The sequence below is a fragment of the Panicum virgatum genome, chromosome 9K (assembly GCF_016808335.1).
Source record: "Panicum virgatum strain AP13 chromosome 9K, P.virgatum_v5, whole genome shotgun sequence".
In the NCBI taxonomy this organism is placed as follows: domain Eukaryota; kingdom Viridiplantae; phylum Streptophyta; class Magnoliopsida; order Poales; family Poaceae; genus Panicum; species Panicum virgatum.
In genome coordinates this window covers 46,161,465-46,232,921 of record NC_053144.1, presented here as the reverse complement: position 1 = coordinate 46,232,921, position 71,457 = coordinate 46,161,465, and the positions used below count along the sequence as shown (strand labels likewise).

Genomic DNA, 71,457 nt, shown 5'->3' with positions numbered 1-71,457 from the left:
GAACCAGAGGTTGTTCTCCAGTACAAAGAGAAAGAGGTCTCGTCAAGAGCAACTAGCAGACGATTCCTTTTTCCTTGACGGTCCATCGGTCGACGAGCTACAGGCCATCCAGAAGAGAAAGGATCATGAGTGCCCTGGAGATACACAGGTCAAGAACCAAGCACTCCATGATTATGTTGATGGGTTGACTATCACTATGAATGTGATCCAGCCACGCGGTTGCAAGGAGTCCAAAGAGCAAGCAGCAGAAATAATGCAAGATGTGAAGATAAGTTCACAGGGAGGTCGACGAAGAAGCGCCATTCACCGCCACCGCATGTGCTACAAATGCGGGCAGAAAGGTCATTATGCTAAAAGTTGTCCAGCACCTCAGGCTCCACGGCAGGCAGGACAGCAGGGGCGCCCAGTCCAACCCAGGGCGCCACGACAGGGGAAGGTGAACCACGTGACGGCCGAGTCAGCAGGCGAGGCTTCTAATGTGGTTATTGGTACATTCATGGTCAACTCTTATCCAGCTATGGTGCTTTTCGATACCGGTGCTACCCATTCTTTCATTTCCAAGTCATTTGCCGAGCAGCATCGTATACCAATTTCTTGTATGAGGACAGCTATGATAGTTACTTCACCTGGGGGCCGGATACACACATGCTCTATATGCTCCAGAGTTAGAATTGTTATAAGGAGGACAGAATTCTGCACTGGTTTGATCGTCATTGATTCCTCAGAGATAGATGTGATTTTGGGTATGGAGACCCTTACCAGATGGGGAGTCCGTATTGATTGTGCTCAGCGGACAGTTCACTTGTCAGCATCTGATGGCCAAGAGGTGACAGTCAGTGCTACAGAGCCTTATGGTTTTCTTCATCAGATGGAGGCTAGACCCACGGATGATATTCGCGTAGCTGAATGCCCGGATGTCTTTCCGGAAAACTTGTCAGAGGAAGGAAGGGAAGTTGATGAAGACCTATCCTGATCTCTTTGCTAGCCAGCCCAGAATCTCGGGACGAGATTCCTGTAAGGGGGTAGGATTTGTAACACCCTAAGTTAAATTTCAATGTTTAATAATAAATTTAATTGGCTTTATTTAATTTTCTAAGGTTTATATGTCTAGTCTTGCATTTAATCTAAATTTTTGTTCTATAAGTAATTAAAATCTACCTTAGGTTTATTTTCGTTGTTGCATCATGCTGGAGCATTGCTTTAATTGTTTGAGTGCTTGAGTGAATTCAAATTCAGATTTGAATTCATTTGGTTTGAGTTTGTTTGAAAAAGAAGAAAGGAAAAGAAAAGGATAAGACCCAAACCCAAGAAAACCCAGCCCAACCCGAAGCCAAAACTCAACCCGGCCCGACCAGCTCCCCGCCCGATCTCAGGCAGCCCAGCCGCACCCCCTCTCTCCTGCGGCCCACGCCCGCGGCCCATCTCCCTTCTTCCCCCCCCGGTCCGCTCGCGCTCGGCCCAGCCACCGCGAGCGCTCAGCAGGCCCGCTCCGCAGCCGATGCACGCGCCGCCTTGAGCCTCCCCATGACCCGCTTAGGCCATAGGTGGACTACGCATGGCGCGTAGTCCGTCCTAGACCCGAAGCCGCGTCGAATCGAGCCCGGAGCGGCCGATTTAGGCCAAGTCCGGCGACCCCCGCCGCGGGAAACCATCCCCGGCGATGTCCCGCCGCCGCCCGTGCGCCCAAACGTCCTAAGCCGTCCAATCCGAAACCGGCGGCCGGGATTAGATCGGCGCAACGCTTTGCCCTGAGCCACGCGATCACGATCCAACGGCCTGGATCCAAAGATACCGTTTCGGCCAGCCTTTTTTCTAAAGAGCCCCTAAGTTTTTCTTAAATCAAGCCGCGCTTCATCCAGTTCAAAAGAAATTCCAACCAGGCCCTGTTTTATTCACTTAGACCCCTGATTTTTTTAGATTTTGAACCCGCCGTCCAGCACCTGGCCTTTTGCACGCTAGCCCTCAGATTTAGTCGTTAATTGCGTTTTAGTCCTCGGTTTTTGTAGAAAACCCCCTGGAACTTCAGTTTTCTTACAAATAAGCCCCTAGAACTTGTTTTTGGCCTAGCAAATGCGTTTTAGCTCCGTTTTTAGCGTTCTTTATGTCCACGCGATCGTTGTAACGAGTAGAACAGTTTAGACTTAGTTTTTCTTGCTGTTTTATTGTAATGATGTACTGTTTCTTAGTTTGTTTTTGTATGCTTATTTTCGTGCATTGTTTTGGCCATGTGTTCGTGAGTAGACGCTGATCCAGTTGAGGAGCCCTAGTACCAGTACCAGGAGCAGCCTTCTTCCGAGCACTTTGAGCAGCAGTTAGAGCAGTACGAGGAAGGCAAGTATAACATGAACAACCTATCACTTTAATTACAATTTCATACTGCATTTTAATACTGTATGCCTATAAGGATTTCCTAGCCACTTTATATCCTTTATATATACCTATGGGTTGCATTTTGGTTAGTTGTGCTAGGTTGCTGCGCTATAACACACTCTGGTCCTTTTTAATTAATTTGATTAATGGTTTACTTGAACTTAATTCTGAGAGTGGCACTCTGTGTGGCTTGAGTGGCTCACTTCTCGTTAAAATTGGCTTTTGTTAGAAACATGGTTTAGGGGGCCAGCACGGTGCTTACTGCCTGGTTGGCCACTCTCCATAAGGACCGGTTCATAGAGCGACAACCTGGGACAACAGCGCTACCACAAGGCTAGAATGGGATAGACTTGGCGTAATAATTAGATCTTTTTGGTTTGGAGTAACTTACCTGCGGGGCAAGAGTAGTAAGCTTCAATGGTCCCTGCTCCTCCGGCTTGGTCTGTGCTACGTGCTTGTACCCCTGGAGGTGGGCCCCATCGTCGCCGACCTAACTCTCGCGGTTACGCCTTACCAACGAGATTCTTTTTAAAGGCCTCGTAGTGAGTCGCTGGCCATCTCACCTAAGGAAGTGTGATGAACAACTGGCGTAGCTCACGACTTGTGGGTAAAGATGTGCAACCTCTGCAGAGTGTAAAACTGGTATACTAGCCGTGCTCACGGTTATGAGCGGCCCAGATCCTCCTTTTGATTAGTGAAGTTATCTCCTTCCGACGAGGGAGGTGCTTCTCGGGGTTTACCTTGGTGGCTTGGTCGTGGTTTGGTTCTCAGTAGTAGTATAATTAAATTTGATTAATTACTATGTAACTGGGTTAATGGTAATTCATCAACTCGTAGTAAATAGCTTTAATAAAATTTGTCAACACTTAAAAGCTAATGCAGTTGAGTCAGCCAGCCTAGAGCCTCATAGTTTGTGTTATACTTGTTGAGTACAAGTTGTGTACTCACTCTTGCCTCTTCTCTACTTTTTTCCTCTTGGCTACGCTACTGCTGCTCAGTTCCTGCCGACTCGAGGGAGTTCGTCCAGCGCTACCAGGACTACGAGGACTTCTAGGTGCTTCGTCTCCCAGTCGACGTCCCTGTGGCGCCCTGCTTCAGCTTCGGAGGGCTTTTATCGTATGTAATACATAACATTCGTATTTCGATTTATTATGCCTTATTCGTGATATGTGCTGTGATATACTGTTCATTCTGTTGTATATACGTGTGACTTGATCCTGGCACGTATATGATTGCTCGGTTTATGTTCTTTTATAAACCGGGTGTTACAAACAGCTATCAGGCCAGTCTGAAGAAGTCTCCCTTTGAGGCATTGTATGGCAGAAAATGCAGGACTCCTCTCTATTGGGATCAGATTGGTGAGAAGCAGCTCTTTGGCCCTGAGATCATAGATGATGCAGAGCAGATGGTTTAGGCTGTGCGAGAAAATCTGAGGATTGCACAGAGCAGACAGAAGAGCTATGCTGATGGCAAGCGGAGAGACCTGACTTTCAGTGTCGGTGATTATGTGTACCTGAAGGTGTCTCCGATGAGAGGAATCCGCAGATTTAATGTCAAAGGGAAGTTAGCACCTCGTTATGTGGGGCCATTCAAGGTGCTAGAGCGGAAAGGCGAAGTTGCTTATCGCCTGGAGTTACCTCTCAGCCTCTCAGGAGTTCATGATGTCTTCCATATATCTCAGTTGAAGAGGTGTTTGCGAGTACCCGAGGAGCAGGCACCACTGGATGGAGTGGATGTACAGGAAGATCTGACTTATACTGAGCATCCGGTGAAGATTCTGGAGACATCAGAGAGGGTTACTCGGAACAAGCGCATCAGGATGTGCAGAGTTCAGTGGAGTCATCACAGTGAAGCTGAGGCTACATGGGAGCGAGAAGATGAGCTAATGAAGACATATCCAGATCTCTTTGCTAGCCAGCCCAGCTAAATCTCGGGGACGAGATTTCTTTAAGGGGGTAGGGTATGTAACACCCTAATTTAAATTTCAGCATTTAGTAATAAATTTAATTGGCTTTATTTAAATTTCTAAGGTTTATTGTGTTTAGCCTTGCATTTAATTTATTTTTGTTTCACAAAGTAATTAAAATTTGACTAAGTTTAAAATTTTGTGTTGCATTCATACTGGTGCATACTTTTAATTGATTGAGTGTGGTTTGAATTCAACTTGGTATTTGAATTCAAACTTGTTTGAATTAGAAATAGAAGAAAAGAAGTTTTGGAAAAGGAAAAACCAGCCAAAACCCAAAACCCGGCCCAAGACAACCCAGCACCGGCCCACCTCCCTTCCCTCACCCTCTTCCCGCGGGCCCAGCCCGGTCCCACGATTTCCTTTCCGCGCTCGGCCCACTCCTCCCTGCTCCCACGCGCGGCCCAGCACCCCGCACGCCACAGCCCAGCGCCCCGCGCTCCCGCTCGCGCAGCAGCCCGCAGAGCACGCACCCGCCCCTGCCAGCCCGGGCCCAGCCGTCAGCACCGTCCTCTTCCTCCCGAGCCGCTCGCCCGCGCAACGGAAACCGCCCGCGATCCCCGGCGAAGCCCACACCGTGATTCCCCGCCCGGGCGCGCACGCCAAGGGCGCTCCGCCGCCCTATAAATACCGCCGCGGACCCCCTGCTCCCTCCAACCCTAGCCGCCACCCCCACGCCGCTCTGCTCCGCCGCGCCCTGCTCCGCCGAGGACCGACCACGCCACCTCCCCGCCCTCGCCGAGCACCGCTGGAGCTCCGCCTCGAGCCCAAGAAGCTCCCCGAGCCGCTGTCCCCTACCCCGGACCTCAACCGCACCGGAATTTCTCCGGAGCGCCGCCGTAGGTGAGTTCGGTCCACCGCCTGCTTTCTCACCGCCGGCGACCCCCGCGCCTCTGTGACCACTGTGGATCCCACGCAGGCCCTCCAATCGACTATCCGTGGAGCCAAGGAGCACGGAAAGGATCTGCAGCGCCTTCTCCTCGAGCTCCGGTCAAGCGCCGCCTCTGCGCCGCCGCCAAACCCGCTGCCGACCCCTCTCCGCTGCTTCTCCGGCCACCCCGCGCCCTCGGTGAGAACCCTTAAACCGGCCCTTTCCTTTTTGCGCTAGGACCCGAGCCCCAGAACCGTCCGACGCCCGTGCCGGCGAATTCGCCGCCGCGCCGTCCGCCCCTCGCCGTGGCGAGCCCCTGCAGAGCCTCCCCGAACCCGGGAAACCTCCCCAGTGGATCACGCATGATGCGTGGAGTCCAACCCACCCAAACCCGGGTCGATTTGACCCCCGGAGCGCCGGATTTGCTTACTCCGGCGGCTCCGCGGCCGCGCGCCGCCGCGCTCCGTGAGCAGCGCCGCCGCCCCGCGCGCCCTTTGAACCCCAGCCGCCCGATCCGAAATAGATGGCCACGATTAGATCCCGCGACGATCTATTGCTAGCCCTCAGATCTAGATCCAGCGGCCAGAAACCGCGCATAACGGTTCGGCCTGGTTTAATTGCTAAAGAGCCCCTGCACTTTTTGTTATTCAACCCGCACTCCCAATCTGTTCAAAAATATTTCCTTTTTAGTCCAAAATTTGACGCCCAGCCCCCTGAGCTTTCTAAATATAGAACCCGCCATCCTGCTCTGGTAGATTTCCGAGTTAGACCCTGGGATTAAAGTTTATTTACGTTTTAGTCCTCGGTTTTAGCAGAAAAGTCCCTGGAACCCTGTTTTTATTACAAATAAGCCCCTAGAACTTATTTTTAGCCTGGATTATGCGTTTTAGCTCCGTTTTTTGCGTTCTTTATATCCACGCGATCGTTGTAACGCGTAGAATAGTTTTAGACTAGTTTAGTGTGCTATTTTTATGTATTGATGTACTGTTTCTTAGCTTTTGTTAGAGTTTGCTTGTATGCTTATTATTGTGCATTGTTTTGACCATGCGTTCGTGAGTAGACGTTGATCCATCTGAGGAGCCCCAGTACCAGTACCCGGAGCAGCCGTCTTCCGAGCACTTTGAGCAGCAGCAGGAGCAGTACGAGGAAGGCAAGTATAACATGAACAACCTATCACCTTTAATTACAATTTCATACTGCATATTAATACTGTATGCCTTTAAGGACATTCCTAGCCACTTTACATCCTTTATATATACCTTTGGGTTGCATTTTGGTTAGTTGTGCTAGGTTGCTGCGCCATAACATACTCTGGTCTTTTTTAATTAATTTGATTAATGGTTTACTTGAACTTAATTCTGAGAGTGGCCCTCTGTGCTTCGTGCCTGAGTGGCTCACGTCTCGTTAAAAGATGTTTTTGTAGAAACATGGTTTAGGGGGCCAGCACGGTGCTTAGTGCTTGGTTGGCCACTCTCCATAAGGACCGGTTCATAGAGCGACAACCTGGGACAACAGCGCTACCACAAGGCTAGAATGGGATAGACTTGGCGTAATAATTAGATCTTTTTGGTTTGGAGTAACTTACCTACGGGGCAGGGGCGGTAAGCTTCTATGGCCCTCGTGCTGAGTGGCCTCGTCTGTGCTTCGTGTCTTGACGCCCACTAGACCTGCTCCATAGTCGCCAATCCACCCTCGCGGTTACTCCCTACCAACGAGTTTCTTTGTAAAGGCCTCGTAGTGAGTCGCTAGTCATCTCACCTAAGGAAGTGTGATGAACATCTGGCGTAGCTCACGACTTGTGGGTAAAGATGTGCAACCTCTGCAGAGTGTAAAACTGGTATACTAGCCGTGCTCACGGTTATGAGCGGCCCAGATCCTCCTTTTGATTAGTGGAGTTATCTCCTTCCGACGAGAGAGGTGCTTCTCGGGGTTACCTTGGTGGCTTGGTTTCGGTTTGGTTCTCAGTAGTATCATGATTAAATTTGACTAATTACTATGTAACTGGGTTAATGGTAATTCATCAACTCGTAGTAAATAGCTTTAATAAAATTTTGCCAAGATTAAAAGCTAATGCAGTTGAGTCAGCCAGCCTAGAGCCTCATAGTTTGTGTTATACTTGTTGAGTACAAGTTGTGTACTCACTCTTGCCTCTTCTCTACTTTTTCCTCTTGGATACGCTACTGCTGCTCAGTTCCTGCCGACACGAGGGAGTTCGTCCAGCGCTACCAGGACTACGAGGACTTCTAGGTGTTCGTCTCCCAGTCGACGTCCCTGTGGCGCCCTGCTTCAGCTTCGGAGAGCTTTATTCGTATTTTGTACTTCGCTTCCGCTGTATCAGACATTTTTGTCATTAATGTAATAAATAACATTCGTATTCGCTTTATTATGTCTTTTTACGTGATATGTGCTATGATATACTGTTCATTCTGTTGTATATACGTGTGACTTGATCCTGGCACGTATATGATTGCTCGGTTTATGTTCTTTTATAAACCGGGTGTTGCAGGAGGGCCTCCTAAATACTCCTCCACAGCTGCCCTAGATGAGGAGCTCATAAGTTTTCCAATATGTTGGAAGGTAAATTAGCTCTACTCTCCACAACGACATTCTCGCCTTTTATACCCGCATGACTGCCTGCATTGTCCTTTGAAATAGTGATGGAGTCACGAGATTACTACACCGAAGAAGGGCTCAGGATGTAATCAAATCGAAACAGTGTTTTACATAGTGACTTTCCATGTAGTGGTGGTCAGTCATGAAGTCACGTCGTCCTGAATATAATTCTGTTGAATCACACCGAAGTCTATCATTTATGATTCTAAGTGACGTTTCACGTCAACAGTTTCTTGTCGGATTGTTAAATATGAGCATAATATTTAAATTGGATACTAAGCATTGGATGCTTCTGCTTCCTAATCGTTGTGCAGGCACAGACATGACCAGTCTCTGCTCTGGACTTTTGCGCTACCACGCTAGGCATGGACATGACCTTTCACTAATTTGCACTGCCGCGCTCGGTGCCCAAGCACGGACGTGACAAGTCACTGCTCCGCACTGCTGCACTAGCACGCCATGCACGGACAAGAGAACTCATTGCAGAGCACTGCCACGCTCGCTGCCCAAGCACATGCAATGCGATGAACACTCCCAAAATCTGTATAAATAACGGCGCGATAACGCCTCCACACCACAGGACACTCCTGGAAGCACGCATCGCAGCACCATTGCAGACTTAATTGAACATGACATAGCGAATTTAAATTACAGAACCATTGCAGTGGCATGTAATGGCAGAGGTGCCATAACTAAACCTAGCATGCCATAGGGAATTTAAATCACAGCAAACAATTTAACGTTACAAGAAGCAGTAATGCACTTAGTAATGATACCACCTAGCAAACTGAGTTGAACCTTCTCCACAGTATTCTCCCATGCTTGTTGGCGGTGGCGGGGGAGGAGGCGGAGGTGGAGGACCCTTGTTCTTGTGATATGGGCACTTGCAATAGGGATCAATGCAGAGTACCTCCTGTGAGTCGGTATGATCGCTGTTGATATTATCTTCCACGACACCGGCTCTCGCTTTCCTTTCTAGATCGAAGATACGATTCTACAGGTAGTAGATGTACTTTGCATGCGGATGAATAGGAGGAGGATCGACCCATCTAGTGAACTTGCAGCCTTCCGGAGCCTCCGAAGACTAAAACAAACAAACCCGTGTTAATTTTATAAAACATGACAAAAGTGTTGTGGAAACGAAGTGTTATAACAACTACCCATGCGAATGGACATCTAAAGAACCGACGGCCTCCATCGGTCCAGTCAGTCATCATCTACACTACGCAGTCCTCACCATGCGAACATTTTGGCCACTCTTCTATGCGATTATCGTATCCCCTCAGTGGGCTATCTTTGCTGAAATCAGATTTGCACTCAACTGGGAACTCATACACAGCTTCACCAAAGAACTCCGGACCAACAGTAGGTCCATCCCACACTATAGGAGGTCCCTTCCTGCCCCCCTTTCCGCTCTCACGACCGAAACCCTTTCCACTAGAAGACCCTCTAGACATTTCTACTTCAGCTGAGTTGTGGTTTTGAAGTTGCATCTCAACCTTTGTGTGTGTATATATAGGCACAGGCGTAGTTGGAATTGTGCTTAATGTTTATTTCTAGGTCCATGTAATAATTGTTCCAACTTTTTCAATGAAGGTCCATGGGAAAAAATACCTCCCTGCTTAGTTCCTGGCTGTTTTGACCCTATGAGTGACTGCTCATGCCTTGCGATGATAGCCCTGCACCGGCCTAGCGATGATAGCCCTGCACCGGCCTAGCGCTGATAGCCCTGCACCAGCCTAGCGACGATAGCCCTGCACGGGCCTAGCGATGATAGCCCTGCACCGGCCTAGCGCTGATAGCCCTGCACACACCTAGCGATGATAGCCCTGCATTGGCGTAGCGCTACTACTTGTACTGAAAAAAAGTTGCATTATGGATCAACATTATTATTATGGTACTACTTGTACTGAAAAAGTGGCACACAAAATCCCAGCTGATATTACAATACAAACTAAGGTACATGACACTGGCTTAATAACAAAACGATTATGTTGGTGTCCTGACCCCGGGGGTCCGGATCCCAACTAGTAATGCTGCGTGTTTCCTCGTCCCAGATGTTGATGCAAGAGGCAACACAGTAATGCATGGGTTTATCCTGGTTCCGGCCACGGGGCCGTACGTCCAGCAAAGGGTTGTGCGGGGGCACTGTATTATCTTGCACCGGAGGTGCCTGTAGTAGGGGGTACCGGCGTGGGGAGAGAGGGAGGGAAGCTCCCAGGTCTCGGCTAGATGAGGAGTCGATTGAGGCGAGTGCCAATATCGGGTGCTCAGTCGTGCTGAGTGTTGTGTTGTCCAGGACGTCCCCTTTAAAAGGAAACCCACCTCCTCCTTTTATAGTCACAAGGAGGGACGGTGTACATGCGCAGGGGATCGTGGAAGTAGTCGTTTTCCGCCGAATCGCGGGGGGTGCAGTGGTCGAACACTGTAGGAAGTACACTGTGGGGCATGGCGTCGGGCGTGGCAGTCGTCCTGGGTATCGGCCTTGGTCTTGCAGCGATCGCGCCAGCGTTCTGCCAGCCCCAGCAGGCGGCGTGGTCGTCGTTGTTGGGTGTACAGTCTTCCAAACATGGCGTGATGACGTTCCATGGGCCCTGTAGGTCAGGGTCTTGCGTATATATGTGCACCAGCGGCGATGAGGCGCGTGGCTATCTCGGACCCCTCTGGACGTAGTGCTGGCGTGTGCACTAAGGAGGTCTGGGGGTCACGTGGAGATCCCGGACCCCTCGAGGGGGGAGGTCCCGGATCTCCAGCTGCTAGTGCAAAGCGTCCCTCCTTGAGGGGCACGTGGCGACACCGGACTCCTTCCCGAGTAGGAGGCGGGCCCGGGGCCATACGTGTGGTGAGGTGGAGTCCGGACAGCCGGAGTTGGCAGAATAGTAATGGGAGCAGTGCTGAGCCAGTCTCATCCTGTGTCGCAGGTTCCACAGTGCTGCCACAGCGTCCGGGATGGCGGAGCAGTGACCGGAGTTGGCAGACGGGACTCCGGTCACAGCCACTGTGGGGAATGGCAGCCTGACGCCGTCTGTCCCGGGTGCTGCGGAGGAGTGGTTGGCATTTAATGCCTCCGTACGATGGGCAGGTGAGCGGAAGGGCCGTTTGTCCTTTACGTCGACGGGTGGCCTCGAGCGAGGCGGAGATGATTCACCCTGTTCGAGGGTAGGTTCGCTACCCTCGAGCGAGGCGGAGATGAGGGCCGCAGTCGAGGGTCTCGATGGGAACCCTCGAGCGAGACGGAGATTACCCCACGGGTCCTAGGGGGTGCGAATGGGCCGCATGCTGGGCTTCTTTGAGTCCTTTTCTTTCTTCCAGGTTGGAAGGAGGCCGTAGGCCTTCGTGGGCCTAGTCGCCTAACATGTGTTTGCGTTTTTAGGGTGACCTTAGTACTCCGATTAGGGTGTGCCAAATCGTGGTACCTAACAGTAGCCCCCGAGGCTTTGGTCGAGTCATGGGATTCGGCCAAAGGGTATTTCAGAGATTTTCCCCCTTGACATGATCGGTCGGTGCTGTGCACCCGCCAGGCGCACCTGGTTGCCGGCCTAGCGGGTGTGACAACTCGTCGGTCGGGGTAGTGCGCCTGCGGAGAGAGTACTTCGAGGCGCTCGTCATTTTTTTTTTGTTCCGGGGAATAGACGCGTCAGCGTGCTGAGCGGGTCAGAGCCACGATGGCACCTGCTTCTCTGCAGCCGGCGCTTTTGCCATGCTGTCCTGAGCTCAGGGTCTCGGCCCTGCTCCCCTTGGTCGCCTTGCGGCGCGCCGTTCGAGGGCAGTCGGCCAGCGCCAATGCTGCGCCGCTTCAGCGTCCAAGGGCTCAGCTTTGCTTTGTCGCGTCGAGTCTCAGCACGGTAACCGAGGGTATCTCTCGTTCGTGGAGGGCCGTGCCGTCACGGGCGGTCCAAGCCTTCGCCCTTCGACAGGTTTGAAGCTTGGCGCCCGACGCAGCTATAAATAGGGGTCGTGGGACTCCCTTTCCTCTCCAACTTCCCTGCTTTTTCTTCTAGCATTGCCTAAGTCTCATAATGTTTTCCTTTGCCTCTCACGACCGGCCCCCGGATGGGGTGGCCTGGCTTTTTTAGGCTTTGATGCTAGAAGAATGCTTGCGAGATCAGTAGAAAAGCATCGGGCCCATGGGGTCCAGCTTCTGCGATGTACCCTAGCCTGAAGGGGGATGGAGACGCCTGACCATGGCGTTGGTGCCAGGTTTGGTGGCTGTTCTTTGCATCGTCCCCCCCTGCGACAATGTTGCTCTCGGGGAGACGGCGTGGTGGGTGCTGTCCGCCAGTTTGATCCCCCGCAAGGTCTTCGGTGGAGGAGATGCTAGAAGAAAGCTTGCGAGGAGAGCATCCCACTGGACCTGTGCGGTCTGGGGGCTGTTCCTCGCGATACCTAGCAGCCTGGCCGTCGCGCCAGCCAGGGGCTCGGTGCTTTTCTTCGTCGCTCACTCCTCCCCAAGTCAGGGAAAATTGCCACGTAGGTGGCAATGCGTTTGTACCTTTCGATGGCTTTAAACCGGTAGCCCTTTGTAATCTTTGTTTGTAAAGAGCAATAAAGTCTCCTTCTCCTTCGCGGAGAGGACAACCAAAAGTGTATGGGTGGGTGCCACTCCTGCAGGAGATTTCAGTCCTCGAATGTGTGAAGTTTCCTCCATGGGGGCGCGTCAGTGCACCCGCGGGTGTAGCCCCCGAGGCCTTGGAGGAGTGTTTGTACTTATCCAAGGGCTATAAACGTCGCCTCGCTTGGTTGCTTTACTGAGGTGGCCGTCCAGCGTCTTTTTCAGCCGGCATCGGCACTCTTTCAGCCGGCCTCGGCATTCTTCGTGCTGGCACAGCAACCCAGTGTACCGCATAACCACATAGCAGGCGTGCGTCAGAGTGGGAGTTTTGGTTAGACACACGGAACTTCACAATCGACGGTCGTCGACCCATTCGAGGGTGCGGCCTGAGCCGCGGTGTGCGAGGAGCCCCCAAGCCCCGGCCTACGTAAAGGCGTTCAGGGAACCCTCGGCTTTGGTTACGGCCCTCGTCGCCCTTCCGCAGGGAGGAGGGGTGAAGCGCACCATGCTACCCATGCCCGGGCCGCGAGCTATGGCTACTTCGGTGAGCAGTTATCGGGTAGTTCAAGTGGACGTCCGTGCCCTGTTCGATAAGGGTCGGTTCGTGGTCCATGGACACGTCACATAAAGCGCTCGCAAAGGTTCGCTAGGCGGGACTTGGACCCATTCGATAGGGTCCGAGGGCTCGATGCTCTCTCTCGATGGGATCCCCCTGCTAGGCACCCTCGACTGGCCTTGAACACTGCGTAGGACGTCTCGAACTCCGTGTTCGAGGGTAGCTTGTATGGCACATCCATGCAGTCCCTGACTCTGGCGATTTGGGGAGCCTGTCGAACCCTCGACGGGCCAAGCTTCGAACCCCTGATCAGTAAGGCCTCGGAATAAAGTTCCCTCGAGGGTGAAGAGCCCCCGAAAGGAATATTCCGTCACGGTTCGCAAGCGGCGCGGAGTCGCTAGTTGTGTGCGCGGGTCTTCCGCTGGTCGTGGGTGACGTGGCCCGATTCGTACGGTGCAATGCGGTCGCGCCTTTTCAGGCAGCTACCTCGGGTAGACGAAGTGGCGTGGGCGGCGGCTGACGGATGGAAAAGCGCAACAGTCGCGCCGCGCCCGTCGATTACCGCGCCGTAATTATTGCCGAGTGCGCGCGTGGGAGACTCCGCGGTCGCGGGACCCATCCGTCAGCGACGACAAAATCTACCGTATTGAATGCGGCGGATTCGGGCCCTGGAGGCGTATCCGCGTGTCGTGGTGAAATAAAAATGAGAGAGGGGGAACTGTTTGGGCTCACCTGGCCATTTGACTTCATCTACCTTGCCTTCTTCGCTCCCCTACATCCTGAGCCCACAGCCAAGAGCGAGAGGAAGAAGGAGGAGTGAGCGACAGCGCACCTTAGGCACCACAGGGCTTGCCTTCCACACCTCCCCGTAGTTCGAAGCCATGTCGGATATCCGGGAGCCGGTGCCGTGGGGGAAGTCCACCGCCACAGAGGCGGTTCTGGAGCAGTTGGTCATCGACCGGCTTCTACCGATGAACATCATCTCGGAGCGGCCAGCGTGGATTTCCCCGCGGCCGGAGGAGACCGAGCCGAATCCCCCCGAAGGCTACGTCGTGAGCCTCGTGCGTCTGCACGAGCGGGGATTCGGCGTCCCCGTCAGCAGGTTCATGCGGGCTTTGTGCGAGCACTATGGAGCAGAGCTGCACAACTTCGGCCCCAATTCCATCTCGCAGGCGGCGGTCTTCGTCGTCATCTGTGAGGGATACTTGGGGATCGAAGCCCTCTGGGATATGTGGATCCACCTCTTCCGCGGCGAGCTATTCATCGAAAACGTGAGGGGGCAACCGAAGAGGTTCGCACGCACCGGAGGCCTGATGCTCCATCTGCGCCCGAGCCGGAAGAACCTCTACATCCCGAACAAGATGACCACGAACAACGCTAGATGGACTCGTGGGTGGTTCTACCTGTGCAACTTTGGCAACAAGCTCCCGGCCTTCACCAAGCCAGGCTCGAGGTCCTCACCGAGGCGCTAGTGCACCTGGCGAGGAAGGGGTTGACGGCGGCTGCCGTCATCGCGAACTTCCACCGACAGAGGGTGATCCCTCAGACGGAGAGAAGCCTGCCGATCTTCAGCCTCACCCCCGGGGTCCCGGCCTCGGGCTCGAGGACGTCGTCGGTGCTGCTCCCTCGAGGCATTGCTGCTCGAAGGGCAAGGAACGCGGTGGCGGAGTTCCCTGACGACGCAAACGATCTCTGGGAGATCAAGATGCGCCCCAAGCCGGGGTACATTTTAGTGGTGAGTCTCGATTTCATTCTATTGTCGATTTGTGGTTTTCCTTTCCCCATCCTGCTTCCTGACTCCGATTTGACTGCATTTTGCAGGGAGTGGGCCGCAAGTGCCACCCCTCGAGGCCTCCAATCCCGGAGGAATGCGAGATCAACCGCCTTCATGCAGAGGTGGTGAAGAATCGGAAGGAAGCGGCGGAGGCGGCCGCCGACAGGAATAGGAGGAGGAAGGAGAAGCATGACAAAGCATGCAAAATCGCGCGCGCGGAGGGGAAGCTGCGGCCCGCTACGCCTGAGTCCACGAGTGAGGAGGAGGAGGACGCCTCGGATGTCGAGGTCCACCTCCCGGGTGAGGAGGAGGCGGCAACAGGTGCGGACTCTCCGCCAGTCTATCAAGAGGCTGGCGACGATGATGCGCCAGGGTGCCGCGTGAGGCGAGGCCCGCACCAGGGCTGTTGGCGGACCCGCCCCTCGCGGGGACGGAGCGGAGGTCACCCACGCCAGGGGCGGGGCGCAGATCGCCCACACCGGCAGCGGGCGGCAGATCATCTACGCCCGCGACAGAGCGGAGGTCGCCCCTGCCAGCAACGGGCGAGGGGGTCCCCGCGCCCATGATGTCGATGGGCGGCGATGAGCCCGCGGCGAGCGCGAGGATGCCCGCGCAGACGGCCTCGAGGCCCCTGACTGGTCCGGGGATGACACCCTCGGATCAGTCGTCGAGGGGCGTCAGCGTGCCACGGGCCCGAAGGAGTGGCACGGCCAAGCGCAGCATGAGCGCCCGGTCCGGGTAAGTGTTTTTGGTTTTATTTGTTGTATTTATTTGATCGATCCCCCTGTCCTGCTAACCTCAGCCTTCCTTCCCCGTTTTCCAACTCCGGGGCCGTTGCCAAGGACGCAGCCCCACTCATGCCGACCAAAGCCCTCAAGACCGGGGCGCGAGCCACGCCACACTCGGCGCCGCAGCCCCCGCCCGTTGTGGATATCGTGGCGGAGGCCGCGAAGCTGTGGGAGGCCATTGCTCAAGGGGCTCAGGCGGCCCAACAGGCTTGAGCGCCGGGGAACGGGGGCGACGCCGGCCAGAGTGGAGCTGAAGCAGTCGCTCCAGCTGACGCCGTGGGGGAGGCCGGCCGGGGCGGCGCAGATGACGCCGCCCGGCCGGACGTCGAAGCTGAGGTCGGTCGGAGCGACGCGGATAGCACCGCCCGGCCGGTTGCGGAGGAAGGTGCTGGTGGGGATGTGCAGGAGCACCCCGCCAGCCAAATGGAGGTGGAGACCCTTGTCCCTGAGCCCCCGAGGGCTGGGGTCGAGGGCATCGCGGAGGAGTCGGCGCCGAGGGTGCTGGTGGTGGAGGAAACCCACGTCTTGGTGCCCGCAGAAGCCCAGGGCGAGGGCGTCGTTGCGGGGGTGACGGCGTAGGCGGTGACGGAAAGCGTGATCCCAGTGGTGCAGTTGCCATACAGCAGCGAGGAGTTCGGGGATTTGATAGACATCGACCCCGCTGCTGCGGCGAGCGCCGCCGACAAGGTCGCGGAGATACTCGACGAGGGGACATCCGAGGGGCCCCAGCACGGGGCAATCATCCAGTCCGGGGTCCCCCCGACGTTTCTCCACGACGAGAGGGAGGAGGAGTCGGTCGGGCAGGCGCAGATCGAGGCAGGTTCTCAGATGCTGAACCACCTCGATCGCGTCCTGGAGCTCCATCGGACGACAGACTTCTAGATCAGCCAGGTAAGCGGCTCCTTCCCGGGAATCGTGCGTATTTTGGCTCTGATTTCATTTGTTTTACCCACGCCTTTCCTCTTGCAGCGGCTGAGGGACATCTCACGCAAGAAGAGCGCCGAGATGACCCGGCTGTATTCTCAGGTGCGCTGGCTTGGTCAGCACAATGCTGGCTTGGTGCTCCAGAGCATCGAGGCCAACACCAAGATGGCGGACCTGGGAGTGCGTCAGTAGGCGCTGGAAGAGGAGCTGGCGCGGGCCGCCGGTGAGCGTGACGTCCAGAGAGCTGCTGCAGAGCAGAAGGCTCAGGAAGCCGAGGCACAAACCGCTGTGCTGTAGCGCACTAGGACGGCACTCGAGCAGAGGGAAACCGAGCTCCAGCGCGAAAAGGCAACCGTCGCCACGCTCACCGGGACCCTCAAGGAGAAGGAGAACTCCTTGTCCTCCCTCGAGGAGGCCGCCCGAGTCCAGCGAGAAGAGGCACAGAAAAACATCGCAGGTGAGTGCTCGAAATTTCGATGTTGTTGGATTCTAGTTTTTCGTAACTCATCTTTGTTCCCTTGACCAGAGCTGAGGCAGCAAGTGGCAGACGAGACTACGGCAAAGGAGGCGGTCAATACCGCGCTCATAGCGGCACAGGCGGAGTACGCTGACCTAGAGCGAACCGCCGTGAGCGTGTGGCGGGAGCTCGAGGGGGAGGGCGCCATGTCTAGTAGCTAGGTGATTAGCCGCCTGCGAGTGCTAGGTGGCCGGATCGCCGAGCATGCCAAGAGTACCTTCCGTCTCGGTGTCTTGCGAGCCCTCGCCGTGGCCTCGACGCACTACATCATGGATCTCCAGAGAGTGTCATCGGGGTACGTCGTTCCCAACGACGCCGATGCGAACGCCGAGTCAGCTATCATGGACGACGCCGACGCAGCCGCCGAGGAGTTCGCCACTGCCTTAGCCAGGAAGCTCGAAGCTGACATCCCCCCGATAGCCGAGTTCGATGCTATTGCAGATCCACAAAGGGGGGATGATAACTTGTAGAGAATCTGGGCCTCAAAGCCCGTGTAATGAATTAGTATTTGTTGTAATCGTACTTCGTAATTGTATCTATGAATATAAGAAATTCGTTATTGTTAAATCGACAGTGTGGCTCATCGAGGCCTTGTGCATTAGAGCCTTCGTTTTCTTTACTCTACTTTCGTGTTCTCATATGCGGCTTAGATAAACATCTGCGAGGAATTTCGCGTTCATAAGCGACTTAGGCGTGGGGTGGTGAGGGGGGTGCCGTATCCCGGAGGCGTAGGTGGCCCCGCGACTCGGCCGGCCCCGTACCATAGTTGCTTACGCCTCGCGTCCGTTTTTTTCCAAGTGTACGAGAAGCTTAGAGACAGGACGGAATTTTTTCGGAAAAACGTTGGCGATTTTTGGGGACGTTCGGGGTTCCCCCCGTAGTAGCCCCTGAGGGAGGCTTGGCTTTGCCGAGGGTAAAGCCAAGCGTACCTCAGTGTTCGTGCGCATCCGAGCCCTCGAGGGTCCGGAAGGTTCCCAAAAATAAACAAGTAAGGCGTACTTCTTTATTATTTCGGGAAATCGAAAATGCGAGTACAAACGATGTACAAATAGCTCGGAATTCTAAGGATAGAAGCGACGTAGCTGCTGTATGTTCCAAGCGTTGGTGAAGACTTCGCCGTTTTCATTCGCCAGCTTGTATGTGCCTGGCTTGAGCACCTCGGTGATGATGTATGGGCCTTCCCACGGTGGTGAGAGCTTGTGGCGGCCCCTGTTGTCCTGTCGAAGCCTCAGCACCAAGTCCCCTTTGTTGAGGTCTCGGCGCCGGACTCTCTGCGCTTAGTATCTTCGCAAAGATTGTTGGTAGCGCGCAGAGTGTAGGAGTGCCACGTCTCGAGCCTCGTCCACTTGATCCAGCGAGTCTTCGTGAGCTCGCTGGTTCTGCTGCTCTTGGTATGCCTTGAGCCTTGGCGACCCATACTCCAAGTCCGTGGGGAGTATGGCCTCGACGCCATAGACGAGGAAGAACGGGGTAAAGCCCGTGGCTCTGCTTGGGGTCGTCCTCAGGCTCCAAATAACCGAGGGTAACTCTGTGAGCCACCTCCGGCCAAACTTGTTCAGCTTGTTGAAGATTCTTGGTTTCAATCCTTGGAGGATCATGCCATTAGCACGTTCCACTTGCCCATTCGTCTGTGGGTGCGCCACAGCCGACCAGTCCACACGTATGTGGAAGCTGTCACAGAACGCCAAGAACTTCTTGCCTGTGAACTGGGTGCCGTTGTCGGTGATGATCGAGTTCGGGACCCCGAACCTGAAGACGATGTCGGTAAAGAACAGAACGGCTTGCTCGGATTTAATCTTGCCGATGGGTCGAGCCTCGATCCACATGGAGAATTTGTAGACTGCCACCTGCAAGTGGGTGAAGCCCCCGAGCGCCTTGTGCAGCGGACTGACGAGGTCAAGTCCCCACACTGCAAACGGCCACGTAATGGGGATGGTATACAGAGCATGGGCCGGGAGATGCGTTTTTCGAGCGTAGAACTGGCGACCCTCGCAGGTCTGAACGACGTCGGTGGCGTCGGCGACCGCGGTGGGCCAGTAAAAACCTTGCCGAAACGCGTTACCCATGAGGGTGCGAGGTGCGGCATGATGACCGCAGGTGCCAGCGTGGATGTCACGGATCAGCTCCTTGCCCTCGGGGGTGGGAATGCATCGCTGCAAGACGCCCGAGGGACTGCGCTTGTACATATCGTGGTCGATTAGGATGAAGGATTTGGCCCGCCTAGCGAGGCGCCGCGCCTGAGCGCAGTCCGAGGGTAGGACCCCCCGAATCATCCAGTCGAGGTAGCGGACGTGCAAATCCTGCAAAGTGGGGGCCTCATCGATCTCAATTGCTTCGGCCTCGTCTGCAGAGGAGGTCCCGAAGACAATGTCCATGGGCTTGGCCTCGTCCGCCGGGGGGTTCCCGCCGGAGGGCCCGGCGGTCGAGGGGCCTGGCTCCGCCGGATCCTTAAACTCGACAGAGGGCTTGATGATGACGCGAGTGAAGATGTTCGGGGGGACGGTGGTCCGCCCCGACACGATCTTGGCTAGTTCGTCGGCGTCCTCATTGTACTTGCGTGGGACATGATTGAGTTCTAGGCCGTCGAATTTGTCCTCGAGGCGGCGCACTGCTTTGCAGTATGCCTCCATCTTTGGGTCGTGGCAGCCATACTCCTTCATCACTTGGTCGATGATGAGTTGAGAGTCACCGCGCACGTCGAGGTGTTTGACGCCAAGCTCGATGGCGATGCGGAGGCCACTGAGGAGGGCCTCGTACTCCGCCATATTGTTAGACGCAGGGAAGTGCATGCGTATCACGTATCGCATGTGATCTCCGAGGGGGGTGATGAAGAGGAGGCCGGCACCGGCGTCGGTTTTCATCACCGACCCGTCGAAGTATATGGTCAGGCATTCGGCCTGGATTTGTGGTGGGGGTAGCTGAGTGTCCGTCCACTCAGCCACGAAGTCAGCCAAGACTTGGGACTTGATTGGTTTGCGTGGGGCGTAGGTGAGACTTTCTCTCATCAGCTCCACAGACCATTTGTCAATTCTACCCTCGGCTTCCCTGTTGCGGACTATCTCTCCCAAAGGGAAAGACGAGACCACGGTGATGGGATGGGCCTTGGAGTAGTGGTGCAGCTTGCACCGGGCCAAAACCACCGCGTACAGCAGCTTTTGAATATGTGGATAGCGTGTCTTAGTTTCAGACAACACTTCGCTGACATAGTACATTGGCCATTGGATGGGCAGAGCATGGCCCTCCTCTTGTCTTTCGACAACGACCACCGCGCTGACCACTTGGGTCGTCGCGGCTACGTACAGATGGAGGGGCTCGCCATCCGCGGGTGGCGTGAGAATGGGGGTGTGAGTGAGCGATGCCTTCAGCCTGTAGAGGGCTTCTTGAGCTTCGGGGGTCCACGTGAGGCGCTCGGTTTTCCTCAGGAGTCGATACAGGGGTAAGCCCTTCTCGCCGAGGCGCGAGATGAATTGGCTAAGGGACGCTAGGCATCCCATGACCCTCCATACCCCCTTTAGTTTTTGGATCGGTCCCATCCGAGTGATGGCCGAGACTTTGTCAGGGTTAGGTTCAATGCCCTGCTGGGAGACAATGAAGCCCAAGAGCAAGCCTCGAGGGACTCCGAACACGCACTTCTCGGGGTTGAGTTTTACCCCTTTAGCCCTTAGGCAATCGAATGCGATCCTGAGATCGGCAACCAGGTCGTCCGTCTTCCTGGATTTTACAACGATGTCATCGACATATGCCTCTACGTTCCGCCTGAGATGGTCCTCGAAAACGTGGAGCATACACCGCTGATATGTTGCTCCGGCATTTCTGAGGCCAAAGGTCATCGTGACGTAGCAGTACATGCCGAAAGGTGTGATAAAAGAAGTTGCGAGCTGGTCGGACTCTCTCATCTTAATTTGGTGGTAACCGGAGTAAGCATCAAGAAAGGATAAAAGTTCACATCCCGCAGTTGAATCTACGATTTGATCAATGCGTGACAAAGGAAAGGGAACCTTCGGACATACTTTATTTAAACTAGTGTAGTCTACGCACATACGCCAACTCCCATTCTTTTTCTTTACTAATACAGGATTAGCTAGCCACTCGGGCTGGAATACTTCCTTGATGAATCCGGCCGCCAGAAGTTTCTGCAGCTCCTCGCCGATCACACGGCGCTTGAGCTCGTCGAAGTGTCGCAGGCGCTGCTTCACCGGCTTGGAGTTGGGTCGGATATCAAGGGAGTGCTCGGCGACCTCCCTCGGTATGCCAGGCATGTCTGAGAGGCTCCACGCGAAGATGTCTGCGTTGGCACGGAGAAAGTCGACGAGCACCACTTCCTATTTGCTATCGAGGGTGGCGCTGACCGGCAACGCCTTGTCGTCGGAGCGAGTCGAGTCGAGGGGAACCTTCTTGATACCATCGGCGGGTTCGAAGCTTCCCGTGTGTCGGTGCATGGAGTCCAAGGCCTCGCTTGCCATTTTTTCGAGGGTGGCTGCGAGGGCCTCATCCCCAGCCTGAGCCTCCGCGTGCTCAACACACTCGACGTCGCACTCGTAGGCGTGCTCGAACGAAGAGCCGACGGTGATGACACCCTTCGGACCCGGCATCTTCAGCTTGAGGTAGGTGTAGTTGGGGATGGCCATAAACTTGGCGTAGCAGGGATGACCAAGAATGGCATGATAGGATCCCCGAAACCCCACCACCTCAAAGGTGAGCACTTCCTTGCGGAAGTTGGCTGCCGTGCCAAAGCCGACGGGTAGATCGATCTGGCCGAGGGGTTGGACTCGCTTCCCCGGCGCAACGCCATGAAATGGCGACTTGCTGGGACGAAGCTTGTTCAATCCAATCAACATGAGCTCCAAGGTGTGGGCGTACATGATGTTGAGGCTGCTGCCTCCGTCCATGAGCACCTTGGAGAAGCGGGTGTTGCCGATGATGGGGTCGACAACAAGCGGGTACCATCCCGGGTGCGGGACGTAGTCGGGGTGGTCCTCGCAGCCAAAGGAAATGGTGCCCTTCGACCAGTCGAGGTAGGACGATGTGGCTTTGGTAACTGAGAAGACTTCCCGGCGCTCGCGCTTGCGCTGCCGAGAGGTCATGTTCGTCGTTGGCCCTCCAAAGATGAAGAAGGCGTTCTCCACTGGGGGGAACTCGTCATCTCCACCTTTGTCACTAGCATCCTTCTTCTTGTCCTCGTCGCGATGCGCGACGCGGTTGTAGTACTTCTTGAGCATTTCGCATTGCTCGAGGGTGTGGTTGACCGAGCCCTTGTGGTAAGGGCACGGTTTCTTCAGCATGTCGTTGAATAGGCCGCCTACACCTCGAAGGGGGCCTCGAGGTCCTTTGCGGTCTGAGGCGGCGACGAAGGCCTCGTCGGAGTCTTCTGCCTGCCCTGGTCCATGCGGGATTGGTGGGGCCTGCTTCTTCCCTTTCCTCCCCCGCTTTTGTTTCTTGGCGAGGGCGTGGGTCTTGAGGTTGCCGCCCTCCGTGGGCGCATCTTCCTTGCACTTGTTCGGCTTGTCGTCGAAAATGGCACCAACAGCCTCCTCGCCGGCGGCGTAGTTGGTGGCAGCATCGAACAGCTCATTGGTGCTGGCGGGATGGCTTCGCGCAAGCTCGTGCACCAGGTTCCTGCACGTTGTGCCCTCGAGGAAGGCGTTGATGACCTCGACGTGTGTGACGCTGGGGAGCTCGGTGCATTGCTTGGAGAAGCGCCGCACGTAGTCGCGCAGGGACTCATTGGATTTCTGGCCACACCCTTTGAGGTCCCAGGAGTTCCCAGGACGCACGTACGTGCCCTGGAAGTTACCCACGAAGATCTGGACCAAGTTGGCCCAGTTATGGATCTGGTCCGTGGTCAAGTGCTCGAGCCATGTTCGTGTGGCGTCAGCAAGATGAAGGGGAAGGTTGCGGATGATAACCGTGTCTTCCGTCGCACCGCCTAGCTGGCATGCTAGGCGATAGTCGTTGAGCCAGACAGCAGGATCAGTCTCACCCAAGTACTTGACGAGGGTGGTAGGTTGTCGAAAGCGCGGGGGAAAAGGAGCGGTTCGAATCTCCCGGCTGAACACCCGGGTGCCCGGAGGCTCCGGTGACTCACCCCTGTCGTGCTAGGGGTCGAAGTGTCCACCCCGTCGAGGGGTGTACTTCCTGCCATTGATTATGTAGCGGGCGTCGCCGTCGCCGGCATGCACGCGGGTGTCATGGAGTCGCTCCCTCGCGGGAGCCTTTCTGATGCAGTCGTGCACCGAGGGTGCCTTCGCGTCATGCGCTACGGCTGCCTTTCCGTTCTCCCCTGGCACCATGCACCGAGGCCTCGTGGTCCTGGCGTGCAGTCCCACCGGGCTGCTTCGGGGCCATCGAGCGCATGCGAGACACAGAGCTCTCGGCTTGCTGCACAGCGGCTTGCTCGATGAGCGCCTGTGCCTCGCGGCGCAGGTTGCGACCCGAAGTCGTCGACGGCTCAGGCATCGCTTGGAGTAGGTAGGCCGCAGCGATGAGTTTCTCGCCGGCTGTTTTCAATTCCGGAGGTTTGTCGACATTGTCATCGGCTAGGATCCGCTCCCGAGCAACGCGAGCCGCCGCCTGGGCATGTGCGCCACGCGCGGTGCGCTGTTGTTCGAGTGCGATGCGCAGCTCCTGGGTCTGCCGATGCTGCTCGTCGAGCTTGGCTTGAAGATCCTTGAGCTGCGCCAGCTGTGCTTGCCTTGCCGCCGAGCTTGATGAAGAAGAAGGGGCCGCAGGCGGCACCACCGGTTGGTTCGCCTATGCGTCTGCCCCGCCGTTCCCGTCGTCAACCGGAACGTTGTCCTGTTGCCCTTCCGCGAGATGGACCATGAAGCACTCCCGGGCGGGATCGTAATCCCCCTCGCTGGAGTCTTCGGAGCAGGTGAGGCAGTAAGCCGTTGCCAGCTGGAACGAGCGGAAAATGTCGGGATCGCGGACCCCGGAGTAGTCCTCGGCCTCCTCGGCCGTGAAGTTGTTCATGAAGAAGTTGATGTCGTCGGCGATCGAGCTCGCCGTCTCGGGGTAGGAGTCGTTAGGAGATGATGCGATGAGGCTGCGGATCGACAGGAGATGATGACCCGGCAGGTCCTCGTACTCGGTGAAGTTGGTGCTGGATGAAGAAGCGTAGGACGCAGCGTTGCGCATCCCGATGGGGAAGGGCGACGCCGAAGTCGCGCCCCCCGGGAGGCACTAGGGCTGCGGTCGATGATGGTGCCGGCGCTGCCGACGCCGAAGCACGTGATGACGAAGCGATGCCCCCGTCGGCCGCGACGCTGAGCCATGACATGGCAACCTCCACCCACGTAGGGGAGGTGAGGCATGCCGTCCGGCGCCGCTTTGCGCGCGCTTGTCGCGAGTGCTGGCCCGAGCGCCTGTTGCGCCGGTCTGGCGAAGTCGTTGTGTCCGGGTTGCGTCTGGACGAGAGTAACTCCATGAGGTAACCATTGCCGGTTGCTCTGAACTCGAGACTCCCGAACCAGATCACGTATCCTGCTGGGGGCGGATCCGAGACGCCCATGGGGAATGGGTTGGATCTGCTCGCCATCCCTGGAGATCAAATGGGAACAAAAGAGAAAATGTCACGCAGCGAGCCCCTACATGGCGCGCCAACTATCGGTGTCCTAACCCGAGGGTCCGGATCCCAACTAGTAATGCTGCGTGTTTCCTCGTCCCAGATGTTGATGCAAGAGGCGACACAGTAACTCACGGGATTATCCTGGTTCCGGCCACGGGGCCGTACATCCAGCAAAGGGGGTGTGCGAGGGCACTGTATTATCTTGCACCGGAGGTGCCTGTAGTAGGGGGTACATGCGTGGGGAGAGAGGGAGGGAAGCTCCCAGGTCTCGGCTAGAGGAGGAGTCGATTGAGGCGAGTGCCAATATCGGGTGCTCAGTCGTGCTGAGTGTTGTGTTGTCCAGGACGTCCCCATTAAAAGGAAACCCGCCTTCTCCTTTTATAGTCACAAGGAGGGACGGTGTACATGTGCAGGGGATCGTGGAAGTCGTCGTTTTCCCCCGAATCGCGGGGGTGCAGTGGTCGAACACTGTAGGAAGTACACTATGGGCATGGCGTCGGGTGTGGCAGTCGTCCTGGGTATCGTCCTTGGTCTTGCGGAGTTCGCGCCAGTGTCCTGCTAGCCCCAGCAGGCGGCGTGGTCGTTGCTGTAGGGTGTACAGTCTTCCAAACGCGGCGTGGTGATGTTCCGTGGGCCCTACAGGTCAAGGTCTTGCGTATATATGTGCACCAGCGGCGATGAGGCGCGTGGCGGTCCCGGACCCCTCTGGACGTAGTGCTGGCGTGTGCACTAAGGAGGTCCGGGGGTCACGTGGAGATCCCGGACCCCTCGAGGGGGGAGGTCTTGGACCTCCGGCTGCTAGTGCAAAGCGTCCCTCCTTGAGGGGCACGTGGCGACACCGGACCCCTTCCTGAGCAGGAGGCGGTGTGACACCCTAGGTGTCTGCACATTAGTGTTACATACCTTTTGTACATCATGTGCTTGTTTTGCTTGAAAAAGGACCTTTTTGTAATTATTAAAGGTTATATGTGTAATTATGATTTTATGCAAGGTCCTTTCTGCAGTTATATTTGAATTGGGTGTGCAATTATAGCTTTTATGGAGGGTGTTTTTGCAAAATGTGGTGTAATCATTACATGGCAGGAAACTTTTCAAATCAGCCCAAGTTTGAAGTGAAATTTCATTGAAAAAGACAAGTTCCTTTGAATTCAAATTCCTTTCTATGTTTTCAAAATTAGCTCTCTATCCTTTGATCAAATAAATTTTTGCTCAACATCAAAGTTGTAGATCTGGAAAAGTTGAACAACTTTCATGTTGGGCACTTTTTCATCTGAGCTCTATTTTAAAAGTTATCTCTGGTTTACAGACTAGTCTCTGGAATTTTCAGAAATTGCAAAATGATCCTTTCTTCCACCTCCAGCTCCCTGCTCTGTTTTCCCCCGCCGCCGCTGTGCAGTGCCGTCGCCGGCGCAGTGGAGAGCCTGCCCGGCCATGTTCTGAGTCGCGCTGGCTCCCACGCGTCGAGCTGCCCCTCCTCCACCACCCTTGGCTGCGCGCTAGAGCCTCCCCTGCAGTGCCACGCCGCCCAGAGCCGCCGCATGGTCGTCACCTCACCGTCGCCGTGGCCCGGCCAAGGCAGAGGCCACCGCCCTCCCCTAGCGCGCGCCCGAGCACTACAAATACCCCAGAAACCGAATCCCCTCGCTCTTTTGCTCTCTCCTCGCCCCCACGCCCCAGAACAGCGCCGCCGCCCCGCTTGAACGCCGACGAGCTCCACCCCGCCGTCGCCCCGCTATTCCAGAGCCGTTCCGCCCAAATCGACCACGCAAAGAGCTTTGCCTCCCTCTTGCGCAGCTCACGGGCTACTTCCCGTCGACCATCATCCACCGGAGTCACCCCGCCGCCGTAGCCGAGCCCCGCAAGCCGCCGCTCGCCGTCGACATCCGCTTTCCCGACCACCCCAGCCTCGATTCCAAGCACCCAGAGGTGCGCCTTGGACCCCTTTAGCCCCCACTCCTGTTTTCCCTCACCGCCGGTGACCCACTCGCCGGGAAACGGCCGGTCAACCACCGCCTCCCCTCTCTGACCCGGCCCAAGTACCTCGGGTTGAAAGAAAAGAAAACCCAGGGTGTTCTTTGAATAGTCAGTGACACATTTGAATAGTGCTCTAAGGACTTCTTTGTAATTTCTAGCTGAGAACTTTGAAATTCAGTAGAAATTCGTAGGAGATTCTTAAAATAGCAAATCTTGATGTTCTGGAATCCTTGTATAAAGATCTTTGCAGTAGAACCATAATATGGTAGGTTTTTGTTGCAAGTTTTTTCTGTATAATTGGTTTTGTGTCACTAGGTAAATAAATACTAGATGTTTTATCTTTTTCTTAACTACTGTTTGAAGCCTTATCTTGCAATGAAATTTTTATGGTGATTTACTCATATGTATTTAGTGTTTCTATAAAAATTTCGTGCTCAGTTCTCATGTGTAGCTATTTATTTGATTTAATGTTTGTTTAGTAGACTTTATTTATGGTAAATAGTTTCTGTTCTTAATAAATCATGAATATATTTCTGCATGTTCTTATTGAGTATCTTAGCTTGTCCAGGAAGTTTGAGACCCAGTTCATGAATATAACAGGAGCTAAAAATTAATCTTGCGAATCTGTTGTTCTGTTTTGTTTATTGTCTCATAATTATTTCTGTATAGATAAAATCATGAAAAATTCACAGTAGCTATTTAATTTCTGTGTCGACCTTTTGTTAAATTTTGAGGTTTTTCTTTGCTATAGTTTGAACTAGATAATTAAATCTTGTTCTAGGTGCTGTCTGAATGACTGATTTGTTATGAATAATTGGCTACATGTTTTGGAATGAATTTTACAGAAGAGCTTACTATGTTCATGTTATGTTTATGGTAATTTTTTCTAAATTTATTTTTTTTTGTGCTTTGAGTTGTTTATTTATTAGCCCCACTTATTTATGAAGTTAGTAAACTTCATTTGTGCTGTTGATCATGATGCCGTGTGTAGTTAGAATTGTTATTTAACTACTCTATAAACGATTGCCCATGTGTGTTTATAATTCTGTTCTTGTATTACATATAGATACGACTGCTTTGTCGGACGGGACGTACGAGCTGATCCCGGTAGTCTGACGGAGGTGATCCAGAAGTCCAGGCTGAACACCGCTGAACTAACTTAAGCCCCGAACCAAAGTTCGGAAGAGCCTAGAGCTGAAATAGTTAGCGACTACCGAGAAGGCAAGCCCCGGACATAACCTATATTTCAAATTATTATCATTTACTGTTATTATTTACTTGTGCATTTACAGTTCTTAGGATTTGAATTGAAACCCTAGATGTATGATCCTAGGAACCTATGTACTGAATACTAGACCTGAGTTCGACTACTTGCTAAGCTTATAGGCCCGGTACAAGTCGAGTGATTGCCTGTCACTCGCGAGCTTTATAGGAATTGCTTGTTTACTTTCTGTTATCAATATAAGGACGACGGACGGGGTCGTGTTCGATATCATGACCTTTGGTGAGACCCCGTCTGTATTGATGAACTTGCTAAGGTCGCGGTGTGTGGTAGTGCTGGTTAAGTTTTTGAACGTACTAGCCACATGCCGTAAATATGGTACGCGGTAAGCCTAGTAACCGATTGGACCGGGGAGTGGATATATCTTTCACTCTCTCTTAGTGATAGGTTTTATTTATGTTTATGTTGCGCAACACCGCGGCTGCAGGGAGGAAGTTGGTGCCCTGTAGTCGGGGAGAGTGACCCTATCCACAAGCCGGAAAGAGAGGCAAACGGTTGTTTGGAAACGACCCGACGGTGTTCCAGACGTGTGTGTTAGGTTTGCCTGGCCAGGTTAAGAAATTCGATTCGAATCGTCTGCTTCTCACAGTTTGGGACTGCTTGATCTCTTTGCCACACAGAGTAATAAGAGCAACATTATGATATTAAATTTTGATGTTTGCTTAAAGATCTACCATGGTTGATTAGTAGTTGCTTACCTAGAATGGTTAATCTACTAGAATCTTGAAAGCTAAAATTTGAAAGTAAGGACCTACTCTTTATTGCTTTTCAGCAAAAAGGAAACCAGAGCCTTACAAACCTTGCATAGTCTAGCTACAGTGGGTTTAGTATACCCGTTGACGGTTAAGTCTTGCTGAGTATTAGAATACTCAGCCTTGCTGTTGAACTTTTTTTCAGGTATGAGTTTTGAGGAACAGATCGCTAGCTTGACCTACCCTTGCTCGTTGCCTCCTGGCTGGTCCGTAGAGTGGGATACGTCTTCGGCCGGCAATGACTATGACGAGTGATACCATGCTTGGGCTAGCCTGGCATCCTTTTGTGATGTGTTGTAGCCGTCGTGTTTTATCTTCCACTGTCTAAACTCTGAACTTAAGTTATGGCTTGTATAACTGCTTTACTTAAGTTGGTTTTGTAATAATGGTTTGAACTGGTTTGTAATCATTACTATGTCTGTGTTGTAAAATGGTGGTTGTAATATCTCTGGACTCGCCTTCGTGCAGGGTATGCTTGTTCGATCCGAGAACCGGTGGTTGTATCGGGACGTTACCCGACAGACCAAGGATTGTTCCGTTTGAAGTGCGTTTGAGCCGGTGTTGCCTTTATGGTGATGGCCTGCGCACTTGAGCCGGGATAATTCAGGTGGTTCTGCCACAGGCGGCCCCGGGGCCATGCGTGTGGTGAGGTGGAGTCCGGACAGCCGGAGTTGGCAGAATAGTAACGGGAGCAGTGCCGAGCCCGTCTCGTCCCGTGTCGCAGGTTCCACAGTGCTGCCACAGCGTCCGGGATGGCGGAGCAGTGACCAGAGTTAGTGGACGGGACTCCGGTCACAGCCACTGTGGGGAATGGCAGCCTGACGCCGTCTGTCCCGGGTGCTGCGGAGGAGTGGTTGGCATTTAATGCCTCCGTACGATGGGCGGGTGAGCGGAAGGGCCGTTTGTCCTTTACGTCGACGGGTGGCCTCGAGCGAGGCGGAGATGATTCGCCCTGTTCGAGGGTAGGTTCGCTACCCTCGAGGGAGGCAGAGATGTCTTGCCTGCTCGAGGGTAGGTTCGCTACCCTCGAGCGAGGCGGAGACGCAGGGCGCAGTTGAGGGTCTCGATGGGAACACTTGAGCGAGACGGAGATTACCCCGCGGGTCCGAGGGGGGGTGCAAATGGGCCGCATGCTGGGCTTCTTTGAGTCCTTTTCTTTCTTCCAGGTTGGAAGGAGGCCGTAGGCCTTTGTGGGCCCAGTCGCCTAACATTTGTTTGCGTTTTTAGGGTGACCTTAGTACCCCGATTAGGGTGTGCCTAATCGTGGTACCCGACAGATTCTCTAAAACAACAAAGTGCAGTGGCATGTGCATCGAGCACGGTAACCTCGTGCTCGAACTAGACCTAACATGCCTTAGGGAATTAGAAATGCCAGGACTATCTCCTGGTACATCACTGAGTGCATCTGGGATACTTTCTTTTCTTAATGGCCTCGAGCCCCGCATCCTTCGCACGTCGTGCCCTCTCTCACTTTCTCTCTCTATCCGCCTCACACTCCTCCGCCTCCTTATGTTTCACTGCTTCAATCCTCTTTCGGATCTCTTGCTGCTCTATCTTGTGTTTCTCTTTCATTTTTTCCTCATGCATCATTCGCTGCCACCTTTCCGCAGCGCACCTTGCTTGCCTCTGAACGTAGTCCTTAGCTTTCGGCGACTGCTCCATGTCCAACCACTACACGAAATCGCAAAGTGGCGGCGGGGTCTACAGCCCGTCGAAGTTACGGAGGGCTGATTGAAACGAATAACCGCTCAAATCAGCTAGTAGAAGGTATTACCTTTGCTCTTTGCTTGCACACACGTTTGGCCTCTCACAAACCACCGCCCGCTTGATCAGTGAAAGGAACCACAACCAACTTACAGCATTTTCAGATTCAACAAAAGCGAAGGCAATCGGCACAACCTAGTTATTTGCGTCCACCCCAATGCAAGTGAACATCTGACCTTTATACATTCCTGTAAGAAATGTACCATCGACGGAAAGAACTGGTATGCAGTGTTTGAAAGCTTGAATCATGCAACCAAAGGATTAGAACGCACGCCTAAGAACTCTATCACCATTAGCATTCTGGTAGTCATCTATATCAATTATAGTTCCAGGGTTTCTACTCTGTAGTAGTGCCAGGAGATGTGGGAGGTGGTGGTACGAATCCTTGTACGAGCCGAACCTCCAGTCAAGCGCCTTCTACTTTGCTCGCCATGCCATGTCATAAGATATTTCATAGGAGTACCTATTTGATATTGCAAGCATAATCTGGAAAGGTGAGATGGAAGTCTTCTTCACAATTTCTCCATACATCACAGTAGCCACAAATTCTGCTGTCATGTTTCTCTGCTTCACAACAGTTTTTGAAAGCTTGCACGAGTGGGCAACGACGATCGAGGCCACAAAGTTGCTCTCAGCCTTCGGCAGATACCCGTGAACGCGCCAGGGACAACCCGGGGCGAGACACTTGAAATCATAAGTGGTCGGATTGGAAACGACCACCTTGAATGGTTTGTTTTCTAAGAAAGACCACTTCTTAATAGCATGCTACAAGTGCTTCTTATCATGAAACAATTGACCACTTGTGATCTCCATTGCCCCAATCCTGAGGGATAGTATCTTCATTTTCAAATAAATGACCATCTCTACCTTCAACAAAGGTTTTGTACTCCTCGTCATCTAGATCCATTTCATCAACTATTGTCTCATCTAATTCCCCTTGATCTGCAATCATGTGACCTCCGAATTCCCAATTGCCAGTTTTAGTTTCATGCTAAGCTTGTTGGTGGACTTCAGGCTGCGACTGCTGATCCTCTGCAACTGAATTTTCAGGAGGCCACTTGATTTTAGCGACCATCTCAGTTGCAGCAACGGCATGGCTACTCTCCCCTTGAGTTTCGTTAGCTAGTTCTTGCTGAACGAGCACAACAAGAGGGAATTTCATTTTGTTGGTAGCCATATGGACCAAAGCACGCCAACATTTCGAGTTGCTCATCTCACAAGTTCCCACCGCCAACCATGTTCACGTAGTCTTGGAACCACCCCACTAACTTTGATCCTCCAGTAGCTTGGGTCAACTTGCAGAAAAATCATGCATCCAACCTAATACATCCGCATGACGCATTTGCAATGGATTCGGAATTGTTGTATCTACATACTGAAACTGACTCAAATCTACCCCGGAATCGCAATAATTAATGAATCCGTTGCCATGATGAACTCTGATATTTACTAGTTCCGAACTCATTCCTGATAATGAACCACATAATCTCACGTTAGACGACACTCCTTGATACTTTTTATTTAATTCAGGTGACATCATGTTCTAAAAGTCAAATCCATATATCACTAAATTCATTCTATTCAAAACGATATTACATTTCCTAATCGAAGTCACTGCATACTCAGAATTAAACAAATAAGAGATTTATAAAATTTAGAAACTAAACTACTCATATAGTCTAATCATGGTCTTTAATAATCACTATAACTCCAATTAACAAAGACTTGTTCAAAAAACTCACCTTCGAAACGATGCAATCACTACTCGTCGTGGTCGGAATCGAGGGAGCAAAGGCTTCGGCCGCACGTGCCCCACCACGCTTCCGGGCTCGCGCAGCGCCGCGCCCCGGCCGCCCGCGGCACCGGCGTCGGGGAGGCCCGAAGGGGCCTGCCGGCCCCGCCCGCCGGCTGTGCGCCGCCCAACGGCCGGCGCCTAGGCGGAGGGGCGCCGCGGCCTGGGCCGGGGCGAGCGGAGGGGCGGCGACGGTGGCCGGGCGGAGGAGCAGACACCGGCGGCGCTGGCTCGGCGGAGGGGCGGCGCCGTGGCTTGGCTCCCAGGCAGAGGAGCGGCGCCGCGTTGGTCGAGGGTCGGGCGGCGGTAAATCTCTCGCGGTGAAAGGCCGAGACCGCCGGGGGGGGGGGGGGCAGGGGGGTAAATGTCCGATAGGCCTATCGGCCACGGAGCAGCTGACTGGCCCCCTATCGGCGCGACTAGGCTAGTCGGACAGGGAGGGGCCGACTGGACCCATTCTCGCCGACAACCCACTTCAGCTCAACGGAGCCGATGTGGCACAGATCAGTCGGCCTTCCAATGGCCGATAGCTACCTGTTGGCAATTTCGGAGCCGACAGGTCGCCTATCGGCTATTGGTGGGCCGACTGTCACCTATTTTTGCAATTTCGTTATTTATTTCTACGATTAACTATTAAAATAATATTATTTAAAAAAAATTCTTACCTGAACGTCATCTTCAGCAATTAGACTGACAGCATAAATCAAGGATTTTTGGTCATTTATACAAGGCTAGGCGGGTCAAAAACAGAATAAATACATGATGTTACATGTAACCGCGTCGACGGATTTCACCTCAACTGCACGACTCGGGGCCCACGCCTCACCACAGGAGAAAAAAAAGAAAGAAATCTGGACAGATGCGATGGAGGGACAGCTAGGCCCCGTTTGGGAGGGCTCCCTAGCTTCAAAGCAGAAAAATACTGTAGCAGCATTGTTTATAGGAGCGGCTCCGGCCCATCATCTCCTCTTGTTTCACTAACATGCAACACTGTTCATTGAAGCTGTGGAGCCTGGTTTAGGTGGCTCCGTCGGCTCCGCGCTGCAGTGATGCTACAGTGCCAGAGCCGGAGCCGGCGGAAACCCTCCCAAACAGGCCCCTGGAATTGGGTTTTCAATCAAGCAAACAAAAGGATGTACAAGAGCAGCTACGTGCTCACTGCTTGGATGAACTGCCGGGCTGGCCCTGCTGCTGCTGGCTCATCTTCTGGTACAGCGCCACCATCTGGCTGTACGCCTCCATGCCGCTCGGTTGCTGCTGCTGCAAAAGATCCGTTCGCGTCAGCAACCACCCTTGACCCCTTAGATATCGTCTGCACGTACGCGGCACGCACGTAGATATGGATACGGTCGGCGTGCGTACCTGGCCGCTCTGCTGCGCCTGGCACGCGAGGAAGGCGGAGAAGGCGTCCGGCGGCGCGGCGCCGGCGCGGCGACGCACGCGGCGGGCTGCGGCGTGCGGTCCGCCGCCGCGCCCACGGCGGCGGCGCCGGAGGCGGCGGGGTCCCAGGGCGGCATGGCGGGGACGAAGGGGGGCATGATGAGCGGCGTGAGACCCGCGTAGGCGGCGGCGGCCGGCGGCGCGAGGGAGCCCATGTTCATCATGCCCTGGGCCATCTGCGCCATCTGCGCCATCTGGGCCATCTGCGCCATGACGGCGGACATCTGCAGCTGCGGCATCGCCATGGGCATCATCATGCTGCTCATCCGGCTCATCACCTGCACCTGCGCCTGCAGCTGCTTCAGGTAGTCGATCACCTCGTCCAGCATCGACGCCTTGTCCGTCTGCGCCAGGCCAAGGAGAGGCAACGTGAGCGCAAAGCGCGCGCGTAGTGTGTTTGTTAGTCGGATCGGTTGCGTTGTCTGAGTCGCAGCAGGCAGCAGCAGCAGCCGGCTCACCTTGCTCGAGTTCGGGACCATCTTTTGCAGCGTTTTCATCTTCTGGTTGATCCTGTCCCTTCGTTTCTGAAACGCAACACAACATAATGTTATTATTATTACATAGTACACATTATATTTTTTGTACATGTAGTACATGTTATTATAAAGAAAGTCTTGTTCCTGAGTTTTCGTGGTCCGAGGCGTTGCATGGTGGCCGAACTAGTTTTGGCCCATGGGCCATGAGCCATGCAAAGTCTGAGCAAGCTCTTGCTCTTTCAGTCTCAACCAGCAGGCAACAGCACATGGTAGTTCTGAACTGAAGCAACTAGAGCTAGCATGACATGGACATCAACCTGAAGAGGCACATTGCATCTTCTTTGGAGTCCGTCCGTGTACTAGTCGCTGGTCACACTGGGAAGCTTGGAAACCTCGAGGATTCCTCCGCGGCGACCAATTAAGCTACCCCGAGCGGCGCACGATAGCTACGTGGAGCTTATCCCTCATAGACATAGGGAAGTCATGGCCACAGTGGTAACACAGAGCCAAAAAAGTGGCAACAGGACGCAAACACGGGCAGACAGATAACACACGAATATACCGGTCTCGGCTCTGTCCCCAAACATATTCGAATGTTCCTTAAATCTTTATGGTATTCCCGCCCGCCGCTAATAAAGAAGAAAAGGATGATTTTGGCCACGTGCCATCAACGTCCACAAAAATCTGCACATATATACGCATGGATCGGAAGCGATATTTCCAGGACTCTTTTCCCCCCCTCTTGTTGAGATGAGAAATCCTCTTAGGCTACCTTGTTAGTTGAGTAAACAGCTAAACATGCAATAATAGAAGTGATTGAGCTGTTTCAATATGACAATACCCATGTTTCAAAAAAAGGCCATACCCATGTTGAAAAAGGTCGCTCGCAACTCTCGGCGTGACAACTACAGGAAGGTGGGGAATCGGACGCATGCTGGCATTTATTTGGTTCGCTGGAATTGAAAAAATGCACAGATTTGGGGCTAGCTCTTGGTGCATATAAAAATAGCTCTATTTGTATTTCTTGAAGTAGTAAATCTCGGCCAATATCAAGTGGCTTCCAACGTAACACGTCGGTAGAAGCAGTGTATAAGCAATCGGAAACTGTTTGGCGTATGGCCCATGATTTTGACACCAGAAAGCTGGGCGCTCTCGACCAAAAAAAAAAAAAACACTGCAGAAGCGTGTGCGTACGTACCATAGCGCTGGACCATGCATTTCACCTGCAACGTAGTACGTACACGTACCTATCGGCCAGTTCGTGTGAACTAGACGAGCTAGCAGTAGCATGAAAAAGGGAATTTTGAATTTCTTACACGCTCAGATTCGTTGTGGATGGCAGCAGCCCGGCTCCTCTTGGTCGAAACCGACGACCTCACCGCCCCGTCGCCGCCGGTGATCACCACGTTCTCCCCCTCGTCGCACAGGCCCTCTCTCTTTGATTTTTTTTTGTTTTTTCATTTCGGCAGCAGAGACATGCATGCATATGATGGATTCATACAAAATACAGTAAGCTTAGGGAATTTGTAATCTGCAAGTAAATCGCGCGCGCGCATATATATATATATATATATATATATATATATATATATATATATATATATATATATATATATATATATATATATATATATATATATATATATATATATGTATGTATGTATGTATAGTTGATGATCATATCAGATCAGCGTAGCAGCGGCTCAGCTAGCTTGCCTGCGACCGACGGCTGAAGCAGCGGGAGTCGCTGGCGCCTCCGCCGATGCTGGTGTTCTCCGTGTCCGGGGAGCCCTTGTCCTCGCGCTCCAGGGACGTCGAGTTGTTGGTGGTGGTCGTGAAGCCGCACACGTCGTCGGCCCCGGTGCCGCAGGCGTCCCGCGTGATCAGGGCGCTGTCGCCGCGGCGGCCGGGCGCGGTGCTCCCCTGGCTGGCGCACACCAGCCCGTCCTCGCCGACCACCCGCGCCCGCTTCCTCCTCGACGCGTCGGCGGCGTCCGCCCCCTCCGCGGCCGCCTCGTCTACCCTCGCGGCGCACGGCACCAGCGCGTCCGCGCCGGCGCGCGGCACGGCGGCGGCGCCGCCCGCCCCGACCCCGACCCCGACCCCTTGCTCGTTGCCTCCTGGCTGGTCCGTAGAGTGGGATACGTCTTCGGCCGGCAATGACTATGACGAGTGATACCATGCTTGGGCTAGCCTGGCATCCTTTTGTGATGTGTTGTAGCCGTCGTGTTTTATCTTCCACTGTCTAAACTCTGAACTTAAGTTATGGCTTGTATAACTGCTTTACTTAAGTTGGTTTTGTAATAATGGTTTGAACTGGTTTGTAATCATTACTATGTCTGTGTTGTAAAATGGTGGTTGTAATATCTCTGGACTCGCCTTCGTGCAGGGTATGCTTGTTCGATCCGAGAACCGGTGGTTGTATCGGGACGTTACCCGACAGACCAAGGATTGTTCCGTTTGAAGTGCGTTTGAGCCGGTGTTGCCTTTATGGTGATGGCCTGCGCACTTGAGCCGGGATAATTCAGGTGGTTCTGCCACAGGTGGCCCCGGGGCCATGCGTGTGGTGAGGTGGAGTCCGGACAGCCGGAGTTGGCAGAATAGTAACGGGAGCAGTGCCGAGCCCGTCTCGTCCCGTGTCGCAGGTTCCACAGTGCTGCCACAGCGTCCGGGATGGCGGAGCAGTGACCAGAGTTAGTGGACGGGACTCCGGTCACAGCCACTGTGGGGAATGGCAGCCTGACGCCGTCTGTCCCGGGTGCTGCGGAGGAGTGGTTGGCATTTAATGCCTCCGTACGATGGGCGGGTGAGCGGAAGGGCCGTTTGTCCTTTACGTCGACGGGTGGCCTCGAGCGAGGCGGAGATGATTCGCCCTGTTCGAGGGTAGGTTCGCTACCCTCGAGGGAGGCAGAGATGTCTTGCCTGCTCGAGGGTAGGTTCGCTACCCTCGAGCGAGGCGGAGACGCAGGGCGCAGTTGAGGGTCTCGATGGGAACACTTGAGCGAGACGGAGATTACCCCGCGGGTCCGAGGGGGGGTGCAAATGGGCCGCATGCTGGGCTTCTTTGAGTCCTTTTCTTTCTTCCAGGTTGGAAGGAGGCCGTAGGCCTTTGTGGGCCCAGTCGCCTAACATTTGTTTGCGTTTTTAGGGTGACCTTAGTACCCCGATTAGGGTGTGCCTAATCGTGGTACCCGACAGATTCTCTAAAACAACAAAGTGCAGTGGCATGTGCATCGAGCACGGTAACCTCGTGCTCGAACTAGACCTAACATGCCTTAGGGAATTAGAAATGCCAGGACTATCTCCTGGTACATCACTGAGTGCATCTGGGATACTTTCTTTTCTTAATGGCCTCGAGCCCCGCATCCTTCGCACGTCGTGCCCTCTCTCACTTTCTCTCTCTATCCGCCTCACACTCCTCCGCCTCCTTATGTTTCACTGCTTCAATCCTCTTTCGGATCTCTTGCTGCTCTATCTTGTGTTTCTCTTTCATTTTTTCCTCATGCATCATTCGCTGCCACCTTTCCGCAGCGCACCTTGCTTGCCTCTGAACGTAGTCCTTAGCTTTCGGCGACTGCTCCATGTCCAACCACTACACGAAATCGCAAAGTGGCGGCGGGGTCTACAGCCCGTCGAAGTTACGGAGGGCTGATTGAAACGAATAACCGCTCAAATCAGCTAGTAGAAGGTATTACCTTTGCTCTTTGCTTGCACACACGTTTGGCCTCTCACAAACCACCGCCCGCTTGATCAGTGAAAGGAACCACAACCAACTTACAGCATTTTCAGATTCAACAAAAGCGAAGGCAATCGGCACAACCTAGTTATTTGCGTCCACCCCAATGCAAGTGAACATCTGACCTTTATACATTCCTGTAAGAAATGTACCATCGACGGAAAGAACTGGTATGCAGTGTTTGAAAGCTTGAATCATGCAACCAAAGGATTAGAACGCACGCCTAAGAACTCTATCACCATTAGCATTCTGGTAGTCATCTATATCAATTATAGTTCCAGGGTTTCTACTCTGTAGTAGTGCCAGGAGATGTGGGAGGTGGTGGTACGAATCCTTGTACGAGCCGAACCTCCAGTCAAGCGCCTTCTACTTTGCTCGCCATGCCATGTCATAAGATATTTCATAGGAGTACCTATTTGATATTGCAAGCATAATCTGGAAAGGTGAGATGGAAGTCTTCTTCACAATTTCTCCATACATCACAGTAGCCACAAATTCTGCTGTCATGTTTCTCTGCTTCACAACAGTTTTTGAAAGCTTGCACGAGTGGGCAACGACGATCGAGGCCACAAAGTTGCTCTCAGCCTTCGGCAGATACCCGTGAACGCGCCAGGGACAACCCGGGGCGAGACACTTGAAATCATAAGTGGTCGGATTGGAAACGACCACCTTGAATGGTTTGTTTTCTAAGAAAGACCACTTCTTAATAGCATGCTACAAGTGCTTCTTATCATGAAACAATTGACCACTTGTGATCTCCATTGCCCCAATCCTGAGGGATAGTATCTTCATTTTCAAATAAATGACCATCTCTACCTTCAACAAAGGTTTTGTACTCCTCGTCATCTAGATCCATTTCATCAACTATTGTCTCATCTAATTCCCCTTGATCTGCAATCATGTGACCTCCGAATTCCCAATTGCCAGTTTTAGTTTCATGCTAAGCTTGTTGGTGGACTTCAGGCTGCGACTGCTGATCCTCTGCAACTGAATTTTCAGGAGGCCACTTGATTTTAGCGACCATCTCAGTTGCAGCAACGGCATGGCTACTCTCCCCTTGAGTTTCGTTAGCTAGTTCTTGCTGAACGAGCACAACAAGAGGGAATTTCATTTTGTTGGTAGCCATATGGACCAAAGCACGCCAACATTTCGAGTTGCTCATCTCACAAGTTCCCACCGCCAACCATGTTCACGTAGTCTTGGAACCACCCCACTAACTTTGATCCTCCAGTAGCTTGGGTCAACTTGCAGAAAAATCATGCATCCAACCTAATACATCCGCATGACGCATTTGCAATGGATTCGGAATTGTTGTATCTACATACTGAAACTGACTCAAATCTACCCCGGAATCGCAATAATTAATGAATCCGTTGCCATGATGAACTCTGATATTTACTAGTTCCGAACTCATTCCTGATAATGAACCACATAATCTCACGTTAGACGACACTCCTTGATACTTTTTATTTAATTCAGGTGACATCATGTTCTAAAAGTCAAATCCATATATCACTAAATTCATTCTATTCAAAACGATATTACATTTCCTAATCGAAGTCACTGCATACTCAGAATTAAACAAATAAGAGATTTATAAAATTTAGAAACTAAACTACTCATATAGTCTAATCATGGTCTTTAATAATCACTATAACTCCAATTAACAAAGACTTGTTCAAAAAACTCACCTTCGAAACGATGCAATCACTACTCGTCGTGGTCGGAATCGAGGGAGCAAAGGCTTCGGCCGCACGTGCCCCACCACGCTTCCGGGCTCGCGCAGCGCCGCGCCCCGGCCGCCCGCGGCACCGGCGTCGGGGAGGCCCGAAGGGGCCTGCCGGCCCCGCCCGCCGGCTGTGCGCCGCCCAACGGCCGGCGCCTAGGCGGAGGGGCGCCGCGGCCTGGGCCGGGGCGAGCGGAGGGGCGGCGACGGTGGCCGGGCGGAGGAGCAGACACCGGCGGCGCTGGCTCGGCGGAGGGGCGGCGCCGTGGCTTGGCTCCCAGGCAGAGGAGCGGCGCCGCGTTGGTCGAGGGTCGGGCGGCGGTAAATCTCTCGCGGTGAAAGGCCGAGACCGCCGGGGGGGGGGGGGGGCAGGGGGGTAAATGTCCGATAGGCCTATCGGCCACGGAGCAGCTGACTGGCCCCCTATCGGCGCGACTAGGCTAGTCGGACAGGGAGGGGCCGACTGGACCCATTCTCGCCGACAACCCACTTCAGCTCAACGGAGCCGATGTGGCACAGATCAGTCGGCCTTCCAATGGCCGATAGCTACCTGTTGGCAATTTCGGAGCCGACAGGTCGCCTATCGGCTATTGGTGGGCCGACTGTCACCTATTTTTGCAATTTCGTTATTTATTTCTACGATTAACTATTAAAATAATATTATTTAAAAAAAATTCTTACCTGAACGTCATCTTCAGCAATTAGACTGACAGCATAAATCAAGGATTTTTGGTCATTTATACAAGGCTAGGCGGGTCAAAAACAGAATAAATACATGATGGTACATGTAACCGCGTCGACGGATTTCACCTCAACTGCACGACTCGGGGCCCACGCCTCACCACAGGAGAAAAAAAAGAAAGAAATCTGGACAGATGCGATGGAGGGACAGCTAGGCCCCGTTTGGGAGGGCTCCCTAGCTTCAAAGCAGAAAAATACTGTAGCAGCATTGTTTATAGGAGCGGCTCCGGCCCATCATCTCCTCTTGTTTCACTAACATGCAACACTGTTCATTGAAGCTGTGGAGCCTGGTTTAGGTGGCTCCGTCGGCTCCGCGCTGCAGTGATGCTACAGTGCCAGAGCCGGAGCCGGCGGAAACCCTCCCAAACAGGCCCCTGGAATTGGGTTTTCAATCAAGCAAACAAAAGGATGTACAAGAGCAGCTACGTGCTCACTGCTTGGATGAACTGCCGGGCTGGCCCTGCTGCTGCTGGCTCATCTTCTGGTACAGCGCCACCATCTGGCTGTACGCCTCCATGCCGCTCGGTTGCTGCTGCTGCAAAAGATCCGTTCGCGTCAGCAACCACCCTTGACCCCTTAGATATCGTCTGCACGTACGCGGCACGCACGTAGATATGGATACGGTCGGCGTGCGTACCTGGCCGCTCTGCTGCGCCTGGCACGCGAGGAAGGCGGAGAAGGCGTCCGGCGGCGCGGCGCCGGCGACGCACGCGGCGGGCTGCGGCGTGCGGTCCGCCGCCGCGCCCACGGCGGCGGCGCCGGAGGCGGCGGGGTCCCAGGGCGGCATGGCGGGGACGAAGGGGGGCATGATGAGCGGCGTGAGACCCGCGTAGGCGGCGGCGGCCGGCGGCGCGAGGGAGCCCATGTTCATCATGCCCTGGGCCATCTGCGCCATCTGCGCCATCTGGGCCATCTGCGCCATGACGGCGGACATCTGCAGCTGCGGCATCGCCATGGGCATCATCATGCTGCTCATCCGGCTCATCACCTGCACCTGCGCCTGCAGCTGCTTCAGGTAGTCGATCACCTCGTCCAGCATCGACGCCTTGTCCGTCTGCGCCAGGCCAAGGAGAGGCAACGTGAGCGCAAAGCGCGCGCGTAGTGTGTTTGTTAGTCGGATCGGTTGCGTTGTCTGAGTCGCAGCAGGCAGCAGCAGCAGCCGGCTCACCTTGCTCGAGTTCGGGACCATCTTTTGCAGCGTTTTCATCTTCTGGTTGATCCTGTCCCTTCGTTTCTGAAACGCAACACAACATAATGTTATTATTATTACATAGTACACATTATATTTTTTGTACATGTAGTACATGTTATTATAAAGAAAGTCTTGTTCCTGAGTTTTCGTGGTCCGAGGCGTTGCATGGTGGCCGAACTAGTTTTGGCCCATGGGCCATGAGCCATGCAAAGTCTGAGCAAGCTCTTGCTCTTTCAGTCTCAACCAGCAGGCAACAGCACATGGTAGTTCTGAACTGAAGCAACTAGAGCTAGCATGACATGGACATCAACCTGAAGAGGCACATTGCATCTTCTTTGGAGTCCGTCCGTGTACTAGTCGCTGGTCACACTGGGAAGCTTGGAAACCTCGAGGATTCCTCCGCGGCGACCAATTAAGCTACCCCGAGCGGCGCACGATAGCTACGTGGAGCTTATCCCTCATAGACATAGGGAAGTCATGGCCACAGTGGTAACACAGAGCCAAAAAAGTGGCAACAGGACGCAAACACGGGCAGACAGATAACACACGAATATACCGGTCTCGGCTCTGTCCCCAAACATATTCGAATGTTCCTTAAATCTTTATGGTATTCCCGCCCGCCGCTAATAAAGAAGAAAAGGATGATTTTGGCCACGTGCCATCAACGTCCACAAAAATCTGCACATATATACGCATGGATCGGAAGCGATATTTCCAGGACTCTTTCCCCCCCCCCCCCCTCTTGTTGAGATGAGAAATCCTCTTAGGCTACCTTGTTAGTTGAGTAAACAGCTAAACATGCAATAATAGAAGTGATTGAGCTGTTTCAATATGACAATACCCATGTTTCAAAAAAAGGCCATACCCATGTTGAAAAAGGTCGCTCGCAACTCTCGGCGTGACAACTACAGGAAGGTGGGGAATCGGACGCATGCTGGCATTTATTTGGTTCGCTGGAATTGAAAAAATGCACAGATTTGGGGCTAGCTCTTGGTGCATATAAAAATAGCTCTATTTGTATTTCTTGAAGTAGTAAATCTCGGCCAATATCAAGTGGCTTCCAACGTAACACGTCGGTAGAAGCAGTGTATAAGCAATCGGAAACTGTTTGGCGTATGGCCCATGATTTTGACACCAGAAAGCTGGGCGCTCTCGACCAAAAAAAAAAAAAACACTGCAGAAGCGTGTGCGTACGTACCATAGCGCTGGACCATGCATTTCACCTGCAACGTAGTACGTACACGTACCTATCGGCCAGTTCGTGTGAACTAGACGAGCTAGCAGTAGCATGAAAAAGGGAATTTTGAATTTCTTACACGCTCAGATTCGTTGTGGATGGCAGCAGCCCGGCTCCTCTTGGTCGAAACCGACGACCTCACCGCCCCGTCGCCGCCGGTGATCACCACGTTCTCCCCCTCGTCGCACAGGCCCTCTCTCTTTGATTTTTTTTTGTTTTTTCATTTCGGCAGCAGAGACATGCATGCATATGATGGATTCATACAAAATACAGTAAGCTTAGGGAATTTGTAATCTGCAAGTAAATCGCGCGCGCGCATATATATATATATATATGTATGTATGTATGTATGTATAGTTGATGATCATATCAGATCAGCGTAGCAGCGGCTCAGCTAGCTTGCCTGCGACCGACGGCTGAAGCAGCGGGAGTCGCTGGCGCCTCCGCCGATGCTGGTGTTCTCCGTGTCCGGGGAGCCCTTGTCCTCGCGCTCCAGGGACGTCGAGTTGTTGGTGGTGGTCGTGAAGCCGCACACGTCGTCGGCCCCGGTGCCGCAGGCGTCCCGCGTGATCAGGGCGCTGTCGCCGCGGCGGCCGGGCGCGGTGCTCCCCTGGCTGGCGCACACCAGCCCGTCCTCGCCGACCACCCGCGCCCGCTTCCTCCTCGACGCGTCGGCGGCGTCCGCCCCCTCCGCGGCCGCCTCGTCTACCCTCGCGGCGCACGGCACCAGCGCGTCCGCGCCGGCGCGCGGCACGGCGGCGGCGCCGCCCGCCCCGACCCCGACCCCGACCCAGGGCGCGAGGTGCACCGCAGGCCGAGAGAGGAAGTGCGACCGCGCGGCGGCCTCGCCGACCACCGCCTCGAGCGTCTCGCGGTCCCGGGCGGCCCCGCCGTCTCCCCCTATGCCCTGCAGGTGCGGCGGCGGCGGCGGCGCGGCGGGCGGGTGGTGGTACTTGCTCGGCGGCGACCGGTTGAGCAGCCCGTGCGAGGAGATGTTGCCCTTCTCCCACGTCAGCTCCGCCACCTCGTAGTAGTGGTCCGCCATGGGCACGACGACGGGCGCGAACGCCCCGCCGGCCGCCGTCACCGCCGCTCCCCGGTGGTGCGCGCTGCCGGCCGCGGTCGTCACCGGGTGGTTGCTAACGCCGCCGCCGCCGTCGCCGGCTGCTACCAGCGCCGGGTTGTCCAGATCCCAGCTCGGCACGCACTGGTTCATCTCCCTAGTCGCGCGCGATCGCGGGGCCGATATATACCCCCACCTATGTCGCGCGCTGCAGCAGCAGTGCAGCCTGCAGCCGCGCGTCCCTGCAGCGCGACACGACGGCACCGCGCTCGCTCGGAGGGTAGCAACGGTGGCCGGGCCAATCGCCGATCGAGCTATAGAGCGAGACTATGGTGTGAGTGTGATCAGGAGCTGCTGCTAGCGTGTCGTGTATAGCAGTATAGGCGTGTGTAGCTACTAGTATGGTGTGTGTGAAGCCGCAGGCCGGCGGCGGCGGCGGAGATGCAGATATTTATGTGCGGCCGCGGGTGGGTGGGCGCGAGGGCCGCTACGGGTGTGGCGGAGCCATGCAACGCATCGCTCGTGCGTGTGAGGACGGCGGGCGGCGGATCGGAGGAGATGGGCGCGGATAGGTGGCAGCGAGAGGGACGGCACGGGGGGAAGGGGGGACTAGGGCTCTGTGAGGAGGAGGCGGGCACGTAGCGGCCTCGGCCTCCACACGAGCGCGCGCGGAGGCAGCCAGCTTTCCCAATCCCCGTGGCCATCGTAGTACTTGCGGCGCCAGTGCCGGGCGCTGTACTTTCCGGCCGATTTTTGCACGCTCGGCTCGGCTCGGCACACGGCGGCGATCGACAGTGTGTACTTGCGCGGCGGCTTCGCGCCGTTGATGATTGCCGCCGGTGTGTCGGCAGCGCGCCGCGGATGAATGGGATCCCCGGCCCGGCCGGTGGGTGGGGCGATAGCCATCGAGTGGTGGCGCCGAGGCGGCTGGCCTGCTGCGCTGCCGGCCGTTCTCTCTGATCTGTTGCTCCTGGACAGGACATAGTACTGCTCCCCGATTTGGGTGGCGTGATGTATGCGTTTGTTTGTTCCTACTCCCTCCGTCTTGAATTGTAACACATTTTGTTCTATTCTAAATCAAAATAGTCTAAATTTGACAAAATAAGTAAATTATAAAAATATATTTTATAACAGATCTAATTATTCTCATTTGACATTCAAAATATTACTATTCTTTTCTATAAATTTGGCCAAATTTAGAATAGTTTGACTTAGAAAAATCTAAAATATCTTATATTTCAGAACGGAGGGAATATAACATTAGCTATTTTTTTCTTATATAGAACGTACGACCGCCCGATCGTTCTGCCATCCTTTCTTCGGAACGATCGCACTGCCGAGGCCAACTGGAATTCCGTTGCTAATCTCGCGCGCCATCATGTCAGCATTCAGTTCAAGTGTCTATATATGAGTTAACGCCGATTCGGCTTGTTCTGTCACACTGCACTATTCCATCTTATAGCTGGTTCCCACCAAGGTTTGCCTTCTGGGTAAAAGCCAGTGACTATCTGCGCACACGACATGATCAATCTTGTGTGCAGAGGAAAGAGTAGCCTGAAAAGGCCCTGTGTCCGTCCATGATCGACATATTATATTCGTGCACTGTTGCATAGGACCTGTTAAGTCATAGCTGCACGCACTGTATAGCTCATATCCTCAAAGAACTACTAATATGCATGGCAAAGTGTAAATTATACCTGGAAATTTTATTTTCTAAAAAAGTTTATTCAATTCTCGTCGAAGTTAACACGCAAGGGAAGCAGAGTGTGTACCTGCCTCATATCTTTGTCAATGTCAAGTATAATGTACTGATCGCTACAACAAGCAAACTGAATAAGAACGTACGTCATCCCCGTCTTCGCGCAATCGCCATCATTGAGGAATAATTATTGTTTTTCATAGTTAATCATGCCAATAATCATACCAAGGGCCCACTGATTAAGTGCATTCATAATATTTTCTTTTTTTCCAAAAAAAATCTTATTCATCTTAGACTAGTCTCAGTGGAGTTTTATTATAGTTTCATAGGCATTTAATTTTGCTGATGTGGCAGAATATTTATTAGAAGAGAGATAAGAGAGAGTTTTATGGGATGTGAGAGAAGTTTCATTCTCATGAAATTCATCCGGCTCGGTTACCTAACTTTTGCCATAGGTATCTGTACAAGGAAACTGGTCTTATAGGCCGCAGGATGCCCACCCACTGGTATCTGTCCTTGGTAGACACACCATTATTTCATCTCTATTAATGTAAAACCAAAAAAGATATACTTTTATTAATATAAACAATGTTTATCCATCGTTTGGTGGCTGGTTTTCTGCCGGTCAGCGTTCTGAGTCCTACTCGACGCTGGTTTCTCACCATGGTTTTTCCCCATTTCTCGTTGCAGGACCTTAGACGCCTATGGACCACAAGGGGAAGCGACAACGCGCGTCACTAGCGAAGCTGGTTCGTAAGTATTTTGTAGGTGTACGTGTGGTAGTATAACTGTAAAAGGAGCTAGGTCTAGCGTCCACTTTAGTGGTGTGTGGTGGTATGTGTCGCGTGTGTGAGTGCGTGTGTTTAATTTGGCTGTATGTACATATACTGCAACTTGTACTACCAGACCTCGGAAATAAAAAAAAAGATAACTAGACTGCAGCAATAATGTAAACACACAAGCCATGAGCGAGCAAGAAGTCACACGTACGGAGATGCATGCTCCAACTTGGCACGATCATGATGACCACAACACAGCAGCTCTCTCGTCCCCCAGCTTGCTCACCTCCTTGCACGGGTACACCGTATCAGACGGTTTAACATACAGTTATGCACTACGTGAGAAACACAGATTTGTAATGGACACGGATGACCCTTCAGTAACGGGCCTAGCAACCGTTACTGTTATCGGGTTACAAATGATAGTATAAAGGTAACGGGCGCATGCTCGTTACACAGAGCACGTAATCGTAACGTGCTCTAAACCTGGCCCGATACAAAAAGCTGTGACCCGTAACACAAATTTGAGTTTTCTGTGGGCCCACAGAGCAAAATTGTAATGGGTGTCTGTCAAACACCATTACAAGTACTTATATTTTGTAACGCCATGCTAACAAAGACCGTTACCTTTTATAATATAGGTAACGGTAGTTGTACAGAGCCCGTTACAATATGTGGTTACCCATGACCAAAGCGTGTCTTACATGGTCCCACTTGTCATATTTGGTAACAGTCAACTTGTGAAACCCGTAACCATAGATTTATATAGGTAACGCGCATTTAGAAAAGCCCGTTACAAACAGGTGTTACCCATAACCAAAGCGTCTTTTTCTGGTCCCACTGGTCAGATATGGTAACATTTGTTAACATAGGCCCGTTACTGAAATAGAATATAGGTAACCATTGTTTTGTAATACCCGTTACAAATAGATGTTACCATTGACCATGCGTCTCTATCTGGTCTCACTTGTCAGTTTCCGTAACGGTTTATGTTTAACACCCGTTACCATAATATTATATAGGTAACGCGTCGTTTTGGTGCCCGTTACCTATTATAATTTAGGTAACGGGTTTTATTTGATGCCCGTTTCAAGCTCGGTGGTGTTTGTAACTCGCTTTAGTTAATGCCCGTTACACATATATCTGCCACCCCAGCATTTGCCGCTTTTCTGGCTGCATCCTGAAACCAGTCAGGATTTGGCAGCCACCAGCAGACATCAGAGATCACACAACAAGCACATACACATCAATCACACATATATATACACATCAAGCACATATATAGATACACATGTACACATCATCAAGTTACACATGTACACTGCTGGTTACAAGTTACAAGTATCAAGTTTAAAGGACACAGATTCTGAGCATCTAGAATGAACTCACGCGGCGGCATCTGCTGTAGGATCATAGAAGCAGCCCTTTGGGTCGATGATCTCCTTAAGAATGAATTCGGCCAACATCCCCTGGACCATCCTTAGTGCATTTTGATATGCCTGTTTGCTTTGTTTGAAATCCTGCATAATACAATTATTGAGAATACAATTAAATATCTATTTCTGAATTGAAATGCAGAATGTGAGCAGATACAAGGCTGATCAGTATATATACTTACAGAAGCCTTTTTCAAATTGCACAGGTCACACAGTAGCTTGTACATGTTAAATGCAACATAGAATCCACAAGACGTGCTCCCCGATGGCTGCTGAGCGCACTACATGAAGAAAGTACAAAAATGACAAAGTTAAGGCGGTACAAAACACATATGAAGGCACTTTTAAAGAAAAACCGGGCTGTTACCGGGATATCTGTCTTGTGTGTGAGTTTAGGTTTGTTTTTTGATTTTTTTTCATCTTAGGATCAATGTACTCAGAATAGGCCCTGCACGATCAGCGATATTGAATAGAAACATTAAGAGATGGAATTTTTGTGAACAAAACCTACAATATGCTTAGCATTTGACAACAGTTACTACATCCTTGAACTTTCGCAATGGAAAACCTTTAGAAGAATCCAAATACCAGACCACATTCCACTTCATCGCAATGATGACCAGTACCCAGTGGCTACCGGTGTTGAAGGCACCGACCACGTAGTCGTGATTCATAGCCTTTTTAATTGCTTGAATCACATCATTGCTCTTGAATTGAACCACTGTAGCCGAGAAAATTTGTGGGTCCAAAAAGCCAATATTGCATTTCATCTCCTCAGCCAGTTTCATCATTTTCCTACAAATAAACAATTTCTTAGCATGAGCTTGTTTGTAAAGAATTATAGAATTTTTTTAGATTGAAGGGACTTACAATGTCCAGCACCTTAACAAGCCAACATCCAGACTGTCCAAGTTGAAAAGGTCATACAGGTCATTGAATCCTACTGTCAATTGCAATTCACCGTCAGTATCAAAGCAGGATGCAGGCACCTTTGCAGAAATTTCAGTAGTACGATGCAGACTTTTTTGCATGACAAAAGCATGCAAGCCTTCACAACTTTCCCCAGCAATTTTTAAAGCCTCTTCTGACAACATAGGCTCACCAGGCTTGTATTTTGGATTAGCCATAGTCCAAGCAACGCCAACGTCCATTTTTCTAGTCTGATGTTGGTCCATCTGCTGCTGTTGTTGTGGCTTGTGCAGCTGCGTTGTTTGGTTGCGCTGCTGGGTTGGAGTTTGGCTGAGCTGCTGCTGATTGGTTGGAGTTTGGCTTTCTATTAGCTGCTTCGACTGATTTTCAGGCTGATGTGGCCCCATTTTATTTTCAGGCTGCTGGCTGAGGTGCGGCTTCTGCTGAGCCTCCTTTTGCTGACGCGGAGCTAAAGTAGCTCCATCTAAACCTGTACAAGCATTCTCTGTTGATGTTGCTGCAGAGTTTGGATCTCTAGACCTGGGTGGTACAAGAATTCTCTGTCTTGGCCACTGTATGCGTTGCAAGAGAGAATCACCTATGGTTATGATTTCGTCCCCTACTGGGATATGAAGTTTGATGTGCCTTGCATTGGGCCACACGTAAGTAGGTTGCACCACTGCATACCCACTCTACACTGGTACTATATGGCAAGTCTGTTGATTTGGATAGACAGTGGCTAATGCGAGCTCCATGTCACATCCGCCGCAATCCACAAGACTGCACTTAGTTGGCTCTGTCAGCTGCTCTATTGTGTCTGGCTCATCAGGTGGTGGACCATCATTTTGGTCCTCGTCAATGTGCAAATCCTCCTCACACCTACTGTTGTTTCCAGTTTGGGTGAGGCACAGACCATCCGGTATGTGCACGCCTGCAACTCTCAGCAACTCCATAACTCTGGTGATTGCTTCACCAACGATCTCTTCCTTGTCCACATCATACCTCCTCCTCGTTTTCTTCTTGTACATTCCAGCACACTCTTCGCCAAACCCTTTACCCCAGCCAAGTGAACTTGACACGCCTCGCACCCGACCTCTATGCTCTGGATTCTCAAGTGCCTCAGTAAGAACATCATTCTCCCTAACCCCGGTGAAAGAACCATCGCTAGCTTGAGCTGCAATTCTTTTCACCTTATCTGCTACTTCCGCCACCAGAGGGGAACTGAATGTTATGTTCCCGTTTTCACTAGTGGCCTTCCCTGACCTTGCCCGCAGATATGGCCTCGAACGTCCAGGAAATTGCTCCCAAGGGTTCTCCTTTCCTTCTGTAGCTAGCTTTGTATCCTCTTCCTCCCACTCTTTCCTTTTACCATGATAACCTTTTCTGCCCTTCTTGTGTGGTTTATTGTGCTTGGCTCTCTTCTCTTTCATCTCCTAGCTCACATGGTCAAACAATGGAGAATTGGTTGTCTCCACAAACTCCTCCCAGTCTTCCTGCTTTAAAAAGGGGTGCTTCTCATAGGGAAGCTCGTCTTGCCGAACAAAATATGCTCTTAAATGCAACTTGAATCGCCGCTGCAAACTCGCAATCTCTTTCATAGCTGCCTTAAATGCTTTATCGCGAGCAGTTGTGGACAGATCAGTTGGGTACTCTAGCTTTTCCTCCAAAATAGTGAACAGATCTCTCCTCTGTTCTGGTGTGAGATCCTCAGCATTTGTGTTGATTGACACCCTCTCCCGGGCAATGAGGCCACAAACCGTAACAAATCTTTTCCTCGCAACATCTGGGGTAGGCCAACCATCATCATCAAGTCCAGTTGCAGTCACTTTGTCCTCTGGCCATTTGGTTTGTGTCCGTGACTTGCGTGCTCGAGTGCTACTCCCAGCAGTTTGTGAGGAGTGAGCCTGTGAAGCAGCTGCACTGTTGAAATTTGCATCATTTGACTCAGGTGGATTGTTGCCCTGTGTACCAGGTTCACTATCACCAGTGGAACTTGCTGATGAGGCCGACTGCATAGAATATATACAAGTGTGTCAGTAGAGCAACATAAGTAAGGCTGCAAAGCATCAATAATTATATAATAGTTGGGGATAGGTACTAACCATTTTGACAGTGGCAAGCAGTGCTTATATATCAAAGCAATGAAGTGTAGATTCTATGGCCTTTTGGCAAGAATAGGATAGAGCAATCAGTTAGTATAATTATGATAGGAAAAAAACTATACATCAAGACAACAGCAAAAAGGTGGTGAGATATGAAATAAAGAGACACCCCTAAACAACTAAACCACAGCCAAAAAATTGTTCTTCTTTTCAATTGCAGATGAGGACTGCTAATCCTATGTGAAATGACCCTAAACAACAACAAAATAGCATGTCTCCGTAATAGCATAAAAATTGAAGTGGCATTTCTCTCTAATATAGGCAATTTCTACCCAAAACCACATCAAAGTGGCATTTCTCCCTAGTAGCACAAAAATGTCTAACTAGTTCTTATAACTAATATAGGCAATTCCTACCCAAAACCACATCAAAGTAGCATGTGAGAGCAGAAACTGTGAACACATTCACTAATGCATCATCCCTAATCATTCAGTAGGACACTTTCACTCCTCATGAAGTCACTGCTCCTTAATTCGCCAAATTGGATCATTCTAGACTCTAAAATTGGAGGAAGGAGCCCTTACCTCTATCGCGAGGTGGCTGTGTCGCGTCGTTTCCTGAGGTGGCCGGGTCGCCGTCGCCGGGATGCATCGTCGTCGGCAGGAGCCGCCTCGCCGTTGTCACGGCAGGAGCCGCCTCGCCGTCGTCAAGGCAGGAGCCGGCTCGCCGTCGTCACGCCAGCAACCGTCTCGCCGTCGTCACGCCAGCAGCCGGTCGCCGTCGTCACACCAGGTGCCGCCTCACCGGCGTCGGGTCGGGTTAGGGTTTCAAACCCTAGCTGCGACGACGCAAGGAGGAACAAAGTGGAGGAGAGGCACCGGGAGGAGAAGGCGAGTGGCGCGGAGGAGTAGGGCAGGAGGCGAGTCGCGCGGAGGAGGAGTGCAAGGCCAGAGGAGGAGAGCAGCGGCGCCGGAGGAGGAGGAGAGGAGGGCGGCGGAGGAAGAGAAGAGAAGAGGATTTGATTTGGTTCAGCGGCGGAGAAGCTATTTGTTTTGGGCTATAGACGCTGACGGGTGGGCCCATGGCCAAGGCATGCAAGGCGGTTCCAAAATTTCGGCCGGCTGGCACCTCCGGTTTGATTTGGCCTGTGACGCTGACGCGTGGGCCCGAAATCATTTTTTTCAAACTAAAATTTGAACCTTCAAATGCCTAAGGTACTTTAGTTCAAAAATTCAACAAAAAATGTTTCTGGAAGGATAAAAACAGAGGTAACAATAGAAGATATGGATCACCCTTGGATCTGCTATGTTTTGTTCACAACTCAAAAAGAAAAACAGCCCAAATTGAATGTTCCAATAATTTTAGAGTTCAGAAAACAGCCCCTAAAAATTCATTAAAAATGTCAACAATTCATCATTTGACATATAGTATTTGAATAAAATAACATAATTCATTGTTCTGTAATAAGAATGTAACTTACTTTACAATATGATGCATCTTGTATAAATTAATATGATATAACAATTTTAATAACATCTTAACTTGGTCTAAAAGTTCTACAAATTGATGTGGCAACATAATTTGGGTCCCTAATCTTTACATAAAAATTTCAAATGGATTCGATGAAGGAAGAATACGCATTGTGTACAAATGCCTACATCTTCCACATAGTTCCATGCAATGTTACTCCAACATTGAAGTCTTCCATACTTTACCACATGTTCGAACTTGTATGCATGTCAAATTTGAACATAACCTTTTCCTCGCCTTAATATTGCAAAATACGATGAAGTACAAGGTAATGGTTGTGTCAAACAAATGTGTTTTCTAATATCTATTTAGGTCAAACAAGGTCAGGTATAGAAATAGAATCTGATAAATTGAATATGTACTTGAAAGCATCATTAAAGGAAGGAGGGTGATTTTAGAAAAATTCAGGAAAAAAACATCGAATTTGGATTCCGTATGACCGAGTAATACCAGTTACAAATTTTAATTGTAGATTAAAAGGACAAATGGCAACCGGGGCAATAGAACTGGGCCAATCGCGCGCTGCCACCTGGCCCCGAGGCAACCGCGCGCTGCCACCTGGCCCACAGCGTAGAACTAAGTAAAAAAATAGAAAACTCAGTAGAGTGCAACAAACAACGAAGTGGCGGAGTGGTAGTGCTTGAACCTCATGAAGTGCTGGTCTCGGGTTCGAATCCCCCCACTGACACTCTTTTTTGGAGGTTTTTTTCGATCGACAAAACATCAAAAAATTTGGGCGCGCTGCCCTGATTCGAACCGAGGCCGACCTGATCCACACTGAAAAGCCTTTCCGCAGCGCTATGCGAGTAAGTTCATTTAGTCTGCAGTTTGAAATGTATCTATACAAATAGTAACTGTATTGGTAACGATCACATTAATGCCCGTTACCAATGCTCCAGGCCAGACTCTATAACCCACACCCCGCAACCTCTGGACCCCTCCGCCTCTTCGTCTTCCTCTTCCTCTCCTCTTCATCTCCCTCGATCCCTCCGCCTCTTCCTCTTCCTCTTCCTCTACTCGTCATCTCCCTCTTCGTCTCCGGTGGCGATGTCTCCCCGCAAGCGGCGTGCTTTGGTCGCCCTGCAACTCCGGGAGGACGGCCGTTGGATCCCGGGGAAGAAGCTAGGCGCGGCATACTCGAGCGCGGGGAAGAAGGCGGGCGCGGGGACGAAGGCCTGTGCGGGGAAGGCGCCCGCGGCTACGAATGCGGTCGCGGGGACGGCGGGCGCGGGGACGAAGACCTGTGCGGGAAAAGCGGCCGCGGCTACGGCGGCCGCGGCTACGGTGGCCGCGGCGGGGATGGTGGCTGCGGGGACCCCTCCTGCCCTAACCCCCAAGGTGGAGGTGACCGAAGAGGAGCCGGCGTCGGGACCCCTCCTGCCCTACCCGCCGGGCTTCGGGCCCAAGGTGGAGGACGGCGGCGCTTCCCACTCCACCTCACCGCCGCCGCTGGCGGCTGCGGGGAAGGGCCCTTCCAACGCGTCTCAGGTAATCCTTGCAACGAAATCTACAAGTTTTGTTAGATGCAAATCATCAGAATCTGTCCACATTTTAATCTATGAAAAAGAATAGAATAAATAGCCCATAAATGTTCTGGTAGTTTAGTTCAGTGGCTAGGCTTGATTTTTGGGTATGTTAATCTTAGTGTTGTTAAAAACACCTGGTAAAAATATGAACTCTATTTGAACTTGTTTACTTACTTAAATGGTAAAGATTCTTAAATCTACTAGTGAACTTCATATATTAATGCTGGTAGACCTAGTCATAGTTTAGCTCTGAATTTTTTACTGGATGAACATGTTACTGAGATCTTGCTGATATATAAGTTAGAGAATTTTTAGATCTTGTTAGCCATATATCTAGATTTAATTCATGGTATTTAGTTTCTGTTTGATAAACTTTATCTTGCAGGTACCTTTTGTCAGATGACCATCATGCAGTTGCACAACACCTTAGCAGACTCACATGAGAGGGTGGTGGCACTTCAAGATGAGCTTGCTGGGGAGAGAGGAAGGAAGAAGGCCATTGAGCGTGCACTGAAAGCAGCGATCAAGGCTCAGAGAGGTGGCAGAAACATCTAATCCACCAGGCTTGTTTTCATTTTGGTTTGGATTCCAATAGCCATGTCTGATTTTGGTAGACTGTGTAATGGCCATGTTCTTAGGCTAGAGGTTGACCAAGGCACACTGAACTGGTTCATGCCTGTGTGTGCCTCATATACTTTCTAATTGCCCATGTTCTAAGGCACACCGATTTTGTCCATTTCTGTGTGTGCCCAATTAGTCATGTGCTCCTGCTAATATATATATGTACTTGTGAAAAATTGAAGGGTCTCTTGTGTGTGTGTGTGTGTGTATGTTATGTGATCTCTAAAAATGAGTTGTGTCATGTGTCATGTGTTCTGTGCTCTGTGATCTGTGTTCTGATCTCTAAAAGCCATACTGGGAATTGTGTCATACGTAACGGGCACATTCGTAAGGCCCGTTACGAATGACTAATTTGTAACGGGCACATTCGTAATGCCCGTTACCAATGACCAACTACACAATGCAACAGACAGAATGTAACCGACTGAATATTACCAAGTCAAGCATGTGATCTGAATATTACCAAGTCAAGCATGTCTGAATATTTCCAATCACCAATCACCATGTCTGAATTTACCACATCATATATTACAAATGGATTCAAAAATCACCAATCCATATCATATATTACAAATGGATTCAAAAATCACCAATCCACATACAATGTCAACAAAAAAGGCTCAATTTCCACAATACATACATCAAGCTTGCTTTTTCCTTGCTTTATGGACTTTGATGGTTTCCCGATGGTCGCATCGCAAGTATGGTGTTTTTTCATCTGCCAAGAGTTGGGGCACGTATGGCATGTCAAAGGAAGGAATTTCATCAAATTGGTTGTATTCCTCCTCCTCAACAACATTTTCAACCCCAACAATCCTTTTTTCCCAGGCATAACCACATACCAGTTTTTCTTTGCAAGGTCAGATACATAGAACACCTGCTGCACATCCTTGGCTAAGACAAACGGTTCATCTTTGTAACCAAAAACTCGTAGATCAACACTAACAAACCCATATTTGTCCTCGGGAACACCTTTCTTCCCATTGACCCATCGGCACCGAAAGAGGGCTACCTTCAATCCAACATAGTCAAGTTCCCATATCTCCTCTATCTGACCATAATATGTGTCTGTCTCCATGTTGTTGTCGACGGCATCAACACGCACACCACTATTTTGATAGATGCTCTTGGCATCCTGGGCCATGGTGTAGAAAGTGTATCCATTGATATCATATGCTTGGTATGTTGTAATAGTGAATAATGGCCCCGCTGCTAGTTTTCTTATCTCATGATCGGTTATAGCAATGCTGCCTTTCTGGACATAATCTCGAAACCAAGTGTTAAAGCCTTGCATGTGCTTCTTTGCAACCCAAGCCTCATTTCGATTAGGATTACCTTCACGTAGGTGTCGCAAATGCTCGTTGACATACGGTGTAACTATGTCGGTCTGTTGTAGCATGATGAAATGAGCCTTGTTGAAGGAATCTCGACCAGGAGTGATTGACTTTTGGCCCAAGGTCCCAACACCTGCAAGCCTACCTTCATGCCATGAATGAGGCACACCAATGGGGTTTTGGGGGTCCATATAACCCATGGCCCACTCCACTGATTCGATGGTACCATAGCCACGAACCATGGCTCCCTCAGGAAAAGACCGGTTATGTACCAAAGATTTGAGGAAGACATAGAACCTCTCATAAGGAAACATTTGATGAAGGTAAGATGGGCCAAGGTAGAAGATCTCCTTCGCAAGATGTGCTATTAAATGGACCATGAGATCAAAGAATGTTGGTGGAAAAGTAGCCTCAAGAAAGCATAGGGTCTCAAAATGCCTTTTCTGTAACCTCGATAGTGCATCCACGTCAATCACCTTCTGTTCTATCGCATTGAAGAAAAAGCACAAGCTCATGACAGCCTCACGAACCAGTACTGTCTTGATACCTCTAAGTGCAACAGGCAGAAGAGCTGTCATCAACACATGGCAATCATGAGATTTCATCAAGTGGAAATTAATTTTCATGTCCTTCACCGACACTAGCCTCTTGAAGTTCTATGATTAACCTGAAGGTACTTTCAAACCATGCAAAAACTCGCAGAATTCTTTTCTCTCCATCTTTGACAATGTGGTTGCAGCTACAGGAAGGACCGTCCCTATGTCTGTTTCCTCTGCATAGAGCTCCGGCCTAATACCCATATCTTTCAGATTCTCCCTTGCATTTTCATGATCTTTTCCTTTGCCCCTCTGTTGTAACAATGTTCCACACATGCTCTCACACACATTCTTCTTGATGTGCATGGTGTCAATCGAATGACGCACATCCAACAGCTGCCAATACTCTAGCTCCCATAATATTGATTTTTTGTTCCACATCTCCTGCTCCTCTTCTTCTTCACCATCTCGCTTCTTTCTTTTGCCAAGGATAGCATCCTTAGGTAATTCCTCAATAGTTTTGATGTCTTTGACTTGCAAGTGGACCTCCATTCCAGACACATGCTGAGGCGCCATTCGATTCTCCTTTTCCCCATCAAACTGACAATCCATGTTCCGGTATGGATGTTTCTTATGGAGGAAACGACGGTGCCCCAAAAAGACGTATTTCTTCAACTTTCTCAACCACAATGAGCAGGTTTCATCTAAGCAGTGGGGGCAAGCTTCACCTTTCCTTTTACTCTGCCCAGAGAGGTTGCGATGAGCCGGGTTGTCGTTGATGGTGGTGAACAACATGGCGTGCAACGTAAAGTCCTTACGCTCAAACTCATCCCAAACATCTTTCACACCAAGCTTCCAAAGTGTTTGTAGGTCATCAACCAAGGGCCTCAAGTACACATCAATATGGTCACCGGGTTGCTTTGGCCCCGAGACCAAGATTGACAACATCAAGTATTTACGTTTCTTGCAGAGCCACGGTGGAAGGTTCAACACTGACAACACGACAGGCCAGGTGCTGTGCGTTGAACTCTGATTACCGAATGGGTTCACCCCGTCTGTGCTCATAGCGAACCGAATGTTCCTGCAATCTTCTTCAAACCAAGGAAAGTGGGCATCAATGTTACCCCACTGTGCTGCATCTGCTAGGTGCCTAAGCTTGCCATCCCCGGTCTTGTTACGGCCTTCCTTATGCCAACACAAGAGTTGGGCCTCCTTTCGTGTGGCAAACATGCGTTTCAAGTGGGGATTGAGTGAAAAATACCATGCCACCCTCATAGGACCCCCTCTGTTACCCTTCCTGCCTCTGATCTCCACGGGCTTGTTCCCGTCCTCAGTATTATTATCTCCGCCATCTTTTGTCCTCTTGAAACGACCGAACCCACACTTAAGGCAATTGTCAAGGTCCTCATACTCTCCACAGAACAACACACAACTGTTCTTACATGCATGTATTCTTTCCACCTCTAAACCCAAAGGACAGATTATCTTCTTAGCCTCATAGACAGACCCGGCCACTTGGTTTCCCTCTGGTAGCATGTCTTTTAGCAGATCCAATAGTTGTTTGAAACTTTTGTCGGTCCAACCATGACTTGCCTAAAGCTGCAGAATTTTGAGATCACCAGAAAGCCGACAGTACTTGTGACAACCAGGGTACAGGGGTTTCTTTTAATCTTCGACGAATTGCTTCAGCCTCGATAATTCTGAAGATGTGTACATGCCCTGAAACTCAACATCTCTCAACATTTCATCAACATTGTTCACACGAGGCAGTAAATCATCATAGTTGAAACCCATAACTTCTTGGTCAGTCATTTCCTCAGGCTGCATCACGCCCAGTGGGAATGCTTCATCTTCCTCAAAGTCATAATTCCACATTCTTCTTCTCCTATAATAATGACAAATCAAAGAGTTAATCCATTATGCTCTACCTTGTAACAATGAGAAATCAATGAGTAAAGTCAATAGTTACTCGTTTCACCTTCATTATGGACTTCAGCATGGCGTCGCACTACATCTTCATTAAGGCATCCATCTTCGTCTTCATTAAGGCCTTCCTCACCATGCTTTTTCCAACACATGTAATTCTTTTTGAATCCACATGTGATCAAATGATGGAAAATGTTGTCCCGTTGTCCAAACTTCTTCTGGTTCAGACAGTCAACACAGGGGCAATGCATTGAAGGCACACCCCGATTTCTCATGTCCGCCTCTGCTTGAGCAAGGAAACCATTAACCCCACTTAGGAAGGTCTCCCAAACTCGGGGCTGACTGTACATCCAAGTCCGATCAACCGCCATCTACAAGATATTTTGTTCATTTCATATTGGTCAAATTTGTACTATGAAACAAAGTGTTACAAAGGCTTTAGCAAAAACTTGAAAACATGGATCAACAAGAGTATTTTGGTTGTATTTGATAAATATTTATTCTACTAGAGGTTTGCCAACTACTTGGGAGGATTAGGAGGCTCAAATTACATACCCTCTCAATGTGCTGCTGTAGGAGCGGCGGGGAGGGAACACGGTGGCGCGACGGAGCCCCGTGGTGGAGCCAAGCTGCTGTAGGTGTCGCCGGTGGAGCCAAGTGGAGTAGAGGCACCGGCGGGGTCTCCGGTAGAGCGAAGAGGAGCCAACTCGCAGTAGAGGCAGCCCGAGGTCGCAGTAGAGGCGCCGGCGGTGGTCGCAGAGTAGAGCAGAGGTGGTCGATGGTTCGGGCGAGCAGAGGCACCGCCGGCGGTCGTAGAGCAGAGCAGAGGCGCCGGCGGGCGCAGCAGAGGAGCAGCGCGGCGGGTGCTGGTGGTGGTGGAGCCGGAGTGCGACCAGTCGCAGCAGAGACACCGCTGGCGGGCACAGCGGCGGCAGTCTCAGTGGCAAAGGACCGCCGGTGCCAGGCGTTGAGAAACATACGTAACGGGTTCTCTCCCACGTTACGAAAATAAGACATCAGTAACGGCCATAGCAGACCGTTACTCATGTCTGAGCCATTCGTAACGGGCATTTAGCAACATATGAAACGGGTGCCCTCCCACGTTACGAAAACAAGATATCGGTAACGGTCATAGCAGACCGTTACTCATGTCAGTGCCATTCGTAACGGGGGTTAAACCAACCGTTACTCATTTTGGTATTTTTAGTAACGGTCTTTATCAAACCGTTACTGATAATGTCCCCATTCGTAACGGTTGCGTGCAGATACCGTTACGGCCCAAAATCCAGTAACGGTCTTTACTTACGACCATTTCTATTGTTGATTATTAGTAACGGGCGTTGTGGTGGCGTGGTCGGGCTGGGTCCTGCCAGGATTATTAGTAACGCGCGTTGTTTGTGGTCCGTTACAGTTTTACTTCTTTGTAACGGGCTTCTAGAGCCCGTTACTAATGCTGTGTTACCTATTTGAGGTTTTCACGTAGTGATGGGTGTATGTCATACCTGCTGCAGGCTTGTTATTAGTTGTATCATCTAGATCGAACAACAGAAAGCATCTAGCAAATGAAGCATGTTGGGACATCACGGTACATCGAGAGTCGCGGTTTCGCGAGGGACCACATGCATGCAGCGCGATGACAATTTGCAGCCTGCCTCCAATAAACTCCCAAAGATGGCACACAGCACCCTTGTTCGCTTGCATTGCTGCAAAGCATGGACCAACAATAGCCAAATATCTCCCGTCTTCGTGGACCACGTACGGGGTCCTGCATGCATTGATTAGTTAGGGTGAATGAATCCATATGTATGTGATCTGATCTCATCAGATCTAATCTTGAGACAAGTTAGAGCTGGACCATGACACCATGGACCATCTGCTGTCTGTCCTTCTCCAAGCTTGTTCGTTGGCGTAGCTATACCTTTCCGCACACGTTGACACTTTCCAGGCCGCAGATAAGGTCGTGACTCGATCGTGCGCAAGATTTGCTCCCTCTACTGTCCACTGGCGTATGTCTACATGTATGATAGCAACGGTCGCCTTAGAGCTAGTATTTCTGCACTAGAGACGCACGTACCTCGCCAGCAAAAGCGATCGATGTACTCCCTCCTTTTTAAATTATTAGTCACTTTAGTTAATTTTATCTAACCCAAACTTGACTAATTTTGATCGAGTTTATAGAAAAATCAATATCTACAGCATGAAAATAGTTTTGAATCTACTTGACTAATCACTCTTTTTACTTGATTGGTCACTCTTGGTGGTTGAGCATGCTCCCATAGTCCCATTCCAACAGTCGCCTTAGAGCTAGCATTTCTGTACTAGAGACACATGTACCTAGCCAACAGAAGTGATCGATGTACTCCCTCCTTTTTAAATTATTAATTACTTTAGTTAATTTATCCTAACCCAAACTTGACTAATTTTGATCGAGTTTATAGAAAAAATCAATATCTACACTCTACACCATGAAAATAGTTTTGAATCTACTTGACTAATCACTCTTTCTACTTGATTAGTCACTCTTGGTGGTTGAGGATGCTTCCATAGTCCCATTCTTGTCATCGTAGGGTTACTAGAAGGATCTTATCACTGCCAGAAAATGACTCATTCGTCCGCTGCCGTTAGCACCGGGCGCACTTTGGCCCGGTACAAACGTGCCTGTTTAGTACCGGGCCAAAGTTACAGGACCCCAGGAGCCTTTTAGTACCGACTGGTGGCTCCAGCCGGTACTAACGTGCATCACCGACAGCCGACGCAACGGCTAGGTGACCACTTAGTACCGGCTGGAGCTACCAGCCGGTACTAAATGGAGCTGAGAAAATTTAGCACCGGCTGGTGGCTTTAGCCGGTACTAAATGTAGACTTGTAGTGCCGGCTGGAGCCACCAGCCGGTACTAATTCAGCCACTATAAATTAGCTTGCCTTCTTCCTCCCCGAGCCCGAGCCAACCATTTGACTGAGCTCGAGCTTTCTTCCCATTGCGAGTTACAGAGGAGGTGCTGCCCCATTTTCTCAAGTTTTGAGGGGATTTCACTCATCCAAATGCACTAAAGGTTTGCAACTTCTTCCTCTCTTGTTTGATGGTCTTCATTCTTTGTTTCATGCTCCATAGTTAGAGAAATTTTTGATTTTTAGAAATAGTAAGAATGTGCATGATTTCTTTGATTTATGCATGGATTTGAGATGTATAGAAACTATTACTTTAATTTGGAGAAGGTCTATTGGATAGTTTCAATGTAGATAATTTATAGTGATTTTTTAATTTTTTTTCTTGTGGCATGGTTAATTAGTTTGGTATTTGTTATGCATCTAGTTATTATATTATTTTGACACTCTAATGATATAATTATTCGGGCTCATATGGAAACCATCGAGAAGTATAAAAAATCTTTGTTTCGGATCATGAATATGTCGTTAACCTTGATCCTGCGGTGAAAACTCTGCTATTCGGGGCTAGCATCGATATCCACGATGCGGTGCGGTATATATGAGGACGCGATGAAAGAGTACGGTCTTGGTCCCAATAATGAAATCCTCACCTTTGAGCGAGTTGAGAATGAAATTATCCGGACCAAGGCCGTACTACTTCATCGGGTCCTATTGTACTGCACTGTGTCATGGATATCAATGCTAGCCCCGATGCCAGTGTCATCACCGCAGGGTCAAGGTTAACGACATAGACATATTTCGAAACAAATATTTTTTTTCTTCTCAATGGTTTTAGAGAAAGTGAGCCTGAAACAAAGCCGCGAACATTGATTGCGCATGCCTTATGGCGTGGAATGACGTATTCGCGTTGAACTGAAGAGTGTCAAAATAACTATGGTTTACAATTTATGTTTTCATTTCAATTCTAATAATTTGTTCAGTTTTTTACATTTATTTGATTAGTGTACTAAAATTAGTTTTATTTCTTAATGAGACATATAATTCACCTGTTATTAATATTACTTCTTAGAAATGCCTTTGCAACATGATGCATTTGAGCGTCGAGCTACAGCTCGGGTGGTGGTACGCAATCAATTGGAGCGCACCGGTCATTCGCTTGAGTTCCACTCTGCAGAGCATGTTAGTCTTGTTAGCGGTCGTATTCGTCGTTTGATTAATAAAGCTTTTCATATATTCTCCCTTAGCAACGAAAGCTGTAAATTTTATCGTAAATTTAACATCGAGTTGCATGGTACTGATGATGATCGTGAGTTGATGGCTCGATATAATGCAAGACGTGAAGAGTCGGGGCTGGCGGAATATGACTATTTGTAAGGATCACCGGGGTGTCCGACCCTAGAGGGGGAGGGGGTGAATAGGGTCGCTAATCGCTTTTCTATCCTAGGGCTCAATCTAATTGCTTAAGATAAACCTAACACGTCCTACACATGCTAGTTATGACTAAGGTTTATCTATGCTACCCTCTACTTACCCCAAAAGACTTGCCACCTATAGCCAATCCTAATCAAACTAACTAGGAAAGTAAAGGTAAGCAAGAAAGAGTAAATGCGGAAACGTAATGCGGTAAGTAAAGCGGTAAGGGAGAGGATATGCAAACTCCCGTGAAGACACCAAGACACACGATTTAACGTGGTTCGGTTAGGACACCAAAGTCCCTCCCTACGTCCACGGCCACTTGCTCACAAAGAACAAGTGTGATACCGAGTCTCTTCGCTTGATCACCGTCTTGCCACGCCTCCAAGGCTCCCGACAAGCAAAGGCTAAGTGACACCAAGTCACAAAGACGAGGTCACCGCCACCGTCTATCTCGAAGCGTCACCACGGCACCGTCTTCACTATCTTGGAGCTTTAACACCAAGTAGGGGCCTCCTTCCCCGCACAAAGTGTCGTTGCCACTCCACACCAAGTCGGAGGGTCACACGACGAGTACAAGTGTTTGCTTGCCGCAGCAAGACTTCTCTCAAGGGAGCTCTCGCAAGAACTAATCCCTAATCAAGCACTAAGCACTCTAACAAGTGTGCTTAAGCCTATATGATGTACAATGAAGCTCTATGGTGGTTGGAGATGATCTTTAGCTCTAGTATACTTCTTTGAACTCCAGCCTTCTCAAATGACCCGGCCTTGGGGGTATATATAGGCAGCACAAGCAAATATAGCCGTTGGAGAAAAGCTGCCAGAAAAACGCTTAACGCCGGTTAATCCGATGCTCCCCAAATTGCCATCGTCGGTTTAACCGGTGATACTAAACTGCCCACTGAAAACTAGCCGTTACGTGTACGGGCAATCAACCGACGCAATCGACCGGTGTATGTAATATTAGCGTCGGTTTAACCGGTGAGTGCAACTGTCCTCTGATCCTTGAAAAACAAACTCTCTGGACAACTGCACCGACGCCATTATCCGGTGCATCATCGGTTCATCCGATGTATGCATTTTTCTTGGTCTGCTTTTGCCATTGCACCGACGTATTCAAACTTCCTATCGTCGGTTCATCCGGTGCCAAACCCTAGCCCGCAGGCCATCTCTGTCATTGCACCGATGAGTACATTTTGCCTTACGTCGGTTCACCGACAATGGATGTACGGCGACCGGTGCACCATAATGTGGATTAATGGTCTAAAGTCTTTTCTCGATGCAGCGAAGGCCCACAAGTCATTGAAAGGTTTCATGTGTTGTCCATGCCGCCTTTGCCAAAATAAAAAGGAATACTCTAAGAGAAGCACTCTACACGCCCACATTTGTGAAAAGGGTTTCATGGATAACTATACTCTTTGGACCAAGTGTTGGTATTTCTTAACTCTTACAGAGAAGTCCGCAAGTGCACGGAAATACCATTGTAGCACTTCACCCGGGAGTATTTAGGGTATCGTATTTTCCACGAGGAACAGAGGTGTAACGGTCTTTGAGCTAGTTCACCTAGGAGAACAAGGGGTAGGATAGCCTAGGTAGCATGGCTTATCTAAGGAAAATGATCAAGGTAGGCTACGCTCTGCTGCTATTCGTTTACTTCAGGCACCGGTCTGACCTTGGTCTGCCAAGGACCTCCGGCTATTAGCTCTATGTCGAACCCAGGCGGGGGGGGGGGGGGGGGGGACTACACTAACCACGCAGACTGTCTCCGTAGCGGACGGACAGGGCTGTCACCACCTGCCATCTACCCCACAATGCCAGCTGAGCTCGAGACAAACAAAGGTAATCTAGGGCCTAGATACCACGTCTAATTCTTCGACTACTACTCTAGTGGCGATCAGGGTTTACCCGTCTTTATCAGGGGCCCTCTACTAGAGTATCCGTCGCAAGAACGGACAATGAACCCGCAAACGAATAACAACATAGAATAACTTTACCAAGAACATAATCAAAAGATAAACTCAGGTACTTACTCAAATGATTCGCACTTGTCGAGGTACAAGCCGAAGAAGGATGCCGACAAGCCCGGCATTCCTCCCCACTTTTCCTCACACACTCCCTATCCTAATCTACATCTTTTCCCCACCAAAGTGTATCTTGTATTGTGTTGATGTGTTGAATGGGGGGGCTCTCCTCCTCCTTATATAGCCTCTCCAAGGGTGGATCCCCGGTTAGACTTGCGAGGTGGTACTATGCACGTCCGGGATGGATGTAGGGGAGCCGTGGGAGATTGTTGGAGAAAGCTGGGCTTGAACGGGCCCAACAAGGGGTCGGCCGAACCATTTTTGTGGCCTTTTGGGCTCATCTTCGGTCGGTGTATTCCTTGTGGGCTCCTCGTGGGGATTGCGGGGTGCATTCCTGTAGATATGTGGGTTTGGCATGTCATTTGGGCCCTAAGATCCTTGTGTGCACTGCTGTGTTCATCGGAAGTGTCTTTTCTCTTGGGCTTGGGCTAATTTTCTTCAGGATGTAGGCCATCTAATTCTCGTGCTCGCGTAGAACACTTCTGATGTGTACTTTTCCCTTTGTTTGAGCACGGTTTTCACCCGAATGCAGACATGGCTTCCTATAAACAACGATTCACCAAAACTTGTGGAAATGATTAGTATCAAGGTCCTAATTCTAGTTTAGTGTTTGTTTTGGCACAGATCTTTGCAAGAGTTGACGGTCATTTTTAGCACTTAAGGATCGTCAACAAGACCCCCACACTTAGCCCTTTGCTCATCCTCGAGTAAAGGTTGAAGGACTAAGGTGGATGCAACTCCTTTGAATGTTACCTGCATACAAGTTATTCCAAACTTCTTCCAATCCTTGTGAAACTTTTGAGTGGCTACCATGATATCTTGGGTAATTGAAGAATGGAACAACATAGAATTCAGGTTCCTAGGTCTTCCTGCTTAGAAACTTGGGTTTTTATTTTTGAAAAGAAAGAATAGTCTTGCTCCACAAATTATTCTCTCAAATCACTCTTTTTGTTTCGGATCCTCACCAAGGCAATGTTGTTGTCTTCTTTTCTCCTATCATTTAATCAGGCTTATGTGGAGCTTAGGATAGGAGTAAAGAGGCATGCTTGCTTTGCTTGTGTTGCTAAGTCAAAGTCTAGATCCAAAAGAAACAGGTCATAAACCTTGATCAAGATGTGCAAGTGTGTGGTGATATATATATATATTATTCCTTTTTGGGTGGATGGTGTATGAACTCCTTTTCGTGAACCATCTCTCTCTCCTTTATTTCTTTTGGATGTGGGCTATCTTTTTTTTCATTGACATGCCTTGTGGGCATGTGGCATACATTCTTTGGGTATGCATCTTCTCTCTTTTTTTATTGTCATGCCTTGTGGGCATGTGGCATACCTTCTTCGGGTATGCATCTTTTATTTCTTTTTGTATAGCCCACATCATTGATGGTAACTTTAGAGAGAGGGAGTCATGGTGTGACTTGGAGTTTTATTTTGTGGTGGATGCAAATGCTTGCTATCTTCCAGTGTAGAAGTATAGCATATGAGTGGACGTGTACGTGATCTTGATCATGGGAGTATGAAAAGTTTCTAACTTGGGTTGTAGAATTTGACAAAGCTCAAAGCACAAGGCAAGCTGCAAAAGGTTTTTCATGATGCTCAAACTTTGGCTCTGGTAGGATTTTATATTGATTTGAGGAGACAAGCTATTGATGATTTTTTTTGGAAATAAATCCCAAGTTCTTTGCAAGGAAAAACATGGTTCCCTTCATCCAATCGTATCACATTAGTCAATTACCTAGCATGGGTTCCCTATGAAGATATTTGCTCACAAGAACTAGAAGGAAAGCGAGGAATAAAGAGTATGCAAGATTATTCATGGAAGTGCATGGAGTGCATAGGGAGGATTAGCAAGGTTCATTGAGTTTAGTTTTTATGATCGGCAAAGAAATTATTTAAACTCAAGAACTTGGGGAGTTTGAGGGAGGTGTGAGTTGCACATACCATCGTTGAAGGAGGAAGAAGTGCAAAACGAAGGGAGTTAGCGGGGGCTTGGTCGAACCAAGGGTTCGGCTATCCCTCCCTGGATTCCTTCCGTCCTGTTCTTCAGCGTGTTGGATCATCGATGTTGTGCACCATATTTGGGGGAGAGATCTCGAACAGGTTTGCAATTGGTGATTTGGAGAGATCTCCCCCACACTTATTCTTGTACCTGCGTTGTTCAAAAGAAAAACAAGAGTGGAAACAAGAAGGGACTCTGCCGGGGTTGAACACCGGGGAGTCTAACTTTATTAAATGAAAGAATGCGTTCATGCTAAGTTTTTTTATTCATTTTAAATCCCTTTTTTTATTTTATTATTTTTTTTCATGGCAAGCTAAACATGATGGGTAACTTAGCAGGGTGGATACACGAGACAATGATGCACGAGGTGTGCGGGATACTTACCTGGAAGAACTCGCCAAGCAATGAACAAAGATGCAAGAGTGAAGCTTTATTTACATGAAGCAAAGCTTTGCATTTGTTCAGCTTGGTTCCTTGTACATTTGCCTCCCTATTGGACTAAGGAGCGTTGTGTTGGAGTTATGTACGCTGCTCCTTGTATTTATTTATTTTTCATTCCTGCAAAAGGTTAGTGGACAACAAATACTCGAGAGATGCATAAAGGACATTGTTTTTGGATTTGTTGTTCACATCCATGCTTTAGTGAGAATTCAAATTCAAAAGATTTAGTTGGCATGGATCCCAAAATGCTTGCCATCATTTTATTATTTTTTTGAGAGAGAAACTTTGGAGGAGAGATTTTTTTCTTCTCACCATTTTTTAGAAAAGCTCCAACAAGGCTGAGTTAAAATTGCATAGACATAACGAAAGGGGTATTTTGGCAACATACTCGCTGTGATCGTCGAAAGGTGATTGGTACCTCCTTTGTATGTCGTGCAATTTTTTTTTTTGCTGAAGTGCATCCCGGGCCTTGTTTTATCTCTAGTATGAATTTAGCTTAAGGACTTACCCATTTGTTTTGAAATCTTCCTGCAGGGGTTAGTCCGCAAAAGATATACATCCAATGTCTTTGATCGTATTAACTCGAATGGTTCATTAATCAAACTCGACACCATGTCTTATTTGATCAAAGAAGACCTTTTAACCTAAGCACCATGCTTAATTTAAAAATCCTATGGATGCCTCACGTGCAGATACATCCAAACCAGAGCATACAAAAAAAACAAAGGAAGCATGAACTTATAAGACCAAGCTAAGCTTATGAAGAGATAAACATGAGTGAACGACAGGTGAACATTTTCTTACCTTTGCATGTACCTGAGTGTTCTTACCGGTAGGCATATGTGATGGGAGTATTGATGTTGCTGCAGTGGTGGCGTGGTCACAAATGGTTGTCAATTATTCCTCCATGTTGATGTAGGTTGAAGTGGAGGAAGGCATGTAGACCATGCCGACTCAGGTGGACAACAAGGCCAGATCTTATGCACGAGAAGTTTGTAGTAGATCATGGGCCTTGGTATCATGTTCGTGGGCACAATGCTCCAAGATTGGGGACGCAAAGTATACCAGCAAGTGCCAATTGGAATGGTGCAGTGAAGGCCTAGAAGCGGAAGAGGAGCAATTCGTCTTGCTTGAATGCGCGCAAGGGCTGTTAGAGCAAGGCTATGCAAAGCTTGAACTGGATGTGAATTATGCTAACGCTTTTGCAAGCGAGGTGGGAGCAAGGATGTGGAGCTAGATGGCGGGATGATGTCTATTAGCGTGCAATGCTATGACCTAGAGGCACACACATAATGCGGCCCCTAGTCCATGTCGAGCCTGCTAGCTCACTCTCACTTTCTGCTCTCTCTCTCTCTCCCCTCTCTTTTTTTGTTTTGTTTTTTTATTTTCTCTCTCTTTTTTTCTCTTTTCTTCATCATTTTTTTCTTTACTCTTTTTTGTTCTTTTCTTTTCAGCAAGGAAGAACTAGCACCATCCTTGGTACGGAATGAACCTGTTGCGGGGTGCTCACCGATCTCCCCCATACTTGGACTTTTGTGCCTTACGACACCAAAAGCCAAGTGTGTGATGCCGGTATCTCCAAGTATATTCTGCCAACTGGAGGTAATAAGTGTGCAGTTGGTGCAGTTCTCATGTCCTCGTGCTTCGCATGCCCCTCGTCCTGAAAATGGTTAGTGACAAAGAATACCCGAGGGTGCATAGAAACTGACAACATGTTCTTGCTTTTATTTGTTTAGTAGAAGAGATTTTTTTTAAGAGTCCGGGCTATGTCCCGGCAGTGCTTGTTTATGGTCACAAGCTCGACCATGGGGGTTTCCCTATTGCAGCCATGATAGGTGATGTAAACCCCAGCTACACCACCGATTGTCGTTCCATCGATTCTAGCTGCAAGGTTAGTGCCAAAGCGCAACAAGATGTGCAAAAAATTTTGATAACCATAAGCAATTACATCCAACCATAATAACATAGATTTCTAAAAAGGATGTAAACTTATTGCACTTCCCTAACACAAGGGGGTGATGAATCTGGAGATTCATGGGAGTGACCTTGGGATTTCTGAATAGCAGAACTCTCATGCTCATGGAAAAGGATATCGTCTTTATGGGGCGCCAGATTCGATCATGAAGATTGTTCATGGCCCTTGAGTTCTTTAAAGAACATCAAGATAGGAGTGTGAGGGCCAGAGGAACAATGTTTAGGAGGTGATGGTTGCTTGGAGGAGAAAGGGCAACAACGATGGGTTCAAGGAAATCACCTCCTCCAGGTGTCACCATTGGGAATTTTGGTTAAAATTGTGGTGACACCTGATCTCGATCCCTTCTGAGATTACTTAATAAGGTTTAGCTAGTGCTAAAAACTCCTCACATAAGAAGGTGAAAGAAAAAGGTCTGGGCAAGGAACTAGCACCAGCAACGAGATCATTCAAAACATCCACTTCAGTTCCTTGAATGCGGCATTGAGTGGTTTAAGAATGGGTGTGAATTTGAATTTCTTCAGAAGAAAAACTCCCCATATTTTGACCACTCTTTGCACAAAATGGTCGTTAAACCCCTCGAGGTTTCTTTCTGGAAGCATTAAGGTCTGGAGGGATCTCTGGAACTGGTGGTTTGTCTTGGGAAGGATAATTCGAGGTTTTCTTTAATTTAAAAGGTTTTTCCTCAAATTCACAAGGGAACTCCGAACAAAGCGAGGACATTCATGGCCCCATAATGAAAGAGGATGTGTAACTCTGTGGGCCATATGAATGATCCCAAATTCGGATCCCGAGGTAAATGAGTTTCTTTCGACTAATCCCCTCCATAGGTTTAAAGCCTTGCGTTTCATCAAAGATGAATGTGATCACAAAGCAATACATCCTAAGCTTCCAACAGAAGTACAAATGATACGAAGAGTGACTGTAACTTCTATCAGGCATCAATCAAAATCAAGGAGTAAGATGTGAATTTTGAACCACTTGATTTTGATTGGCATCGATCGGTAATCGAGGACAAGAATGTGAGTTCGGTTCACTCGATTCGATCGGCATAGCCCCTATGCTCCCTTGACCAAAGATGAGTCCTACGGACTATGACACGGTGGTCAATGTCGAGGCATATTCCTAGGTGGAAACACCTTGGATGTTACCCCCGACACAGGAACACGATGGGCTTCTTCTCTCTCTCTCTCTTTTGGTTTATTCCGTTCCTTTTTTTTCTTAGTGCCTCTTCTCTGAGATTTTAGGTTGAAATAGATGAGTCATAAAAATATGATCCTCTTATTCCAACCACCCTCGAGACATGGTTCCGAGGAAGAATTTAGGAAGAAGGCACTATAAGGGAATCTGGGCGGTTGGACCTGCATGAAGTACTTTTGACCAAGATTCCTGCTGTTCAGAAGAGGTACCCTCAGCAGATTGAGATGAAAGCTCGAATTCTACTGGTGATAATCCTCGGTTGCTCAATGCACTCTCCTCCTAATTGGGCATCATTATGCAGATTGACGAGGGAGTAGTTTCTCAGATAAGATCCAAGATTTCCTTCCCTCAAGTCGGATCTTTAAGCAAAAATGAGCCTTCGGAGAGATCGTCAAGCCGTAGGCAAGTATGACCAAGCTCATGCTATGCCGAACGATTTCTCCTCGTGTGGGTTCTCACAGCTTAACCCTGAGAAGGAATTTTCCTGAACTAGCGCTATGAGATTGGGATGAATCTCGTAGCCAGATGAGGAATGGGTTCCTAAAGAGATGGCTTTAAAGATTCACCCCGAAGGGTCGAAAGGTTTGTACAAGGATAACCTTTCTGAGGTAGCAGGGGCAAAGGTAGAGATAAGAAAACAAAAAGGAGACGAGGGTCATTTGGTAGCGGGGGTGACGGTAGATGAAAGAAAAAGAAAAGATTTTTTTAAGATACAAGGGCGAACTGGGTTCGGAGACAACTACAGCAACCATTCCCCAGCAACGGCGCCAGAAATACTTGTTGGTATTTCCTAACTCTTACAGAGAAGTCCGCAAGCGCACGGAAATACCATTGTAGCACTTCACCTGGGAGTATTCAGGGTATCGTATTTTCCACGAGGAACGGAGGTGTAACGGTCTTTGAACTAGTTCACCCAGGAGAACAAGGGGTAGGATAGCCTAGGTAGCATGGCTTATCTAAGGAAAAGGATCAAGGTAGGCTACGCTCTGCTGCTATTTGTTTACTTCAGGCACCGGTCTGACCTTGGTCTGCCAAGGACCTCCGGCTATTAGCTCTATGTCGAACCCAGGCGGGGGGGGGGGGGGGGGACTACACTAACCACGCAGACTGTCTCCGTAGCGGACGGACAGGGCTGTCACCACCTGCCGTCTACCACACAATGCCAGCTGAGCTCGAGACAAACAAAGGTTATCTAGGGCCTAGACACCACGTCTAATCCTTCGACTACTACTCTAGCGGCGATCAGGGTTTACCCGTCTTTATCAGGGGCCCTCTACTAGAGTATCCGTCGCAAGAACGGACGATGAACCCGCAAATGATTAACAACAGAGAATAACTGTCACATCCCGGAAAATTTACCAACTAAATCACACGCTAAATAATTTTTTCAAGATT

At 50.5% G+C, this 71,457-nt stretch overlaps 1 protein-coding gene and 1 pseudogene across 3 annotated transcripts; both read right to left on the bottom strand.

The window, feature by feature from the left end:
- Positions 1 to 32,723: 32,723 nt before the first annotated feature.
- LOC120648040 lies at positions 32,724 to 37,561 on the bottom strand (annotated as a pseudogene).
- A 2,556-nt stretch (positions 37,562 to 40,117) lies between these two features.
- Positions 40,118 to 44,212, bottom strand: LOC120651703 (transcription factor UNE10-like). Of its 3 annotated transcripts, XM_039929301.1 has the most exons (5): positions 43,014 to 44,172; positions 42,690 to 42,809; positions 41,350 to 41,415; positions 40,819 to 41,235; positions 40,322 to 40,716 (listed from the first exon to the last, which is right to left on the bottom strand). In XM_039929301.1, the coding sequence occupies exons 1-5, from the start codon at positions 43,824 to 43,826 to the stop codon at positions 40,612 to 40,614; spliced, it is 1,521 nt and encodes a 506-aa protein (XP_039785235.1). In that variant the 5' UTR covers positions 43,827 to 44,172; the 3' UTR covers positions 40,322 to 40,611. The 3 variants fall into 3 exon arrangements, with proteins under 3 accessions (XP_039785234.1, XP_039785236.1, XP_039785235.1); XM_039929300.1 differs by having other exon boundaries at positions 40,118 to 40,716; positions 40,819 to 41,415; positions 43,014 to 44,212; XM_039929302.1 differs by lacking the exon at positions 42,690 to 42,809 and having other exon boundaries at positions 40,118 to 40,716; positions 43,014 to 44,195.
- Positions 44,213 to 71,457: the final 27,245 nt, after the last annotated feature.

Coding starts and splice junctions, on each gene's coding strand:
- LOC120651703 (XM_039929300.1), bottom strand. CDS start 43,826: ATGAACCAGTGCGTGCCGAGCTGGGATCTGGACAACCCGGCGCTGGTA. Junction 42,810..43,013: donor GCTTCAGCCGTCGGTCGCAG/GCAAGCTAGCTG, acceptor AAAAAATCAAAG/AGAGAGGGCCTGTGCGACGA. Junction 41,416..42,689: donor TCCACAACGAATCTGAGCGT/GTAAGAAATTCA, acceptor GTTGCGTTTCAG/AAACGAAGGGACAGGATCAA.